Source organism: Panicum hallii, chromosome 9, assembly GCF_002211085.1.
Source record: "Panicum hallii strain FIL2 chromosome 9, PHallii_v3.1, whole genome shotgun sequence".
In the NCBI taxonomy this organism is placed as follows: Eukaryota; Viridiplantae; Streptophyta; class Magnoliopsida; order Poales; family Poaceae; genus Panicum; species Panicum hallii.
Genome location: NC_038050.1, coordinates 47,706,955 through 47,779,043, shown reverse-complemented (window position 1 = coordinate 47,779,043; position 72,089 = coordinate 47,706,955).

Genomic DNA, 72,089 nt, shown 5'->3' with positions numbered 1-72,089 from the left:
AACCTTCTGTAAGAGCACCGGGCCAAGGCAAGGGAAGAGTAGGGTCTTCAAGATATTACCTGCAGAACATATAACTAGCAAGGCTGAGTATACTAATACTCAGCAAGGCTTACCCGGGATTGGGTATACTTAGCCCATAACTAGACTTATGAAGGCTTATAATAGTTCTGGGTTAAGTTTCAGCTGAAAAGCAATTAAGAGTAGATCCTTATTTTCAACTTTTAGCTTTCAAGTTCTATGTGATTAACCATTCTAGATAAGCACTTACAACTAAGCAAGCAAGGTAGAGCTCTTTATCTCAACCATCCGTATTATTCATCATATAGTTGCTCTTGTTACTCTGTGTGATAAAGGGATTAAGTAGTCTCAATCATCGTGAGAGGCGGACGATTCTGAATCGAATTTAACCTTGCAAGGTAAACCTAACTCACACGCTTGGAACACCAAAAGATCGTTCCAAAGCAACCGTTTGCCTTTCATTCCGACTCGTGGATCAGATCCACCACAAGCGACTGCAGGAACATACGCACTTCCAAAGTGCAGGACATACGTCTGTAGCGTGACTACAAAACCCGTATTCCTGGTTGCCCTTGCAACACGTATTTTCTCAGTCGAATCAAGTAACCAGAAGAACCAAATACATGTGGTGGGAGGTATGTCCACTCCTCGGGCCGATTGGTTACTAGGCTTACCGCTTACCATATTTCGCGGCATGTGGTTAGTGCTTTCAAACGCTTAACCCCGATCGGCACACACCGCGACCTTATCAATTTCAACAACACAGACGGGGTATCACCTCAACCATGATACCGCACAAAACTCCCGTCCGGCATCCTTATAGTGATAACAGGAATGTAAACATTACAATTCCTATATCGCGCGAGTGACAGGAAATCACCCGACTTCTATCGGCCCTATTAGCATAGCAGCTAGTCGGACTCAAGTACTAGTATCCATCACATTGGTTCCTAGGAGAATGCAACTAGGGTTTCAAGCAATTCCTAAGAACTTAATGCATAGAATATGTAAATAGATATAGATTGCAGTGTAATAAAATAGTGGGTTATGTACGGGGCTTGCCTTTATTGGTGGGGCTGGGGTTAGTCAAGTTAATAACGTCCGAACTTTGGTTCGGGCCTTCCGAGAATTCCCTGACGAAGTCCTTAGGGTCTTTAGAACAATCTCATTCTGATTCCGGGATCTGTAAGAACTTCCACGGCTTGGTCCACGATCAGCTTGTAATCTCCTCCAGCGAGAATAGTCGGTCTATATGATATGCAAGAATGTAGAATTAAGGAATGCATAGTCTTTTTATTTTATTTCACAATAAGTTGCAATCCAAAAGATTAACACCCAAGAACTCATGGTGCAAAAGAAACTTAACTTTGAATCATACATATTCAACTCATGACTACTACATTAATTTAATTGGAAACAAGAATTAAAATATTTAAATTTAAATTTAAAATTGAATGTAAACCCTAGATAATTAGGGTTATAAAGTTTTGAAAACTTAAACACAGTTTTATTGCATACTTAAAAGATTTTGACTAAAAGATCTAATTAGATAGGTTGTACTAAATAGACTCAGCTAATTTTCATATAAAACGAATTGAATTGATCAACTTATATGAATTAAATTATAAATCAAGATTAGGTTGAAAAGTCCACATTACTTCATACTTAATTTATGGAGATTGTTATTGTATATTAAAAATCATGGTCACAAAGTTAACATGTTGAAACAAAATTAGAACTATGGATAGGATATTATACTTCCATGTCTTAGATTTAACAGAAATTCAAAAATATTTTGTTTCGTATCAAACTTACTTAATAGAAGTTGTAGAGTTCGAAATCTAATTTCAAACAAAACTGGTTTTGCAATTTTTGGAATTTTCTACAATTTTCTATTGAATTTAAAAGCCAAAAATACCACTCACATGAAATAATAAACATCCATTTACTTCTATTCTAAACACAGCACAAACCATCTATTTTCATAACATGGTCATAAAACAAAAGTGATAGAATTTGAAATAAAGATTCAAGTCCAACTGGTTTCACATTTTTTTTGAATTTTCTATGATTTTATAGGAATTTTCAAAGTTCAGCACATTGGAAATTGAAAGAAACCAAGATTTTTCATTTAGACCCTTGGAAAGAGTTCAATCTTCGCGAACAGGTCCCTCTGCCATTGCCGGCCGGAGCAAGCTCGGTCTGGGCTCCAATCCGGCGAAGGGGAGGCTCGGGTAGCAGGGGAAAGGGAGTGGGGAGCAAGAGGAAACGCGACGTACTCGTTTGAGGGCTTGGCCGGGCTTGGGGAGGCCGGAAAGATGGCCGCCGGCGGGAGGCAGGAGCGGTGGCGGCACGGTGGCGTGGGGAGTTGGGCTGCGGCGTGGGAGAGGCGCAAAGGAGTGGGGGAACAGCTTCAGGAGGTCCCGGAGCTGCTATATATAGGGAAAGGAAGGGAAGGAAGGGGCGCACGGCCAGGCGCCACGGCAGCGTGGAGGTGGCAGTGCTGCCGGCGGCGCTGAGCACGCGGGGGCGCAAGAAGAAGCCACGGAAGCGGGCTAGGGCAAAGGGGCAGGCCTAGGGCGGCGCCTAGGAGTGAGGGGGCGCGAGGGGGGCTGCACTGCCGGCTTGAATTCCGAGGAATTGCGGCGGCGGCGCAGGAGCAGTAAAAACAGGGGAAGCAGCCAGAGGAAGAAGAAAGGTTGGGGACGACTGGACCAAAGTGTGATTTTCCAAAATTCTAGGGACCCGTCTGTAAACTAGCGATAACTTTTAAGCTAGGGCTCAAAAGGAAAAGTGTTAAAAATGAAAGTTGTAAAACTTTTCAAGCTCTACAACTTTGTTTTAGGGTTTGAATTCAAAAACACAAAGTATGCAACTTTATTTTGAAATTTTGGACTAACTTTAAGTTTTATAAAGATTTGTCCTTGTTACATATTAATACATATAACTTTGGGCCTTAATGCAAGTTTCCAGGTAAGTCATGATTACTTGCATTCTTATAATTTGGCCCCTAGTAACTTTTGAAAATTACTTTTGTAACTCATGCATTTTGCACAAAAGGACCCATATTTTTATAAAATTACACATAAGGTCCTATCTCTACAAATACATCCAACCTTATACATTTCAACACATGCATTACATCTTATACATATTATGGTACAATTTGACACCTAGGGTGTCACAACCGCAACCCTAGCCACGCCCAACTCGCTCTCGCCGTCGAATTTTGCCACGACCGCCAGTGCCGGTGAGCTCGGCCTCTAACAAAATTGATCGCCACCGGCGTGTTTCCGTACTCCCTAACTCCCGTGTTACCTTCACAGCACCACTCTAAGCCGATCCACGGAGTCCAGGAGCCAGGAGGACCTCTGCAGCAACTTCTTCCCCAACTCCGTCCGTGCGCCGCCGCCCGCCATCGACGTTGACCCCCTGCGTTGCTTCTCCGGCCAATTCAGACCTTTGGTGAGCATCAACACGGTCCTCTCCACCTCTTGCGCTAGCTATCATGGACCGTAGGCCGCACCCAAGGCCGGAACGCCATTGCCGATGTTTCGCCGCCGCTCCGCCGTGGCAGCGCCTCTGTAGCTCAGCACGACCCCAGCCGATGCCTGTTCTACCTTGCCTGGGCACTGCGCACACGCACACGACCGTTTGCCACCGCTCCTGTGCCCAGAACCGCGTGATCATGCACGCGCCGGCGTGCGCCACCGTGCAGACCCGCCGTTCCCGCGAGCCCAACCAGATCGGACCGTCCGGATCCCCGCCGTGCAGACCGGACCGTCCGAACCGCGCCGTTTAGATCGGACCGTCCGAACCGGAATGCGCTCGAACCGTTCGATCCAGATCCGACGGCCCAGATTAGAAGATACCTCTTCAGCCGTGGCAGTTTTGTTAAAGAGCCCCTGAGCTTCCTTGGAATCAACCCGCAGTCCACCTCCGTTCAAAGATAGTTCTAGTTAAGCCCCTATTTTTGCACCAAAGCCCTTGAACTTTCTAGAGATAGGGTCCGCTGTCCCTGGACGCGTGGTTTTGCAGTCTAAAACCGAAGTTTATGGGTTAATTTCGTTTTAGTCCTTAGTTGTTGCGCAGAACCCCTTGGGAACTTCTATTTTCTTACAGAAAAGCCCCTGGACATTGTTTTAACCCTAGTTTTCGCGTCTTAGCTCCGTTTTAGGTGGTTTTCACGCTCACGCGATCGTTGTAGCGCGTAGAACAGTTCTATCATAATTTTGTGTGCTATTTTTATGTAATGATATACTGTTTCTTATCTTTTGTCTTTTTTGCATGAATGTGTATGTGCTGGACCATGTTTTGGCATTGCGCTCATGAGTAGACGCTGAGCCTTTGGACGAGTACCAGGAGCCCCTTGTTGCAGAGTAATTTGAGCAGCAGCAGGAGAATTTTGAGGAAGGCAAGTATAACATGAGCATCCTATCACTTTTAAATACAATTTCATACAGCATTTTAATTCTGTATGCCTATAAGGACTTCCTAGCCACCTTATCCTTTACATTTATACCTTGGGTTGCATTTTGGTTAGTTGTGCTAGGTGCTGCGCTCTCACACATGTTGGTCCTTTTTAATTAATTTGGCTAATGGTCTTATGCAACTTAATTCTGAGAGTGGCCCTCTGTGCTGTGTGCTTGAGTGGCTCACGTCTCCTTAAAAGATGTTTTTGTTAGAAACATGGTTTAGGGGGCCAGCACGGTGCTTAGTGCTTGGTTGGCCACTCTCCATAAGGACCGGTTCATAGAGTGACAACCTGGGAAACCCGCGCAACCAGAGGACTGGAATGGGATGGTCTTGACTTACTAATTAGGTCGTGTTGGTTCGGGAGTAACTTACCTGCGTGGGCAAGAGGGGTGGTAGGCTTCAATGGTCCCTGCTCCTCCGGCTTGGTTTGTGCTGTGTGCTTGTACCCCCGTGAGGTGGGCCCCATCGTCGCTGATCCAGAATCCTCAGCGGTTACACCTTACCAACGTGATCCTTTGTAACGGTCTCGTAGTGTGCTTGCTAGCCATCTCACCTAAGGAAGTGAGATGAACAACTAGCGTAGCTCACGACTTGTGGGTAAAGTTTTGCAACCTCTCGAGAGTGTAAAACTGATATATCAGCTGCGCTCATAGTCATGAGCGGCCCAGATCCTCCATCTGATTAGTGGGAGTTTACTTTTGGTGGTTTGGCTTGGTTCTCAGTAGACTCATGGTTAACTTTGATTAATTATTATGTAACTTGAGTTATGGTAATTCATCCACTTGTAGTAAATAGCTTTAATAAAATTTGCCAAGATTAAAAGCTAATGCAGTTGAGTTAGCCAACCTTAGATCCTCATAATTTGTGTTATACTTGTTGAGTACAAGCTGTGTACTCACACTTGCCTCTTCCTCTCTTCTGTTCCCTTTGGATATCTTCGACTGTTGCTCAGTACCAGGCGACGTGGAGAACTACATCAGCGGACTCGACGATTTCTAGGCGTTGTCTCCCAGTTGACGTCCCTGTGGCGCCCTATTCTTCATGTACTTATTTTACGCTTCCGCATTCCTTGAACTGATTCTTGATTCAGTTGTATTAAAGATACTCATTTATAATTTATACGCCTTTATTTTCGAGATACGTGTTGTGATATCTTGATGATTCTGTTGTATATATGCGTGACTTGATCCTGGCGCATATATGATTGCTCGATTTATGTTCTTTATAAATCGGGTGTGACAGGATTGATATCAGAGCCATATCGACTGTAGGACGAAGCCTAGATAGAAATGGCCGAGTTTAGGACTTCTTTTCTCTTGCCTTGCTTCCGCAAATCTTCTAACATCATTTCCTACTTCTATTCCTTGAGTCTTAAGTCCTTGATTTTCTATCTCTCTCCTGTCCCTTCTGAGAAATAGCTTGAGTTTTCCGTAGACGTTGGCCTGAGTGTCTAACCCTATAAGCTATAAGTTTAAGCTATCCCAATGAAAATACGCTAGAACGAGTGTGTTAGTCGAGTAGTGTGATAGACTCGACTAAGTTGTGAATATTGAATGTTTGTTACTGTGCAAATGTTTGATTTGGATTTTTGGTTGATTGCATAGTCTAGTAGTTACACTTGTTCATGCAAAACGACCCTAACACAGACTTGAACAAAATAATAAAATTGAGTTAGATCATTGGGGGTAAAACCTATACTCTTTTCTCTCTACCATATCCTGTCAAAGTTTCATTTCCGCAGCTGCACAGTATCTTCTTCTCATAAATTTCGTTTGTTGCAATCAGATGGTGAACACCAGGAGCACCGGATCCGGTTCTGACCAGCTGGAGCAGAACAACCAGAGTACTGGTCAGCCGTTGCCGATGCCGCCACCACTGACCCCGGAGCACTTCTTCCAGCTCCAGATGCAGATGATGGCTACCCTGCATAATACTGTTCAGGCTCTGCAGCAGATCCACGCCCAGCCACCGCCTCCACCACCGCCTCATTCCCGTGATCGGCGTGCGGACGACTGGCTTCGCTCAGTGAAGCACCAGTTGGATGTCGCTCAGTGCGACGATCGGCAGCGGGTTCTGTACGCAGCAGGGCAGCTACTGTCACACCCGATTTATAAAGAACATAAATCGAGCAATCATATATGCACCAGGATCAAGTCACGCATATATACAACAGAATCATCAAGATATCACAACACATATCACGAATTAATATAATTCGTAAATGAATTATTTTATTACAACCGAATCAAGAATCGGTTCAAGAGTTGCGGAAGCGTAAAATGAAGTACATGAAGAGCTGGGCGCCACAGGGACGTCGATTGGGAGACAAACACCTAGAAGTCGTCGAAGCCGCTGACGTAGTCCTCCACGTTGCCGGGCACTGAGCAGCAGTCGAAGGTATCCGAAATAGAACAGAAGAGTAGAGAGGCAAGTGTGAGTACAAACTCGTACTCAACAAGTATAACACAAACTATGAGGCTCTAAGGTTGGTTGACTTAACTGCATTAGCTTTTAGGCTTAGCAAAATTTTATTAAAGCTAATTACTACAGGTGGATGAATTACCATGAACCCAAATTGCATAAGAAATTAATCAAGTTAATTGAGAACTACTGAGAACCACCCAAACCAAAACCACACGGGAAATCTCCCTAATCAAAGGTTGATAACCCCACTAATCAAAAGGAGGATCTGGGCCGCTCATGACTGTGAGCGCAGCTGATATATCAGTTTTACACTCTCGAGAGGTTGCACAACTTTACCCAGAAGTCGTGAGCTACGCTAGTTGCTCATCACACTTCCTTAGGTGAGATGGCTAGCAAGCACACTACGAGACCGTTACAAAGAATCACGTTGGTAAGGCGTAACCGCTAAGGATTCTGGATCAGCGACGATAGGGCCCACCTCCGGGGGTACAAGACACATAGCACAGACCAAGCCGGAGGAGCAGGGACCATTGAAGCTTACCACCCCTCTTGCCCACGCAGGTAAGTTACTCCCGAACCAACACGACCTAATTAGTAAGTCAAGACCGTCCTATTCCAGTCTTGTGGTTGCGCGGTTGTCCCAGGTTGTCGCTCTATGAACCGGTCCTTATGGAGAGTGGCCAACCAAGCACTAAGCACCGTGCTGGCCCCCTAAACCATGTTTCTAACAAAACATCTTTTAAGGAGACGTGAGCCACTCCAGCACACAGCACAGAGGGCCACTCTCAGGATTAAGTTGCATAAGACCATTAATCAAATTAATTAAAAAGGACCAAGAGTGTTATAGCGCAGGAACCTAGCACAACTAACCAAAATGCAACCCAAAGGATATATATAAAGGATATAAAGTGGCTAGGAAAGTCCTTACAGGCATACAGAATTAAAATGCGGTATGAAATTGTATTGAAAGTGATAGGATGTTCATGTTATACTTGCCTTCCTCGAAACTCTCCTGCTACTGCTCAAACTGCTCAGAAGATGGCTGCTCCTGGTACTGGTCCAAAGGCTCCGCGTCTACTCACGATCATCAAGCATGGTCCAGACATACACACATGCACAAACAATAGCAAACTATAAGAAACAGTACAACATTACATAGGAACAGCATACAAAACTATTCTAAAACTATTCTACGTGTTACAACAATCGCGTGGGTATAAAGAACACCTAAAACGGAGCTAAAACGCGAAAACTACGCTTGAATCAAGGGCCAGGGACCTTTTTGTAAGAAACTGGAGGTTCTAAGGGGTCCTGCGCAAAACCGAGGGACCTAGACGTAATTAAAGGGTAGACACAGGGGCTAGCATGTGAAAACATGCGGCATGGACTGCGGGTATGAAAACTGGAAAGCTCAGGGGTCTAAAAGCATAAAACAGGACCTAACCGTAATTATTTTCGAACTACTGGTGGACTGCGGGTTGATTCCAGAAAAACCTGAGGGCTCTTTAGCAAAAAGGCTGGCTGAAGCGGTACGTTTTAATCTGGATCGTTGGATCAAGATCGGGCGGCTCAGATTAGATCCGTCTCGCGAAGGGGTACGCGCGCACCGTGGCCGTCGGATCTAGATCGGTCGGTTGAGAGAGAACTGGGGCTGAGATTCACGCGGTCCACCGGATCTAAATCGGGCGGTTGGGATCTAATGCCGATCTGGATCTAATCCAGATCGTCGCTTTGAGATCTAACGGCTCGGGTTGAGTACCGGTCTGGATCTAATCCAGACCGTTAGGCTTGGATCGGACGGCTGAAAGATCTCCGGCCGGCTCCGACGGTGGGGAGGCGTTGGGCGCGGCGGAGGCGGTGGAAGCTCGCCGGAGTCCACGCATTTGGACTCTTCCGGCCTCGATTCGGGGTACGGCTAGCACGGGGAGAGAGAGGGAAGCACGGGGAATAGGCCTAGGGGGTTCGGGGAGGGCCAAATTGGCCGTAGCGGCGGGGCGGCGGCGGGCGGGCGGCTCGGAAGCTCCGGTGAGCCCGCGCGGGGAGCATCCTTACCCCATCAGGGTAACCCCACGGTGCTTGAGTGATCGAAGAAGGTGGCGAGGAGACGGCACGACGGCGAAACGCGGGCGGCGCCGAAGCTCTGCTCCCACGTGGCACGGGCGGGGGGGCTAGGGTTGGAGGCGGCAGAGCACGGGTGGGGAGATGAGAGCGCAGGGGTCGGGGGTCTCACTTATGGGGCAGCGGAACCCTCGGCATGCGGGCCCAGGCGCGGGCGGCGCGAAGATCCCGGCGGTGGTGCTGCACGGCCGTTGCGGAGGGGAAGCAGAGGAGGGGAAAGAGGAGCTGACGTGCGGGGCCAAGTTGCCAGAGAGCAAGGAGAGAGGGAGGGCGCGGCGCGCGAGCGGGGAGCTGGCGCCGACAAGCGGGCCCGGGGTGGCAGCGAGAGAAGGAGAGGGAGTGCGTGGGGTGGCTGGGCCTCGGGTGAAGTGGGCTGGGGCGCGGCCCACGCGGGGAGGGAAGAGGGGAGGGGTGCTGGGCCTCGGGTGGCCCATGCGGGAGAGAGGAGGGGAAAAGGGAGCTGGGCTGGGCCAAGGGTTTGGGTTGTTTTCTCTCCTTCTTCTTTTCCTTTTCTTTTCTATACTCAAACATTCAAACAAAAAATTATTTGAATTCAAATAAGTTTGAATTCAAATCCTATAAACTCCACACAAGAAAAGCAATGCTCCAGCATGAATGCACAAGCAAGTTGATGTTATAATTAATTTTATTTTCTTGCGTTATAAATTGCTTTAAATGCCACAAAAATTAAAGAAAAGCCTAGAAATTTCATTTGAGCCATAATAAATTCATTAAAATTAGGGAAAATTATATTAGGGTGTTACAAACCTACCCCCCTTACAGGAATCTCGTCCCGAGATTCGGATGGGCTAGCTAGCAAAGAGATCGGGATATGTCTTTCTCAGCTCATCTTCTCGCTCCCAAGTAGCCTCATCCTCCGTGTGATGACTCCACTGAACACGGCACGTCTTGATCTTCTTATTTCATGTAACTCTCTCAGATGTCTCCAGAATCTTCACCGGATGCTCGATGTAGGTCAGATCCCCCTGCACATCCAACCCTTCTATCGGTGCTTGCTCTTCTGGTACCCTCAAGCACTTCTTCAGTTGAGACACATGGAACACATCGTGCACCCCTGAGAGATGGAGTGGCAACTCCAAACGATATGCCACCTCACCTTTCCGTTCCAACACCTTGAACGGACCGATGTATCGAGGGGCTAGCTTCCCTCTTACATTAAACCTGCGGATTCCTCTCATCGGCGAGACCTTCAGATACACATGATCACCCACTGCGAAGGTCAAATCTCGGCGACGAACATCTGCATAGCTCTTCTGACGAGTCTGTGCGACCCTCAGGTTCTCGCGCACCTGCTGTACCAGCTGTTCTGCCTCTTCGACAATATCCGGACCAAACACCCGCCTCTCGCCAATCTGATCCCAATACAGTGGAGTCCTGCATTTGCGGCCATACAGAGCCTCGAAAGGAGATTTCTTCAGACTAGCCTGATAACTATTGTTATACGAAAACTCTGCATACGGCAGGCATTTGTCCCAGCTGGTACCATACTGGATAGCGCAGGCTTGAAGCATATCCTCCAACACTTGGTTGGTTCTTTCTGTCTGCCCATCTGTCTGAGGATGGTACGCGGTACTGAAGCGCAGCTTCGTATCCAACGAATCATGCAGCTGCTCCCAGAACCGTGAAGTGAACTGAGATCCTCTATCAGATATGATCTTCTTCGGAACACCATGCAGACAGACGATCCTGGAGATGTACAACTCTGCGAGTCTAGCACCGGAGTAAGTAGTGTTCACCGGGATGAAGTGGGCAACCTTCGTCAACCGATCCACTACTACCCATATAGAGTTGTACCCTTTCTGAGTACGAGGCAAACCAACAATGAAGTCCATAGTGATTTCCTCCCATTTCCACTCTGGAATCTTCAACGGCTGCAATAGACCTGCCGGCCTCTGATGCTCTGCCTTGACACGCTGGCAAGTGTCACAGATAGCCACGTACTCCACAACGGAACGCTTCATTCCATACCACCAGAATCGTTCCTTGAGATCATAATACATCTTCGTGCTGCCTGGATGGATGGAATACGCTGTATCATGAGCCTCCCTCAGAATCAACTTTCTGAGGTCATTCACATCCGGCACACATATACGACCCTTGTACCACAAGGTACCTTGGTCATCCTCTCTGAAATGAGGTGCTTTGCCAATCTTGATCAGTTCACGGATCTCCTGCAGCTTCTCATCCTCCTTCTGATACTGCCTGTTCTCGGCCTCTAGAGTGGGTTTTGCCTCAAATGCTGCACTCGAGGTGTGATGCAAGAAACCCATACTCAACTGCTCGAACTCCTCGCATAACTCCTGGGGCATCTGAAAAGCCACGGCCATGTTAACATAGCTCTTCCTGCTCAGAGCATCTGCCACAACATTAGCCTTGCCCGGATGACAGTGAATCTCCAGGTCATAATCCTTGACCAACTCTAGCCATCTTCTCTGCCGCATATTCAGCTCACTCTGAGTGAAAATATACTTGAGGCTCTTGTGATCGGTGTAAATATCACACCTCTGCCGAAACAAGTAATGCCTCCATATCTTCAGAGCATGCACAACTGCGGCTAACTCCAGATCATGAGTGGGATAATTTAGCTCGTGCCGGTGCAACTGCCGCAAGGCATAAGCTATCACTCTGCCTTCCTGCATCAGAACGCAACCAAGACCATCCCTCGAAGCATCACAATACACTGTGAACCTCTTGCTTTGGTCTGGCAGAGTGAGGACTGGTGCCGTAGTTAGCCTCTTCTTCAGCTCCTCGAAGGCCTTCTGACGCTCATCAGTCCAAGAGAAATTCACACTCTTCTCCAGCAAGGAAGTCAAAGGCTTCGCAATCTTGGAGAAATTCTCAATGAACCTCCGATAATAACCTGCTAAGCCCAGAAAAGAGCGGACTTCCTTCACTGTCTGCGGTACCACCCAGTCAAGCACATCCTTCACCTTCCCGGGGTCCACAGCAATGCCTCCCTTGGAGATAACATGACCGAGGAATGGAACCTCGTCAATCCAGAACTCGCACTTGCTGAGCTTGGCGTACAGTTGGTGCTCTCTGAGCCTCTGCAACACCAGCCTCAGATGTTTCTCATGCTCTGCTTCTGACTTGGAATATATCAGGATATCGTCAATGAATATCACCACAAAGGTGTCCAGATAATCCATGAAAACCTTGTTCATCAGATGCATGAAGAAAGCAGGAGCATTGGTCAAGCCAAAAGACACGACCGTATACTCGTATAGCCCGTACTTGCAGGTGAATGCCGTCTTCTGGATATCCTCAGGATGAATCTTCAGCTGGTGATAACCTGAACGCAGATCAATCTTCGAGAACACACAAGCACCCTGGAGCTGATCGAAAAGATCCTCAATACAGGGCAATGGATGCTTGTTCTTGATGGTGACTGCATTCAGATCCCGATAATCGACGCACATCCTCTTCGCGCCATCCTTCTTCTCTACAAGCAATACAGGGAAAGCCCAAGGAGAGAAACTGTGACGGACATAACCCTTGGCTAGCAACTCGTCAATGGTCTTCTTAACTTCCTCATGCTCAACGGGAGCCATACGATAGGGCCACTTAGCAATAGGAGCTGTGCCAGGCAAGAAATCAATAGAAAACTCAATGTCGCGATCAGGCGGCATACCTGGCAAATCATCCGGAAAGACATCCGGGAATTCAGACACCACGCGAATACCATCCGTGGGTCTGGCCTCCATCTGATGAAGAAATCCAGAAGGCTCTGTGGCACCAACAGTGACCTCCTGGCCATCCGGTGCTGACAGAAGAACCATCCTCTAAGCACAATCTATCCGGACTCCCCACTTGGCAAGAGTCTCCATCCCGAGGATCACATCAATGCCCTTGGTGTCTAGCACCATCAGATTCGCACTGAACTCTACCCCCCTTATGACAACATTAACTCTGGGACAGAAGACATGAGACCTCAACTGCCCTCCCGGTGAAGATACTAACATGCACCTCTTTAATGTGCTAGTAGGAATGCCATGATGCTCAACAAAGGACTGGGTGATGAAAGAATGCGTAGCACCAGTATCAAAAAGCACTGTAGCAGGATGGGTGTTGACCATGAACGTACCAATAACCACGTTAGGAGCCTCGGCTGCTGACTCGGCCGTCACATGGTTCACCCTGCCCTGAGCTGGGGCCTTGGGCGGTGCTGCACGCCCCTGCTGTCCTGACTGTGCCTTCCGAGGGCAGACGTTGGCGTAGTGCCCCGGCTCGCCGCAGTGGAAGCACACTCACGGAAATGCAGCAGCCTGCTGCCCGGCAGGAGGAGTGGGCACTCCCTGCCTCTGAGCTGGTGGAGCCGGAGGCGCTGGAAGCCTCTGTCCTTGTCCTGCCTGCTGCGGAGGACGAGGAGGAAACTGCTGCCGCTGCTGGTACTGCTGGGGCGGCCTCTGCTGCTGCTGCTGCGGATGCTGATATCGGGGCCGAGTGTTGCTGCCCGAAGAGGATGGAGCCATCTTCCTCTTCTTATCCTCAATCTCCCGGTGCTTGCGCTCGGTGTTGAGGGCAGCATCAACCAGCTGGTTGAAGTTGTCGAAGCGGTGGTTCAGCAGCGCATACTGGATGTGATCATCCAGTCCTTCCTTGAAGTACTCCTACTTATCGCTATCACGAGCGACATCAGCAGGGGCATAACAGGCCAGCTGAAGGAAACGATCACGGTACTCCGTCACCGTCATCGATCCCTGAAATGACAACCACAGATAACAAGGATAGAAATTGCTCAATATGTCAGGCTTACGAAAGGAGATCAAGGATAGATCGAAGCTCAAAAGAAATTGCCGGGAATCCCATTTAATTTTACCTGCTTAAGGGCACGGAACTCCTTCTGCTTCATCTTCATAATACCCTCAGGAATGTGATGGTTCCTGAAGTGCTCACGGAACTGGACCCAGGTGAGAGAGTCGCGGTCCTGAGCCGGGTAGGACTCCTACCAGTCGAGAGCGGAGCCTCGCAGCTGCCCTGCTGCGTACAGAACCCTCTCCCGGTCGTCGCACTGCGCAACAACCAACTGGCGCTCCACCGAACGAAGCCAGTCGTCCGCCTGGAGTGGGTCCGTGGCGTGAGAGAAGGTCGGAGGGTGACCTCTCAGGAAATCCGCACGCCTGTCATGGGGCTGAGGCGGCGGAGGAGGCGGCGGCTGGGCGTGGATGTGCTGCAGAGCCTGAACGGTGTTGTTCAGAGTCGCCATCATCTGCATCTGGAGCTGAAAGAACTGCTCCGGGGTCAGTGGTGGCGGCATCGGCAGCGGCTGACCAGTACCCTGGTTGTTCTGCTCCTGCTGGTCAGGACCGGAACCGGTGCGCCTGGTGTTCACCATCTGATTGCAACCAACGAAATTTATGAGAAAGAAATATTGTGCAGCTGCGGAAATGAAACTTCAGTAGGATATAACAGAGAGAAAGGAATATAGGTTTTACCCCCAACATTCTAACTCAATTTTATTATTTTTGGTTCAAGTTGCGTTAGGGTCATTTTGCATGAACAAGTTTAACTACTAAACTATGCAATCAACCAAAAATCCAAATCATACAATTGCACAATAACAAACATTCAATATTCACAACTTAGTCGAGTTTATCACACCACTCGACTAACACACTCGTTCTAGCGTATTTCCATCGGGACAACCTAAACTTTTAGCTTATAAGGTTAGGCGACTCAGGCCAACGTCTACGGAAAACTCAAGCTATTTCTCAGAAAAGACAGGGAAGATAGCAAATCAAGGGGCTTAGAACTCAAGGAATAGAGATAGGAAATGATGTTAGAAGATTTGCGGAAGCAAGGCAAGAGAAAAGAAGTCCTATACTCATCCAGTTCTATCTAGGCTTCGTCCTAGAGTCAATATGGCTCTGATACCAATTCTGTCACACCCGATTTATAAAGAACATAAATCGAGCAATCATATATGCGCCAGGATCAAGTCTCGCATATATACAACAGAATCATCAAGATATCACAACACATATCACGAATTAATATAAATCGTAAATGAATTATTTTATTACAACCGAATCAAGAATCGGTTCAAGAGTTGCGGAAGCGTAAAATGAAGTACATGAAGAGCTGGGCGCCACAGGGACGTCAACTGGGAGACAAACGCCTAGAAGTCGTCGAAGCCGCTGACGTAGTCCTCCACGTTGCCGGGCACTGAGCAGCAGTCGAAGGTATCCGAAATAGAACAGAAGAGTAGAGAGGCAAGTGTGAGTACAAACTCGTACTCAACAAGTATAACACAAACTATGAGGCTCTAAGGTTGGCTGGCTCACCTGCATTAGCTTTTAGGCTTAGCAAAATTTTATTAAAGCTAATTACTGCAGGTGGATGAATTACCATGAAACCAAATTGCATAAGAAATTAATCAAGTTAATTAAGAACTACTGAGAACCACCCAAACCAAAACCACCCGGGGAATCTCCCTAATCAAAGGTTGATAACCCCACTAATCAAAAGGAGGATCTGGGCCGCTCATGACTGTGAGCACAGCTGATATATCAGTTTTACACTCTCGAGAGGTTGCACAACTTTACCCACAAGTCGTGAGCTACGCTAGTTGTTCATCTCACTTCCTTAGGTGAGATGGCTAGCCAGCACACTACGAGACCGTTACAAAGGATCACGTTGGTAAGGTGTAACCGCTAAGAATTCTGGATCAGCAACGATGGGGCCCACCTCCGGGGGTACAAGACACACAGCACAGACCAAGCTGGAGGAGCAGGGACCATTGAAGCTTACCACCCCTCTTGCCCACGCAGGTAAGTTACTCCCGAACCAACACGACCTAATTAGTAAGTCAAGACCATCCCTTTCTAGTCTTGTGGTTGCGCGGTTGTCCCAGGTTGTCGCTCTATGAACCGGTCCTTATGGAGAGTGGCCAACCAAGCACTAAGCACCGTGCTGTCCCCCTAAACCATGTTTCTAACAAAATATCTTTTAAGGAGACGTGAGCCACTCCTGCACACAGCACAGAGGGCCACTCTCAGGATTAAGTTGCATAAGACCATTAATCAAATTAATTAAAAAGGACCAAGAGTGTTATAGCGCAGCAACCTAGCACAACTAACCAAAATGCAACCCAAAGGATATATATAAAGGATATAAAGTGGCGAGGAAAGTCCTTACAGGCATACAGAATTAAAATGCGGTATGAAATTGTATTGAAAGTGATAGGATGTTCATGTTATACTTGCCTTCCTCGAAACTCTCCTGCTGCTGCTCAAACTGCTCAGAAGATGGCTGCTCCTGGTGCTCATGATCCTCAAGCATGGTCCAGACATACACACATGCACAAACAATAGCAAACTATAAGAAACAGTACAACATTACATAGGAACAGCACACAAAACTATTCTAAAACTATTCTACATGTTACAACGATCGCGTGGGTATAAAGAACACCTAAAATGGAGCTAAAACGCAAAAACTACGCTTGAAACAAGGGCCAGGGACCTTTTTGTAAGAAACTGGAGGTTCTAAGGGGTCCTGCGCAAAACCGAGGGACCTAGATGTAATTAAAGGCTAGACACAGGGGCTAGCACATGAAAACACGCGGCATGGACTGCGGGTATGAAAACTGGAAAGCTCAGGGGTCTAAAAGCATAAAACAGGACCTAACCGTAATTATTTTCGAACTACGGGTGGACTGCGGGTTGATTCCAGAAAAACCCGAGGGCTCTTTAGCAAAAAGGCTGGCTGAAGCGGTAGTTTTAATCTGGATCGTTGGATCAAGATCGGGCGGCTTAGATTAGATCCGTCTCGCGAAGGGGTACGCGCGCACCGTGGCCATCGGATCTAGATCGGTCGGTTGAGAGAGATCTGGGGCTGAGATTCACGCGGTCCATCGGATCTAAATCGGGCGGTTGGGATCTAATGCCGATCTGGATCTAATCCAGATCGTCGCTTTGAGATCTAACGGCTCGGGTTTGAGTACCGGTCTGGATCTAATCCAGACCGTTAGGCTTGGATCGGACGGCTGAAAGATCTCCGGCCGGCTCCGACGGTGGGGAGGCGTTGGGCGCGGCGGAGGCGGCGGAAGCTCGCCGGAGTCCACGCATTTGGACTCTTCCGGCCTTGATTCGGGGTACAGCTAGCACGGGGAGAGAGAGGGAAGCACGGGGAATAGGCCTAGGGGGTTCGGGGAGGGCCAAATTGGCCGTAGCGGCGGGGCGGCGGCGGCGGGCGGCTCAGAAGCTCCGGTGAGCCCGCGCGGCTGCAGGAACACAAGGCCGAGGGAAAAAGCGAGGCGGGGAGCATCCTTACCCCACCGGGGTAACCCCACGGTGCTTGAGCGACCGAAGAAGGCGGCGAGGAGACGGCACGGCGGCGAAACGCGGGCGGCGCCGAAGCTCTGCTCCCACGTGGCACGGGCGGGGGGGCTAGGGTTGGAGGCGGCAGAGCACGGGTGGGGAGATGAGAGCGCAGGGGTCGGGGGTCTCACTTATGGGGCGGCGGAACCCTCGGCATGCGGGCCCAGGCGCGGGCGGCGCGAAGATCCCGGCGGTGGTGCTGCACGGCCGTTGCGGAGGGGAAGCAGAGGAGGGGAAAGAGGAGCTGACGTGCGGGGCCAAGCTGCCAGAGAGCAAGGAGAGAGGGAGGGCGCGGCGCGCGAGCGGGGAGCTGGCGCCGACAAGCGGGCCCGGGGTGGTAGCGAGAGAAGGAGAGGGAGTGCGTGGGGTGGCTGGGCCTCGGGTGAAGTGGGCTGGGGCGCGGCCCACGCGGGGAGGGAAGAGGGGAGGGGTGCTGGGCCTCGGGTGGCCCATGCGGGAGAGAGGAGGGGAAAAGGGAGCTGGGCTGGGCCAAGGGTTTGGGTTGTTTTCTCTCCTTCTTCTTTTCCTTTTCTTTTCTATACTCAAACATTCAAACAAAAAATTATTTGAATTCAAATAAGTTTGAATTCAAGTCCTATAAACTCCACACAAGAAAAGCAATGCTCCAGCATGAATGCACAAGCAAGTTGATGTTATAATTAATTTTATTTTCTTGCATTATAAATTGCTTTAAATGCCACAAAAATTAAAGAAAAGCCCGGAAATTTCATTTGAGCCATAATAAATTCATTAAAATTAGGGAAAATTATATTAGGGTGTTACAGCTACGAGGCTCCGCTCTCGACTAGTGGGAGTCCTACCCGGCTCAGGACCATTATGCTCTCACATGGGACCAGTTCCACGAGCGCTTCAGGAACCACCATATCCCTGCTGGAGTGATGAAGATGAAGCACAAGGAGTTCCTTGCGCTTAAGCAGGTAAATTGGAGTAAAATCTTTCCGCAAACTTCTTCTTGAGCTCGAACCCACCCTTGTTACAAGAAATGCGGAGTAATTTCCATTCTCTTGTTCCGGTGATTATCATTTCAGGGAGCTATGACGGTGATCGAGTACCGTGATCGTTTCCTCCAGCTCGCTCGCTACGCCCCCGCTGAGGTCGCCAATGATGGCGATAAGCAGGAGCGCTTCAGAGAGGGACTCGATGACCACCTGGAGTACGCGCTCATGAACCACCGCTTCGACAACTTCAACCAGCTGGTTGACGCTGCCCTCAACACCGAGTGGAAGCGCCGGGAGATTGAGGACAAGAAGAGGAAGATGGCTCCTGCTGCATCTGGCAGCAACACCCGGCCTCGGTACCAGTACCCGCAGCAGTAGCAGCACCCGAGGCAGATCCAGCAGGACCAGCAGCGCCAGCAGCAGTACCCGCCTCGTCCTGAGCAGCAGCAGCAGGCGGGACAGGGTCAGAGGCTTCCAGCGCCTCCGGCACGCTCTGCTCCACCGGCTCCACCAGCTCCGCGGCAGGGAGTGCCTACTCCTCCTGCCGGGCAGCAGGCTCCAGCACTTCCACGAGTGTGCTTCCACTGTGGCGAGCCGGGACACTACGCCAACGTTTGTCCCCGGAAGGCGCAGTCTGGACAGCAGGGGCGCCCAGCTCAGCCCAAGGCGCCATCCCAGGGCAAGGTGAACCACGTGACGGCCGAGTCAGCGGCCGAGGCTCCCAACGTGGTTATTGGTACGTTCATGGTCAATACTCACCCTGCTACGGTGCTTTTCGATACAGGTACTACGCATTCTTTCATTACTCGGTCTTTTGTTGAGCATCATGGCATTCATACTAGCACATTAAAGAGGGGCATGTTAGTATCTTCACCGGGAGGGCAGTTGAGGTCTCATATCTTCTGTCCCAGAGTCAGTGTTGTCATAAGGGGGGTAGAGTTCAGTGCTAATCTCATGGTGCTAGACACCAAGGTTATCGATGTGATCTTGGGAATGGAAACCCTTGTTAGATGGGGTGTCAAGATTGATTGTGCTCAGAGGACTGTCCACTTGTCGGCACCGGATGGACAGGAGGTCACAGTCAGTGCTTCGGAGCCTTCGGGACTTCTTTGTCAGATGGAGGCTAGACCCACGGATGGTATTCGCGTGGTGTCTGAATTCCCGGATGTCTTTCCGGATGATTTGCCAGGTATGCCGCCTGATCGCGACATTGAGTTTTCTATTGATCTCTTGCCTGGCACAGCTCCTATTGCTAAGCGGCCTTATCGTATGGCACCCATTGAGCATGAGGAAGTTAAGAAGACCATCGATGAGTTGCTAGCCAAGGGCTATATCCGTCGCAGCTTCTCTCCCTGGGCTTTTCCTGTATTGCTCGTAGAGAAGAAGGATGGCGCGAAGAGAATGTGCGTCGATTATCGGGATCTGAACGCAGTCACCATCAAGAACAAGCATCCATTGCCCCGTATTGAGGATCTCTTTGATCAGCTCTAGGGTGCTTGTGTATTCTCGAAGATTGATCTGCGTTCGGGTTATCACTAGCTGAAGATTCGCCCCGAGGATATCCCGAAGACGGCATTCACCTGCAAGTATGGGCTATACGAGTATACAGTCATGTCCTTTGGCTTGACCAATGCTCCGGCTTTCTTCATGCATCTCATGAACAAGGTTTTCATGGATTATCTGGACACCTTTGTGGTGATATTCATTGATGATATTCTGGTATATTCCAAGTCAGAGGCAGAGCATGAGAAACATCTGATTCTTGTGTTGCAGAGGCTCAGAGAGCACAAGCTGTATGCCAAGCTCAGCAAGTGCGAATTCTGGATTGCCGAGGTTCCATTCCTCGGTCATGTCATCTCCAAGGGAGGTATCGCTGTGGATCCCGGCAAGGTGAAGGATGTGCTTGATTGGGTGATACCATAGACGGTGAAGGAAGTCCGCTCTTTTCTGGGCTTAGCAGGATATTATCGGAGGTTCATTGAGAATTTCTCCAAGATTGCGAAGCCTTTGACTTCCTTGCTAGAGAAGGGTGCGGATTTCTCCTGGACTGATGAGCGCCAGAGGGCCTTCGAGGAGCTGAAGAAGAGGTTAACTACGGCGCCAGTCCTGACTCTGCCAGACCAGAGCAAGAGGTTCACAGTATATTGTGATGCTTCGAGGGATGGTCTCGGTTGCGTTTTGATGCAGGAAGGCAGAGTCATAGCTTATGCCTCGCGGCAGTTGCGCCGGCACGAGCTGAATTATCCCACTCATGATCTGGAGTTAGCCGCAGTTGTGCATGCTCTGAAGATATGGAGGCATTACTTGTTTGGGCAAAGGTGTGACATTTACACGGATCACAAAAGTCTCAAGTACATTTTCACTCAGAGTGAGCTGAACATGTGGCAGAGAAGATGGCTAGAGTTGGTCAAGGATTATGACCTGGAGATTCACTATCATCCGGGCAAAGGCCAATGTTGTAGCAGATGCTCTGAGCAGAAAGAGCTATGTCAACATGGCCATGGCTTTTCAGATGCCTCAGGAGTTATGCGAGGAGTTTGAGCAGTTGAGTCTGGGTTTCTTGCATCACACTTCGAGTGCATCATTCGAGGTAGAACCCACTCTAGAGGTAGAGATCAGGCAGCATCAGGAAGAAGATAAGAAGCTGCAGGAGATCCGTGAACTGCTCAAGGTTGGCAAAGCACCTCATTTTAGAGAGGATGATCAAGGTACCTTGTGGTACAAGGGTCGGATATGCGTGCCTGATGTAGGGGATCTCAAGAAGCTGATCTTGAGTGAGGCTCATGATACAGCGTATTCCATCCATCCGGGCAGCACGAAGATGTATTATGACCTCAAAGAGCGATTCTGGTGGTATGGAATGAAGCGTTCCATTGCGGAGTACGTGGCTATTTGTGACACTTGTCAGCATGTCAAGGCAGAGCATCAGAGACCAGCAGGTCTATTGCAGCCATTGAAGATTCCAGAGTGGAAATGGGAGGAGGTCACTATGGACTTCATCGTTGGATTGCCTCGTACCCAGAAAGGTTACAACTCTATATGGGTAGTAGTGGATCGGTTGACGAAGGTTGCCCACTTCATTCTGGTGAACACTACTTACTCTGGTGCCGGACTCGCAGAGTTGTACATCTCCAGGATCGTCTGTCTGCATGGTGTTCCGAAGAAGATCATATCTGACCGAGGATCTCAGTTCACTTCACGGTTCTGGGAGCAGTTGCATAATTCGTTGGATACGAAGCTACGCTTCAGTACCGCTTATCATCCTCAGACAGATGGGCAGACAGAGAGAACCAACCAAGTGTTGGAGGATATGCTTCGAGCCTGCGCTATTCAGTATGGTACCAGCTGGGATAAATGCCTGCCGTTCGCGGAGTTTTCCTACAATAACAGTTATCAGGCCAGTCTGAAGAAATCTCCTTTCGAGGCCCTGTATGGGCGGAAGTGCAGAACTCCATTGTATTGGGATCAGATTGGCGAGAGGCAGGTATTTGGTTCGGATATTGTTGCAGAGGCAGAACAGCTAGTACAGCAGGTGCGAGAGAACCTGAGGGTCGCACAGACTCGTCAGAAGAGCTACGCGGATGTTCGTTGTCGAGATTTGACCTTTACAGTGGGTGATCATGTGTACGTAAAGGTCTCGCCAATGAGAGGGATCCGCAGGTTTAACGTGAGAGGGAAGTTAGCCCCTAGGTACATTGGTCCGTTCAAGGTGTTGGAACGAAAGGGTGACGAGTTGCCTCCCAACCTCTCAGGAGTGCATGATTTGTTCCACGTGTCTCAGCTGAAGAAGTGCTTGAGGGTGCTGGAAGAACAAGCCCCGTTGGAAGGGTTGGAAGTGCAGGAGGATCTGACCTACACCGAGCATCCGGTGAAAATCCTGGAGACGTCTGAGAGAATTACCAGAAACAAGAAGATCAAGATGTGCCGTGTTCAGTGGAGTCATCACACGGAGGATGAGGCTACCTAGGAGCGAGAAGATGAGCTGAGGAAGACATATCCCGATCTCTTTGCTAGCTAGCCTATTCGAATCTCGGGACGAGATTCCTGTAAGGGGGGTAGGTTTGTAACACCCTAAGGTAAAATTTTGAGATTTATAATGAATTTAATTAGGCTCCAGTAATTTTCTAAGGATTTATTTTGCCTAGCTTGCATTTATTTATAATTTAATTTGCAAAGAATTAAAATTTATTTTAGGTTTAACATGTTTGTGCATTCATGCTGGTGCATAAGTTTTATTTGGTTGAGTGCATAGGAGTTGAATTCAAATTTGAGTTGAATTCAAATAGAATCGAGTTGGTTTGAAAAGAAAAGGGAGGAAACAGGAAAGTAGGTCAGTCATTCCTTCTTTTCTCTCAGTTGTTTCTTCTTTTTTCAGTCATTTCCGTTATTTTCTCAGTCATTCCCGTTCTTTTCTCTGTCATTCCTTCTTTCTCAGTCATTCCCCCAGCTCGACCCCACCTGTCGGCACCCCTTCTCCTTTCCTTCTTCTTCCTCGTGCCCGACCTCCCCTGTTCCTCCTCCACCGTCCCGGCCGCTCCCTCGCTGCCCGTGGCCCCGCTCCGCCCCCGGTGAGCACGCTCGAGGCCCACCGACCAGCCTCGCTGGCGCCCTCACCTTCTAGAAGCCGAGCCCCAAAGCCCGAGATTTCGCAAATCCGTTGCGCGATCCACTTTCACCGCAGAGTCCGCGGCACGCACGCCTAGGGCATCCCCGCCGCCTCTTAAGCACCAGGCCGTCTCCCCTGTGACTTCCCTAAACCGCGACCGCAACCCTAGCCACGCCCAGCTCGCTCTCGCCGTCGAATTTCATCACGACCGCCATTGCCAGTGAGCTCGGCCTCTACCAAAATTGATCGCCGCCGGCGTGTTTCCTTACTCCCTAACTCCCGTGTTACCTTCACAGCACCACTCTAAGCCGATCCATGGAGTCCAGGAGCCAGGAGGACCTCTGCAGCAACTTCTTCCCCAACTCCGTCCGTGCGCCGCCGCCCGCCATCGACGTTGACCCCCTGCGCTGCTTCTCCGGCCAATTCAGACCTTTGGTGAGCATCAACACAGTCCTCTCCACCTCTTGTGCTAGCTATCATGGACCGTAGGCCGCACCCGAGGCCGGAACGCCATTGCCGATGTTCCGCTACCTGTGGCATCGCCTCTGCAGCTCAGCACGTCCCCAGCCGATGCCTGTTCTACCTTGCGTGGGCACTGCGCACACGCACACGACCGTTTGCCACCGCTCCTGTGCCCAGAACCGCGTGATCATGCATGCGCCGGCATGCGCCGCCGTGCAGACCCGCCGTTCCCGTGAGCCCAACCAGATCGGACTGATCCGATCCAGATCGGACCGTCCAGACCCCCGCCGTGCAGACCGGACCGTCCGAACCGCGCCGTTTAGATCGGACCGTCCGAACCGGAATGCGCCCAAACCGTTCAATCCAGATCCAACAGCCCTGATTAGAAGATACCCCTTCAGCCGTGGCAGTTTTGTTAAAGAGCCCCTGAGCTTCCTTGGAATCAACCCGCAGTCCACCTCCGTTCAAAGATAATTCCAGTTAAGCCCCTATTTTTGCACCGAAGCCCTTGAACTTTCCAGAGATAGGGTCCGCTGTCCTTGGACGCATGGTTTTGCAGTCTAAAACCAAAGTTTATGGGTTAATTTCGTTTTAGTCCTTAGTTGTTGCGCAGAACCCCTTGGGAACTTCTATTTTCTTACAGAAAAGCCCCTGGACCTTGTTTTAACCCTAGTTTTCGCGTCTTAGCTCCGTTTTAGGTGGTTTTCACGCTCACGCGATCGTTGTAGCGCGTAGAACAGTTCTATCATAATTTTGTGTGCTGTTTTTATGTAATGATGTACTGTTTCTTATCTTTTGTATGTTTGCATGAATGTGTATGTGCTGGACCATGTTTTGGCGTTGCGCTCATGAGTAGACGCTGAGCCTTTGGACGAGTACCAGGAGCCCCTTGCTGCAGAGCAATTTGAGCAGTAGCAGGAGAACTTTGAGGAAGGCAAGTATAATATGAGCATCCTATCACTTTTAAATACAATTTCATATGCATTTTAATTCTGTATGCCTATAAGGACTTCCTAGCCACCTTATCCTTTACATTTATACCTTGGGTTGCATTTTGGTTAGTTGTGCTAGGTGCTGCGCTCTCATACATGTTGGTCCTTTTTAATTAATTTTGGTTAGTTGTGCTAGGTGCTGCGCTCTCATACATGTTGTGCTTCCTTAAAAATATGTTTTTGTAGAAACATGGTTTAGGGGGCCAGCACGGTGCTTAGTGCTTGGTTGGCCACTCTCCATAAGGACCGGTTCATAGAGCGACAACCTGGGACAACCGCACAACCACAGGACTGGAATGGGACGGTCTTGACTTACTAATTAGGTCGTGTTGGTTCGGGAGTAACTTACCTGCGTGGGCAAGAGGGGTGGTAGGCTTCAATGGTCCCTGCTCCTCCGGCTTGGTCTGTGCTGTGTGTTTGTACCCCCGTGAGGTGGGCCCCATCGTTGCTGATCCAGAATCCTCAGCGGTTACACCTTACCAACGTGATCCTTTGTAACGGTCTCGTAGTGTGCTTGCTAGCCATCTCACCTAAGGAAGTGTGATGAACAACTAGCGTAGCTCACGACTTGTGGGTAAAGTTGTGCAACCTCTCGAGAGTGTAAAACTGATATATCAGCTGTGCTCACAGTCATGAGCGGCCCAGATCCTCCGTCTGATTAGTGGGAGTTTACTTTTGGTGGTTTGGCTTGGTTCTCAGTAGACTCATGGTTAACTTTGATTAATTATTATGTAACTTGGGTTATGGTAATTCATCCACTTGTAGTAAATAGCTTTAATAAAATTTGCCAAGATTAAAAGCTAATGCAGTTGAGTCAGCCAACCTTAGAGCCTCATAATTTGTGTTATACTTGTTGAGTACAAGCTGTGTACTCACACTTGCCTCTTCCTCTCTTCTGTTCCCTTTGGATATCTTCGACTGCTGCTCAGTACCAGGCGACGTGGAGAACTACATCAGCGGACTCGACGATTTCTAGGCGTTGTCTCCCAGTTGACGTCCCTGTGGCGCCCTATTCTTCATGTACTTATTTTACGCTTCCGCATTCCTTGAACTGATTCTTGATTCAGTTGTATTAAAGATACTCATTTATAATTTATACACCTTTATTTTCGAGATACGTGTTGTGATATCTTGATGATTCTGTTGTATATATGCGTGACTTGATCCTGGCGCATATATGATTGCTCGATTTATGTTCTTTATAAATCGGGTGTGACACCTCTCACGAAGGTGAGTTTACAATCGCACAACAGCTCATCAACTTTTAATTCACAGAGTATTAAACATTATTACAAACCATTTCAAACTTAAGGTAATCAACAAACATTGTTTAAAATGACAAGCTAAACATGCTTGTCAAGTTCACAGTGGAAGAAAAATTAACACGCGACTACACACATCGTGAAGGTTGACACCACACTTAGCCCAAAGCATGGCATTATTCAGGAGGGTCACTGTGACACTCAGGTAATTAGCTTAGTCACACCCTGGATTTTTGATATGTTTTTAGGTCTAAAGTATGACAAAATGTGTGTTTAATAGGTGCAAGGCTATGGAAAAAGTGATGTGTACATAATTAATTTTAACTAGAAGTCCTTTTATGCAAAATGGGTGGATAAAGAGGGAAAGGTTTAAAAGTAAGAGGGTTGTTTTGCAAAAAGTGTTATCTGTGGTTAAATTGCAATAATATGTGAAATTACCCTTGGGTATATATGTAAAAGTATTTTTATCCATAGGACTTACATAAAATGTGAATTTATTACTAAGCCTATTTTATCTCCAAAACTATTGCTCAAGTGCAGATGAACCTTTAAGAGAAGTTGTAGAGTTTGAAAAACCATGCACTTTTGCTTTTTGGACCATCTTCATTTGAGCACTGGTTTAAAAGTTGTAAGCCCTTTGCAGTCAAGTCCCTGCTTTTCTCTGAATTTGCAAATCAGTCCTCATCTTCATTCCTCCCCCTTTCTTCTTCCTGGCGCCTCTGCTCCCCTGCTCTGTTTCTGGTTTCCCTGCCGTCGGTGCAGAACTTTGATCTTGGCCATCGCCGGCCATCTCCTGTGCCTTCCCCGCCCACGCGTCGATCTCCTGCTCGTCCACCGCCTTAGCCTCTGCTGCTGGCGTCTTGCCCGCGCGCCACGGCGCCCGTGCGGAGCCAGCACTGCTCGCCGGCGGTTCTGTCGCCGCCGAGCCTCTGCGGTTCATCCTCCCCTGTAGCTCCCGCAAACCGAGGCCTTGCTCGTCGTACCCTCCCTTCTCACCTTGCCTGCCTACAAAAGGGGCGCTCCAGGCCTTCCCCGCGCGCGTACAGACCTCGCCGCCGCCCCATTAGCGCCACCAAGCTCCGGTCACCGTGGAGCTCGTCCCTCCGCTCTTTTCCTCCCCAAATTGACCGCACCGTAGGCTTCCCTGTGCCCCACTGCAGCCTCCCGGCCCGGCCCTTCCCTCCTTCGCCCGCCGGAAGCTCCCCGCCGCCGTGCGCCACCGGCCGCCGGTCTGGCCCTCCGTGGGCAGCCCGATTCCGGCCATCCCGAGCCTTCCCAGGACCACCCACAGGTAGCCCAAGACCTCCTCGTGCTCCCCCTCCCTTTCCCCCTCGCCACCGGCGACTTCCCCGGCCGGAATTTGGCCGGACATGTGTTCCCCCACCGCCGGCCATGGCCCTGGTCCTGATTGCTCTCTGTGTTTTCTTTCCAGGGGGTTAGTTGTAAAATGCAGGGACTAGTTTGGAAAGGATGCCTGTTATTTCATGTGAAAGCATTTCCTGTCTTGTAAAATTCGTAGTAATTCATAGAAAAATCCAAAAATAGCAAAACCAGTCTTGTTAGAAAATAGATTTCAAACTCTATGACTTTTGTTAATAGAGTTTAGTTTGAAACAAAATATTTCTACCTGTATTTTAAACCTAAGATTAAGGGTAGTTTATGCCTAACTTTGATACTTCATGCTTTGTTTATGAAGTTTAGTATAAATAATCTATAAATTCTAAGCATCTTTGTGCAAAGTTTCAAACTCAAATTTGATTTAAACTTAACTTCTTTTATTTTGAAACTTTCAAATTTGAAATAAACCTAATGTATAGCCTTCTTTAATCAGAATCTTTTATCATTCACTAATGTAATATTTTATAATGTTTAATATATAATCAAATCTCTATAATCTTTTATTTAAAATTTTGAATCCAAATTTTAGTTCATTTCAAATTTGATTTAAATATTTTAGTTCTTATTGCAATAAACCCTACCATATCTTTATAAATAGTGTTTTAAATCTAAAACCTCTATATTTTATGCATGTTTGTGTGTTAATTGGATGAGTTATAATATTTGAAATGTGAAATTTTAAATTTAAATTTCACCTTATTTAATTTATTGCATCTCATATAGAATCAACGACACTCGACGACGGGGACTACGAACTGGTCTTAGGACAAGACCAAGGCTTTCCAAAAGATCCAACGCAAGTCGTCGAGGGACTAACTGAAGCTCCGAACCCGAGTTCGGAAATCTCTGACACTCCTGCCCTCAACCCTACTCTAGAAGGCAAGCCCCGGACATATCCCATTACTTTATTTACACTGCAATCTATGCTTATTTATATTATATCTTGCATTAAGTCTAGGAGTTGAAGTGAAACCCTAGATGCATGAATCCTAGGAATCCAGTGTAATGCTCCCGAGTCCTTATCGGATAGATGCTCCGCTAATAGGACCGGTAGAAGTCGAGTGATTTCCTGTCACTCGCGCGACATAGGAGTTGCATGTTTACATTTCTGCAACCACTATAAGGATGACGGACAGGGTCATGTGTTGTATCATGACCTGGAAGTTTACCCTGTCTGTTTTGATAAAAGCCTTAAGGTCGAAATGTGTGGTAGTGGTGGCTAAGCTTTTGAAAGTACTAGCCACATGCCGCGAAATATGGTAAGCGGTAAGCCTAGTACCCGAATGGCCCCGCAAATGGACTTGTCTCCACCACTCGACTTTTATTTTATGTTTACATGCACCGACGTGTGGGAGTACGTTCTGCAAGGCAGACAGGAATACGGGTTTTGTAGTCGCGCTACAGACGTATGTCCTGCACACATTGGGTGTGCGTACGGTCCTGCAGTCGCTTGTGGTGGCCCTGATCCATAACCCGGAATATGAGGGAAACGGTTGCTTGAAACGCCCTGTGGTATTCCAAGCGTGTGTGTTAGGTTTACCTTGCAAGGTTAAATTCGATTCGAATCGTCCGCCTCTCACGAAGATTGAGATTGCTTATCCCTTTTACCACATTGAGTAAGAAGTGGAACTAATGATAGATAATCTTGATGAATGATAATCACTACCTTGCTTGCTTAGTATAGGTGCTAATCTAGAATAATTACTCAACTAGAAGATGAAAGCTAAAACTTGAAAATAGTACATACTCTTTGTTACTTTTCAGCTGAAAATAAACCAGAGCCTTTGCAATGCCTTCATGAGTCTAGTTATGGGCTAAGTATACCCAGCCCCGGGTAAGCCTTGCTGAGTATTAGAATACTCAGCCTTGCCAATATCTGTTTTCAGGTACGACCTATGAGAATCCCACGGACAACCTTGTGTGGCCAACGTCCGTTCCTTTTGGCTGGTCCGTGGAGTGGGACCCGTCCCCGGCCGGCACAGACCCTCCGGAGTGACACCAGGCCCTGGGCTAAGCTTGGTGTTCGCCTTCGCGACGTGTGTAGTCGCGTAAAACTTTTTCTTCCGCTGTGAGTTTAGACAAGCTGTTATGCTTGTCAGTTAAACATGGTTTTTGTATAAGTTTACTTATCCTTGAACTCGGTTTGTAATAATGTATGTATGGCTGTAAATTAAAAGTTGATGAGCTATTCCGGGATGTGAACTCGCCTTCATGCGAGGTAAACCTGCTTCGATCCTGCTGAACCATGGTTGTATCGGGCGGAGACCCGACAGACCAAAGGATTATTCCGTTTGAAGTGCGTTAAGTTGATTGCAGTTGTATGGCGATCAATAACGCACTTGAGCCGGAATAATTTGAGCGGTTCTGCCACAGCTGGTATCAGAGCTGTAGGTTTATCTTTACATCTGGAATAGCTCTTAAAAAGTGTTTTCTGGATAAAAGTTTGCCAACAAATGAATTTACAAAGTATGTTGGATCCGTTAAGGTTGGTGATTAGAACGTAAAGCCCTAAGGGTTTATATGGGAAAGTATCAGGTGGCTATTAGTATCTATATATATATAAGTCTGACTTGCAGCACTACTTTCTGTCAAAACTTAAATTCCTGCACAATCCAACTTTACTTTCCTGTAACGACATCTACGAACGGAGGTAAGAAGGTAAGGATCCTCAGCCAACTGAGGGATCTTGGCCTTCCCGTCGGTGATGCGAACCGAACGCTGTTTCTCAAGCAGTGGCCTACTTGAGATGCTACCAATATACCAACTTAGGTTGATTATATTGGGAGTATATGGTTCGGCGCAGGGTATGGCAATCGCTGTTCATACCCCCGCATTTTGCGGTACCCCCCGTGAATACGTTGTTTCGATAACGTATGCTAACGTTGTCTGTACGGCGGTAATTGTACAGATGCTGTTTCTATAGTGAACAGTAATGTTTGGGGACGCTTTCATGTCGTGCTGCCATGAAAGGTTCATGAAATATATATATATATGTGTGTATTCTTCTGCAGGTACACTAACCACGATTACGCTATTAGGATGCGTAGGGTTTATCGATTAGTTATATATAGTGAGAGACGTATGGTTATGCCACCGGAATTAACCACGTAAGTCCGAGGATACTCGGCAGTTGTTTTGGTTGTGAGGACGAGTAGTGCGTGCATGCATAATCTGTTAACAAAAGGATTTTCATAAATAAAGGATATGTTGTTTGCCTTAGGAATGGGCTAATGGAGTTCTAATGATAGTTTTAGGTTGGGTATCTTATATAGAATCTTAGGTATCCATCTGATTTCTAGCCTTTGCTGTTATCAGACTTGACTATCTTATTCCATTTATCTTGTGATTTCTCAGCAAAGTAAAGAGTCTCCGAAATGGACTCTGAGCACGGAGACCCTGTTATCAGTCCCCATCATTTCTCTTCTGGTAGCCAGTCATCAGTAGGTAACTTAGAAGACTTTTAAGTTGAGAGGGTGCCAGTCCAGTTGTACTTAGTGTAGTAAAAGTGTAAAATAGGTAGTGTGTAGTTACCTAGTTATAGAGCCACTGGTTGTATATGTGGCATGCGTTGTTAGGTAAAAGTTTTTAATAGTGCGAATGTATCAATATGAGGTGTAAGGATATTAGTATCTATGTAGTAATCCAAATCTTGAGTTTTGGTTATCCTGTTCAAAATCGGTGCATCTATTATAAGTGGATTGAATGGATGTTCTTTTGGGAATGAACTGGATGACGCAACACCATGTGTCTTTAGATATCACTTCTCGCACTGTGGAAATAGGTTCACCGGAGAATGAACCTACCATTCTTTATCTTCCACAATCAAAGTCTTTTAACTCTTGCACTTATGTTGCATCTAAGGTCAAACTTGAGGATATTCCAGTCGTCTGTGAATATCCACATGTTTTTCCAGATGACTTACCTGGAATGCCCCCAGACAGAGATATTGAGTTCATCATCGAACTCCAACCTGGTACAGCTCCTATCTCTAAGAGACCTTACCGTATGCCTCCTAATGAGTTGGCTGAATTAAAAATCCAACTCCAAGATCTCTTAGATAAAGGTTTCATTCGTCCAAGTGCATCACCATGGGGTTGTCCAGCCTTATTTGTGAAAAAGAAAGACAATAGCTTAAGGCTGTGTGTTGATTACCGTCCTCTCAATGCGGTGACTATCAAAAATAAGTATCCTTTACCCCGCATTGATATTCTGTTCGATCAACTCGCCGGAGCCAAGGTATTCTCCAAGATTGATCTTCGTTCCGGCTACCATCAAATTAAGATTCGGCCCAGTGATATTCCAAAAACAGCCTTCTCCACTCGGTATGGTCTATACGAGTATCTTGTCATGTCGTTTGGTCTCACTAATGCCCCAGCTTATTTCATGTACCTCATGAATTCCGTTTTCATGCAAGAACTCGACAAGTTTGTTGTGGTCTTTATTGATGACATCTTGATCTATTCTAAAACTCCAGAAGATCATGCTAAGCATCTCCATGTCATCCTTCAGCGATTAAGAGACCACCACCTGTATGCCAAATTCTCTAAATGTGAATTTTGGCTAGATACAGTCAAATTCCTGGGCCATACCATTTCTGGTGACGGAATATCCGTCGATCCCAGTAAAGTACAAGAAGTGATGGATTGGAAACCCCCGACCTCCGTCCATCAAATTCGTAGTTTTCTCGGTCTAGCTGGCTATTATCGCCGTTTTATTCCTGACTTTTCCAGAATAGCCAAACCTATGACCGAACTACTAAAGAAAGGTGTAAAATTTTCCTAGGATCAAAAATGCGAAGATGCATTTCATATTCTCAGAAATCATCTTACGACTGCTCCAGTCTTAGCTCAACCAGATGTCTCAAAACCTTTTGACATCTACTGTGATGCATCGGGAACTGGACTTGGTTGTGTACTTATGAAAGACAACCGAGTAATTGCATATGCATCCCGAGCACTTAGGGTTCATGAACAGAACTACCCTACCCATGATCTTGAACTTGCAGCTGTTATTCATGCCCTAAAGATCTGGAGACATCATCTGATGGGTACGAAATGTCATATTTATACTGATCATAAAAGCCTCAAGTATATCTTTACCCAGGCAGATTTGAATATGAGGCAAAGGCGCTGGCTAGAACTCATCAAGGACTATGACTTGGAAGTACATTATCATCCAGGCAAGGCCAATGTCGTTGCAGATTGTTCTTGCCTATCCATTGAAGCATTCAACGAGACTCTCTGTTGGGAAATGAGTAAGCTCAACCTAGAGATCATTTCCCAAGGTCACTTAAACCACCTTTCGGTTGAAGCCACACTTAGAGATAGCATTGTTCTAGCGCAACAGCGTAATAAAGGGGTCAGAATCATTAAACAGAAGTTAATGCAAGGAGAAGGGAAGTATAAATGCTTCCGAGTTGATTCTAAAGGAGTGTTATGGTTCAACGAACGTATTGTTGTACCCAGGGACCATAGGCTCCGCAGGCAAATAATGGACGAGGCCCACTTGTCCAAATTCTCTATACATCCTGGCAGTATGAAGATGTATCAGGATCTGAAACAGAACTTTTGATGGACTCGTATGAGGCGAGAAATTGCCAAATATGTGTCGGAATGTGATATCTGCCAAAGAGTCAAAGCCAGTCATTTGAAGACTGCTGGTATCCTTCAACCCCTAACCATTCCTTCATGGAAGTGGGAGGATATCAGTATGGACTTTATTGTTGGCTTGCCCAACACTTCTTGGAGACATGACTCTATTTGGGTAATCGTTGATCGATTAACCAAGACTGCACATTTCCTTCCCGTGCATACTACGTATATTGCCAAGAAGTATGCCGAGATCTATTTAGATCAAATTGTTCGTCTTCATGGAGTGCCTAAAACGATCATTTCTGATCGTGGAGCACAATTCGTTGCTAGGTTCTGGGAGCAGCTTCATGATGCTCTTGGGACTAAATTAATTCGAAGCTCTGCCTATCATCCTCAGATAGATGGGCAAACTGAACGAGTAAACCAAATTCTGGAAGATATGCTTAGAGCCTGCGTACTTCAATTTGACAAAAATTGGGATAAATGCTTGTCACTAGCAGAATTCTCTTATAATAATAGCTATCAGACAAGTATTAAGATGGCACCATTTGAAGCATTGTACGGTCGCCGATGCCGAACTCCTTTGAGTTGGTCACAAACCGGTGAGCGTAAAATTTTTGGACACGATCTAGTTATGGAAGCAGAGGATAAAGTCAGGCTTATCCAGAACAATTTACAGGCTGCCCAATCTCGATAGAAAAGCTACGCTGATATACGAAGAAGACCATTGTAGTTTCAAGTCGGAGACTTCGTATATCTTCGAGTATCTCCTACCCGAGGTGTTCAAAGATTCGGTGTAAAAGGGAAACTTGCTCCTCGATACATCGGACCCTTTGAAATCCTTGAAATCTGTGGACGCGTAGCTTACCGTCTTCAACTTCCTCCTCAACTAGCGGCCATCCATAACATCTTTCATATATCCCAACTCAGAAAGTGTGTTAAGATCCCTACCGAAATCATTGATGCCCAAGCTATCGAAGTCGAACCAGATTTGACCTATACCGAGCATCCCATCAGAATCCTAGACACTAAAGAGAGAACTACCAGAAGAGGAACCATCAAAATGTACAAAATTCAGTGGAACCATCACACAGAAGAAGAAAGCAACATGGGAAACTGAATCTTATCTCCAACATAATTTTCCTGACTTCTTCCGAGCCAACTTCTGAGCTTGATCATTCCATTCGATCCTATTCCGGAATCTCGGGATGAGATTCTTTTTAGGGGGGAAGGCTGTGACACTCAGGTAATTAGCTTAGTCACACCCTGGATTTTTGATATGTTTTTAGGTCTAAAGTATGACAAAATGTGTGTTTAATAGGTGCAAGGCTATGGAAAAAGTGATGTGTACATAATTAATTTTAACTAGAAGTCCTTTTATGCAAAATGGGTGGATAAAGAGGGAAAGGTTTAAAAGTAAGAGGGTTGTTTTGCAAAAAGTGTTATCTGTGGTTAAATTGCAATAATATGTGAAATTACCCTTGGGTATATATGTAAAAGTATTTTTATCCATAGGACTTACATAAAATGTGAATTTATTACTAAGCCTATTTTATCTCCAAAACTATTGCTCAAGTGCAGATGAACCTTAAAGAGAAGTTGTAGAGTTTGAAAAACCATGCACTTTTGCTTTTTGAACCATCTTCATTTGAGCACTGGTTTAAAAGTTGTAAGCCCTTTGCAGTCAAGTCCCTGCTTTTCTCTGAATTTGCAAATCAGTCCTCATCTTCATTCCTCCCCCTTTCTTCTTCCTGGCGCCTCTGCTCCCCTGCTCTGTTTCTGGTTTCCCTGCCGTCGGTGCAGAACTTTGATCTTGGCCATCGCCGGCCATCTCCTGTGCCTTCCCCGCCCACGCGTCGATCTCCTGCTCGTCCACCGCCTTAGCCTCTGCTGCTGGCGTCTTGCCCGCGCGCCACGGCGCCCGTGCGGAGCCAGCACTGCTCGCCGGCGGTTCTGTCGCCGCCGAGCCTCTGCGGTTCATCCTCCCCTGTAGCTCCCGCAAACCGAGGCCTTGCTCGTCGTACCCTCCCTTCTCACCTTGCCTGCCTACAAAAGGGGCGCTCCAGGCCTTCCCCGCGCGCGTACAGACCTCGCCGCCGCCCCATTAGCGCCACCAAGCTCCGGTCACCGTGGAGCTCGTCCCTCCGCTCTTTTCCTCCCCAAATTGACCGCACCGTAGGCTTCCCTGTGCCCCACTGCAGCCTCCCGGCCCGGCCCTTCCCTCCTTCGCCCGCCGGAAGCTCCCCGCCGCCGTGCGCCACCGGCCGCCGGTCTGGCCCTCCGTGGGCAGCCCGATTCCGGCCATCCCGAGCCTTCCCAGGACCACCCACAGGTAGCCCAAGACCTCCTCGTGCTCCCCCTCCCTTTCCCCCTCGCCACCGGCGACTTCCCCGGCCGGAATTTGGCCGGACATGTGTTCCCCCACCGCCGGCCATGGCCCTGGACCTGATTGCTCTCTGTGTTTTCTTTCCAGGGGGTTAGTTGTAAAATGCAGGGACTAGTTTGGAAAGGATGCCTGTTATTTCATGTGAAAGCATTTCCTGTCTTGTAAAATTCGTAGTAATTCATAGAAAAATCCAAAAATAGCAAAACCAGTCTTGTTAGAAAATAGATTTCAAACTCTATGACTTTTGTTAATAGAGTTTAGTTTGAAACAAAATATTTCTACCTGTATTTTAAACCTAAGATTAAGGGTAGTTTATGCCTAACTTTGATACTTCATGCTTTGTTTATGAAGTTTAGTATAAATAATCTATAAATTCTAAGCATCTTTGTGCAAAGTTTCAAACTCAAATTTGATTTAAACTTAACTTCTTTTATTTTGAAACTTTCAAATTTGAAATAAACCTAATGTATAGCCTTCTTTAATCAGAATCTTTTATCATTCACTAATGTAATATTTTATAATGTTTAATATATAATCAAATCTCTATAATCTTTTATTTAAAATTTTGAATCCAAATTTTAGTTCATTTCAAATTTGATTTAAATATTTTAGTTCTTATTGCAATAAACCCTACCATATCTTTATAAATAGTGTTTTAAATCTAAAACCTCTATATTTTATGCATGTTTGTGTGTTAATTGGATGAGTTATAATATTTGAAATGTGAAATTTTAAATTTAAATTTCACCTTATTTAATTTATTGCATCTCATATAGAATCAACGACACTCGACGATGGGGACTACAAACTGGTCTTAGGACAAGACCAAGGCTTTCCAAAAGATCCAACGCAAGTCGTCGAGGGACTAACTGAAGCTCCGAACCCGAGTTCGGAAATCTCTGACACTCCTGCCCTCAACCCTACTCTAGAAGGCAAGCCCCGGACATATCCCATTACTTTATTTACACTGCAATCTATGCTTATTTATATTATATCTTGCATTAAGTCTAGGAGTTGAAGTGAAACCCTAGATGCATGAATCCTAGGAATCCAGTGTAATGCTCCCGAGTCCTTATCGGATAGATGCTCCGCTAATAGGACCGGTAGAAGTCGAGTGATTTCCTGTCACTCGCGCGACATAGGAGTTGCATGTTTACATTTCTGCAACCACTATAAGGATGACGGACAGGGTCATGTGTTGTATCATGACCTGGAAGTTTACCCTGTCTGTTTTGATAAAAGCCTTAAGGTCGAAATGTGTGGTAGTGGTGGCTAAGCTTTTGAAAGTACTAGCCACATGCCGCGAAATATGGTAAGCGGTAAGCCTAGTACCCGAATGGCCCGGCAAATGGACTTGTCTCCACCACTCGACTTTTATTTTATGTTTACACGCATCGACATGTGGGAGTACGTTCTGCAAGGCAGACAGGAATACGGGTTTTGTAGTCGCGCTACAGACGTATGTCCTGCACACATTGGGTGTGCGTACGGTCCTGCAGTCGCTTGTGGTGGCCCTGATCCATAACCCGGAATATGAGGGAAACGGTTGCTTGAAACGCCCTGTGGTATTCCAAGCGTGTGTGTTAGGTTTACCTTGCAAAGTTAAATTCGATTCGAATCGTCCGCCTCTCACGAAGATTGAGATTGCTTATCCCTTTTACCACATTGAGTAAGAAGTGGAACTAATGATAGATAATCTTGATGAATGATAATCACTACCTTGCTTGCTTAGTATAGGTGCTAATCTAGAATAATTACTCAACTAGAAGATGAAAGCTAAAACTTGAAAATAGTACATACTCTTTGTTACTTTTCAGCTGAAAATAAACCAGAGCCTTTGCAATGCCTTCATGAGTCTAGTTATGGGCTAAGTATACCCAGCCCCGGGTAAGCCTTGCTGAGTATTAGAATACTCAGCCTTGCCAATATCTGTTTTCAGGTACGAGCTATGAGAATCCCACAGACAACCTTGTGTGGCCAACGTCCGTTCCTTTTGGCTGGTCCGTGGAGTGGGACCCGTCCCCGGCCGGCACAGACCCTCCGGAGTGACACCAGGCCCTGGGCTAAGCTTGGTGTTCGCCTTCGCGATGTGTGTAGTCGCGTAAAACTTTTTCTTCCGCTGTGAGTTTAGACAAGCTGTTATGCTTGTCAGTTAAACATGGTTTTTGTATAAGTTTACTTATCCTTGAACTCGGTTTGTAATAATGTATGTATGGCTGTAAATTAAAAGTTGATGAGCTATTCCGGGATGTGAACTCGCCTTCGTGCGAGGTAAACCTGCTTCAATCCTGCTGAACCGTGGTTGTATCAGGCGGAGACCCGACAGACCAAAGGATTATTCCGTTTGAAGTGCGTTAAGTTGATTGCAGTTGTACGGCGATCAATAACGCACTTGAGCCGGAATAATTCGAGCGGTTCTGCCACAGTCACTACCAGCCGGGGATGGATCCCACTCCACGGACCAGTCAAAAGGAACAGAAGTTGGCCATGCGGAACCATCCGTGGGGTTTTCAAAGGTCATACCTGAAAAATAGACTAGCAAGACTAAGTATGCTAATACTCAGCAAGACTTAACCGGGTCATGGTATACTTAGCCATGTAGCTAGACTTATGCTGGCTTGTAATGGTTCTGAGTTTAATTTCAGCTGAAAAGCAACAAAGAGTACAATCTACTTTCATGTTTTAGCTTTTAGATTCTAGTCTCATTAACCATTCTAGGTAAGCACCTATTCTAGACAAACAAGGTAGAGATTAACATCCATCCAGATCATTCCATAATGGTTACTGTTCTTACTCTATGTGGCAGAAGGAATAAGCAGTCTCAATCTTCACGAGAAACGGACGATTCTGAATCAAATTTCCAAACCTTGCAAGGGTAAACCTAACTCACACGCTTGGAACATCCAAAGATCATTCCGAAGCAACCGTTTCCCTCATATTCTGGGTTACGGATCAGGGCCACCATAAGAGACTGCAGGACCGTACGCACACCAATTGTGCAGGTCATACGTCTGTAGCACGACTACATGATCGTACTCCTGTCTGCTATGCAGAACATACTCCCACACGTCAGTGCGTGTGTACAACAGAAACCAAATAATCGAGTGGTGGAGACATGTCCATTTGCCGGGCCAATCAGGTACTAGGCTTACCGCTTTACCATATTTCGCGGTATGTGGCTAGTACTTTCAAACGCTTAGCCACCACTACCACACACTGCAACCTTAACAACTTTTATCAACAGAGACGGGGTAACCTTCCGAGTCATGATACTGCACATGACCCTGTCCATCATCCTTATAGTGATTGCAGAATAGTAAGCATTCAACTCCTATATCGCGCGAGTGATAGGAAATCACCCGACTTCTACCGGTCCTATTAGCAGAGCATCCATGCGATAAGGACTCGGGCACAATACATAGGTTCGTAGGATTCATGCATCTAGGGTTCCATTTCAACTCCAAGACTTAATGCAAGATATAAATATAAAATTGTAGTAAATTGAAATGCTGGGTTATGCACCGGGGCTTGCCTTCTTGAGCGGGGCTAGGGTCAATGGTGTCAGAGACTTCCGAACTTTGGTTCGGAGCTTCAGTTAGAGTCTCGACGATGTTTACTGGGTCTTCAGAAAACCCTTGCTCTCGTTCCGGGACTAGCTCATATTCTCCGTCGTCGAGTGTCGTTGACTCTACATGATATGCAATAACTTGATTAGATGGTTCTCAAGTTAAGAGTTTTATTTCACAATAAAGTTGCAATCCAACAGGTTAATACACTCAAACTCATAAAGCAAGAGGGTTTAATAGAAACTTATTATTGGTTCTCTATTCCAATTGAGCTTAATTAGTTGAATTAATTGAATTAGTTTAATAAGTTTGATTTTTAATTTGAAATTCATAAAGGTTATGGCCTTGAATTTTTGTGGATAAACTTATTTCTAGTGGATAAGCTTACCTTGAATTTTTCATAATTTTCTAAAAATAAAAGTTATGATGTTTGAATTAAGTTTAAATTTCAAGTTTAAATGCAAACTTTAAGCAAAACAGTGTTGTAAATTCCTAAAATATTTACTATAGACTACTCTATTGCAGATCATTGTATGGTAAAAAGATCTAGGTATAAAATCCTTAGTAGCATGCTTAATTAAATTTAAACCCCTTTCAAGTTTACTTTGCAATAGTTTAAATTAACTTAAGCTAGAGTGTAGCATCATAGGTGAATTTTTCACACAATATTATTTATAACTTAAATAGGCTACTCACCAAATTTCATAGGTAACAAAGTTAATATGCAAAAGTTACACCCAAGATACCCTTTTGCTAATCTTTAAAAGAACTCTAAAAATATTTAGTTTCAAACTGAACTCTACTAATAAAAGTTGTAGATCTAGATTTCAGGAGTACAACAAAATTTGTTTGGCTATTTTTGGATATTTCTACAAATTCCTATGAATATTACAAGTTGGCTGATTTGAAATTGGAGAGGGGTATTAGTTTTCTACACAAAGGCCCCTGGAAAGTTTTGAATCGTTGCAATTGGGTCCTTGGCCGGGATACACAGGAAGTCCGATCGATGCTGATCAAATTCCAGTGAGAGAGCTCACCGGCGGCGAGGGGCAAGTGAGGGGAAATGCTCAGGGACTCACGGCGGTCTCGGGGGTGGCCGGGGTTGAGGCAGAGAGGGGTTGTGGCGGCGTATCGAGGGCGAAGCCGAAGGGGCGGCGGAGCTCCGAGGTCGACAGCGTTCCAATGGTTGGGGTGCCGAAGGGCGGTAGAGGAGTAGCAAGAAAGCTTCTATGGGATGATGTGGTGCTGCTGGTGCTCTTGGTTGGGGTTGAGGGGCTCTGTAGCGTCGGGTCGACGGCGAGGCCGAGCGGCGGCGGAGCTTGAGCTCGCCGGCGCTGCGGGGAACGATGCTCGGGTCCGTGAAAGCGAAATTGGATGGGTCAGTGAGCTGCAGGGAGTCCCGGTGGTGTTCTAGGAGTGCTGGACTGGGGATGGAAAGCAGCGTGGGTGGCTGTCGACGGTGGCCAGAGGGTGCGGCGGAGGTCCGGCGAGGAGCTGCGCTCGGGGAGAGGAAATGCCGTGGAATAGAGGTGCTCGGGTGAGTAAAGAAGATCACAGGGCAGCAGTTGAGCATGTTTTAAGGCCGGGAGAGGCACCACGCACGCGAGCAAGAGCGGGCGATGCCGGCGGCATGCGTGGCAGTTCGGGCGGCGGCGGCGCGACGTGGAGAGGCGGGAGCAGGCCAGCGCGAGGGCGGGAAGGCGGCGGGCAAGGCGTAGGAGGGCACATGGCACAGCTCAGAGCGGTGCGGGGGTGGCGGGTGCGCGGCACAAGGCCGGCGTAGCGGCGGCGGGGCGTCGGGCAGTGAAACAGAGGAGGAGGGGGCTGGAGGTAGACGAAGGGGACCTGTTTGTGATTTCCCAAAAGTGCAGGGATCCACTGTAAAGACTAGATAACTTTCAAACCATAGCTCAAATGAAAAAGTGCCCAAAAGCAAAAGTGTAGGGTTTAGCAAGATCTACAACTTTGCTTTAAGGTTCAGTTGCAGACGAGCTAAGTTTTAAACTTTAATTAAATCCTATTTAAAAACTACACTACACTTACATCCTATGTGTAGTTTCATCTATATTTGCGATTTAAAAGCAAGTTCTCAACTTTTGCACAACAAACTTTATACATTGGGATTTTACCTCCCATTCTCACCCATTTAACACTAAAGGGCCTAAATTTTTCAAAATTACTTAAATGTCCTTTTCCCTTTTGCATTCAAATGTTAGCACACCTATACAAAATCAAACATACATATTTTCTACTAGCTTTTAGTGTGTTTTAATTCTAAGCACCTGAATGTCACAGCCTTCCCCCCTAAAAAGAATCTCATCCCAAGATTCCGGAATAGAATGGAATTGGACGATCAGATTTAGGAGTTGGCTTGAAGGAAGTCTGGGAAATTTCGTTGAAGATAGGATTCGGTTTCCCAAGTCGCTTCTTCTTCAGGGTGATAGTCCCACTGAATTTTGAACATCTTGATAGTTTCTCTTCTAGTAGTTCTCTCTTTAGTGTCTAGTACTTTGATTGGATGTTCTGTATAGGTTAGATCAGATTCAATTTCGATAGCTTGAGGATCGATGATCTCGGTAGGAACTTTGACACATTTCCTAAGTTGAGATACATGGAAGATGTCATGGGTGGCCGTTAACTGAGGAGGAAGTTGAAGACGGTAAGCTATGGGTCCACAGATTTCGAGAATTTCAAAGGGTCTGATGTATCAAGGAGCAAGTTTTCCTTTTATTCCGAACTACCTCGAGTGGGAGATACTCGAAGATATACGAAGTCTCCAATCTAGAATTGCAACGGTCTCCTTCGTATGTCAGCGTAGCTCTTCTGTCGAGATTGGGCGGCCTTGAGATTATTTTGAATAGTCTTCACCTTTTCCTCGGCTTCGGTGACAAGGTCCGGTCCAAGATTTTACGTTCGCCGGTTTGTGACCAACTCAAAGGAGTTCGGCATCGGCGACCGTACAATGCTTCGAACGGGGCCATCTTGAGACTTGTCTGATAACTGTTGTTGTACGAAAATTCTGCCAATGATAAGCATTTGTCCCAATTCTTGTCACACTGAAGTACACAGGCTCTAAACATATCTTCCAGAATCTAATTTACCCTTTCAGTTTGTCCGTCTATCTGAGGGTGATATGCGGAGCTTCGGATTAACTTAGTTCCAAGAGCATGTTGAAGTTGCTCCCAGAACCGAGCGATGAATTGTGCTCCACAATCAGAAATGATCGTCTTGGGCACTCCATGAAGACGAACGATTTGATCTAAATAAATCTCCGCATACTTTTTGGCATTATATGTAGTATGCACGGGAAGGAAATGGGCAGTTTTGGTTAATCGATCAACGATTACCCAAATGGAGTCATACCTTAGAGAGGTGTTGGGTAAGCCAATGATAAAATCCATGCTGATATCCTCCCACTTCCAAGAAGAAATGGGTAAAGGTTGAAGAATACCAGCAGTTTTGAGATGACTGGCTTTAATTCTTTGGCAGATGTCACACTCCGAGACATACTTTGCAATTTCTCGCTTCATACGAGTCCACCAAAAGTTCTGTTTCAGATCCTGGTACATCTTAGTACTGCTAGGATGCATAGAGAATTTGGAAAAATGAGCTTCGTCCAAAATTTGCTTATGAAGCTTATGGTCCTTGGGTACAACGATACGTTCGTTGAACCATAGAATCCCTTCGCGATCTATTCGGAAGCATTTATACTTTCCTACTTCTTGTGCTAACTTCTGTTTGATGATTCTGACCCCTTTGTTACGTTGTTGTGCTAGAACAATGTTATTCCAAAGTGTGGCTTCAATTGAGAGATGATTTAGACTGCCTTGAGGAATGATCTCAAGATTGAGCTTTCTCATTTCCCAACAAAGCGTCTCACTGAAAGCCTCTACTGATAAACAAGAGCAATGTGCCTTGCGACTAAGTGCATCCGCAACAACGTTGGCCTTGCCTGGATGGTAGTGTACTTCCACATCATAGTCTTTGATAAGCTCTAGCCAGCGTCTTTGTCTCATATTTAAATCTGTTTGCGTGAAGATGTACTTGAGGCTTTTGTGGTCAGTATAAATATGGCACTTTGTACCCATTAAATGATGTCTCCAAATTTTGAGTGCATGGATGACAGCTGCGAGTTCAAGATCATGGGTAGGATAGTTCTGTTCATGAGTCCTGAGCACTCGCGATGCATAAGCAATCACCCGATTGTCCTGCATAAGCACACAACCAAGTCCGATTCCCGAAGCATCACAGTGGATGTCAAAGGGTTTTGAGACATCAGGTTGAGCTAAAACTAGGGCAGTGGTGGGATGTGCTCTGAGGGTATGAAATGCATCTTCACATTTCTGATCCCAGTAGAATTTAACTCCCTTCTTTAATCATTCAGTCATAGGCTTGGCTATTCTTGAGAAGTCAGGAATGAAACGATGATAATAGCCAGCTAGACCAAGAAAACTGCGGATCTGGTGGACTGATGTTGAAGGCTTCCAATCCATCACTTCTTGTACTTTACTGGGATCAACGGATATACTATCACTGGAGATGGTATGTCCCAGAAATTTCACGGTATCCAACCAAAACTCACATTTAGAGAATTTGGCGTACAAGTGGTGGTCTCTCAATTTTTGAAGAACAACATGGAGATGTTTCACATGATCTTCTAGATTCTTGGAGTAGATCAGAATGTCATCAATGAAGACCACAACAAATTTATCGAGTTCTTGCATGAAGAAACAGTTCATGAGATACATGAAATATGCTGGGGCATTGGTAAGACCAAATGACATAACCAGATATTCGTAGAGTCCATATCTGGTGGAAAAGGCTCTTTTTGGAATGTCACTTGACCTGATCTTAATTTGATGATAGCTGGAATGAAGATCAATCTTAGAGAATACCTTGGCTCCGGCTAATTGATCGAACAAAATGTCAATGCGGGGCAGAGGATACTTGTTTTTGATGGTCACCGCATTGAGGGGGCGATAATCTACACATAGCCTTGAGCTGTTGTCATTTTTCTTCACAAATAGGGCTGGACAACCCCATGGTGAAGCACTCGGATGGATGTAACCCTTATCAAGAAGGTCCTGGAAGTTGGATTTCTAACTCGGCCAGTTCATTGGGTGGCATACGATAGGGCATCTTAGATATGGGGGCTGTGCCAGGTTGGAGTTCTATGATAAATTCAATATCCCGGTCCGGGGGCATTCTAGGCAAGTCATCTGGAAAGACGTTCGGATATTCACAAACAATTGGGATGTTCTTTAATTTAATCCCTTCTATAGCATAGGCACAGGAGTTATTGCACTCCCGTTGTGGAAGATAGAGAATAGTAGGCTCATGGTCGGGTGAATCTATCCCCACGGCTCGGGAAGAGATATCCAATGACACTCGGTGCCTAGTCATCCAATCCATGCCTAGGAGGACATCCATTCCTTCTAGGTCCATTAACAGTAAATCTGTTCTCACTAGATTTCTACCCATCTGAATAGGCACACTTCTACAAACTTGGTTTGAGGAAAATTGGTTTGGCTATTTTTGGATTTTTCTACAAATTCCTATGAATATTACAAGTTGGCTAATTTGAAACTGGAGAGGGGTATTAGTTTTCTACAGAAAGGCCCCTGGAAAGTTTTGAATTGTTGAAATTGGGTCCTTGGCCGGGATACTCAGGAAGTCCGATCGATGCCGATCAAATTCCGGCGAGAGAGCTCACCGGTGGCGAGGGGCAAGTGAGGGGAAATGCTCAGCGACTCACGGCGGTCTCGGGGGTGGCCGGGGTTGAGGCAGAGAGGGGCTGTGGCGGCGTATCGACAGCGAAGCCGAGGGGGCAGCGGAGCTCCGAGGGAGGTTGATGGTGTTCCGGTGGTTGGGGTGCCGGAGGGTGGTGGAGGAGTAGCTAGAAAGCTTCTACGGGATGATGTGGTGCTACTGGTGCTCTTGGTTGGGGTTGAGGGGCTCTATAGCATCGGGTCGACGGCGAGGCCGAGCGGCGGCGGAGCTTGAGCTCGCCGTCGCTACGGGGAACGATGCTCGGGTGCGGGAAAGCGAAATTGGATGGGTTAGTGAGCTGAAGGGAGTCCCGGTGGTGCTCTAGGAGTGCTGGACTGGGGAGGGTGGCTGTCGACGGCGGCCAGAGGGTGCAGCGGAGGTCCGGCGAGGAGCTGCGCTCGGGGAGAGGCAATGCCGTGGAATAGAGGTGCTCGGGTGAGTAAAGAAGATCATAGAGCAGCAGCTGAGCATGTTTTAAGGCCGGGAGAGGCACCGCGTGCGCGAGCAAGAGCTGGCGATGCCGGCGGCATGCATGGCGGTTCGGGCGGCGGCGGCGCGACGTGGAGAGGCGGGAGCAGGCCAGCGTGAGGGCGGGAAGACGGTGGGCAAGGCGTAGGAGGGCACGTGGCACAGCTCAGAGCAGCGCGGGGGCGATGGGTGTGCAGCACATGGCCGGCGTAGCGGCGGCGGGGCGTCGGGCAAAGAAACAGAGGAGGAGGGGGCTGGAGGTAGACGAAGGGGACCTGTTTGTGATTTCCTAAAAGTGTAGGGGCTCCACTATAAAGACTGGATAACTTTCAAACCATAGCTCAAATGAAAAGGTGCCCAAAAGCAAAAGTGTAGGGTTTACCAAGATCTACAACTTTGCTTTAAGGTTTAGTTGCAGAAGAGCTAAGGATTTGAAACTAACATAAAACTTGGTAAAGTTTTAAACTTTAATTAAATCCTATTTAAAAACTACACTACACTTACGTCCTATGTGTAGTTTCATCTATATTTGCAATTTAAAAGCAAGTTCTTGACTTTTGCAAAACAACCTTCATACATTGGTATTTTACCTCCCATTCTCACCCATTTAACACTAAAGGACCTACATTTTTCAAAATTACTTAAATGTCCTTTTCCCTTTTGCATTCAAATGTTAGCACACCTATACAAAATCAAACATACATACTTTCTACTAGCTTTTAGTGTGTTTTAATTCTAAGCACCTGAATGTCACACCATCAACGCACTCCCCTCTTGCTCTTTCGATAAGACCATTATAAGCTAAAGTTTCTAATTAATTACTCAAGACCAGAGCCATGTAGTATTGTGGTTGTGCCCTGTTTTCCTGGGTGGTTCTCCATGTTCCAATTAAGTCAATGATCTTAATTATCATCAATAAAGCATTCCATAACATGAGTAAACCAGTGTAGCATGATTTTCAGATTATCCAACCAAAGTCTAAGTAAAAGTAACTAGCATAGCTACAACATAAACATAATAACCCAGATTTAATCAAGGAAGTTTAAAAGAAACTAGGCATGTTCTTAGTTTGGGATCCATTATAGTCTAGACACATGCATGCATGTAAAGTAAATATGTATATGTATAATGTTATTAGGACTGGAATATGAGCAAGGACCACTTGCCTTCGTCAAAGAACTGCTGCTGCTCGGGAACATCTTCAAAGCTTGGCTCTTGCGGACCCTCGGACTGCGTACCGTCTATCGTAACACACAAGTACATACAAGCAACCAAATATAATAAATAAAAAACAGTACACCAAACAATATAAATAGAATGAAATAACATTATAAAGCTACTGTATATATCGCAAGGATCGCGTGAGCGCAAGAATAGATGAAAACGGACTTAAAACGAGAAAGTTATGGCTAAAACATGATGCTAGGGGCTTATTTGTAGAACATTTGAAACTAGAAGGGCTCTGACCAAAGAAACTGAGGGCTAGATCATAATTAAACCTTAGATCTAGGGTCTAGATTGTAAAATAGAAGGGTTTAGGACTGCAGGTTCTATTTTTGGAAAAGGTAGAAGCCTAAATTGAAGAAAAAGGATCTATTCGTGAATACTTTTGAACTACCGTGGACTGCGGGTTGATTTCTATGAAACTCAGGGGCTAAAGCACAAAACTACCCCGGGTTGACCGATCTGGTTCTATTGACTCAGGTTAGATCTAATCTAACCCGTTGGATCGAGATCCTACGGCTATGACGTGGCTGACGGCGCGGGGGCGGCGGCACGAAGCGCCGGCGGCAAGGAGGTGCGGCGGTGAGCGGCGGCGCTTCACCGGGGTAACACATAAATGCATTCCCGAGCATGGTTTAGACCCGGGTTTGGTCGGGGAGAATGAGAACGAGATGGGGAATGCGTTTACGGGGTTAAGGCGAAGCGCCGATGACTGAGGAAGGCGCATGATGGCGGCGTGCGGCACGGCGGTGACGGCGAGGTCGCGTGAGCGTGAGAAGGCAGAGGGGAAGAGGGAAAAGCGGCTGGCGAGGTTCCTTACCTGACGACAAAGCTTCTACGATGGCTTGCAGAGGGGAAGAAGTAGCGGAGCAGCTGCACCGCGAGCGGCCGAGGCACGGCGGCGATGGCGGCGGCGGAAGCTTCAGGCGCTAGGGTTTCTCAGGCGGGAGGCGGCCGCGGCTTGGGGGAAAAGCGAGGGCACGGGCGGCCGCTTAGATAGGGCGGTCAGGCACCTAAGCGTGCGGGCCTGGGGCTCCGCGCGGCGGGCGTTCGTGCCAGACTCGGGTGCGAGTCCGCGCCGGACTCGCGCTTGAGGTCGGGGATGACCCTAACGGGCAGGCCCCGCCTGTCAGCGAGAGAAGGAGGGAGGGAGGAAGAAGGCAGGCTGCACGGGAGAAATTGGGCCAGGGGAAGCTGCTGGGTCGCGCAGGGGGAGAGAGAGAAAGTGGGCCGGGCCAACTGGGCCATGCGGGAGGGGGAGGAAAGGCCGGCCTGGGCCAGGCTATAGGGGAAAAAAAGAGAAAAATAAAAAGAGAGAGTGGGCCGGGCCCAATTAGGAAAAGAGAGAGAAAAAGAATTGCATTCAAATGCATTTGAATTTGCATTTAAAATTTAAATTCAAATGGAAGACAAACAATAAAACAATGCAATGGGGCATGAGATGCACAAAACCTATAGTTCCTTATATTTCTTTATATGGTTTATTAAATTGCTATTAATTCACGGTAAATGCTCTAAAATCAAAATGATGAATTAAAAACCTTATGGATTCTAAAAGGAATTCTAGCATAATTTATTTAGGTTTCTAAATTAAAAATTAGGGTGTTACAATATAGAGGCTATCCCCTTATGGAAATCATCTAACTCCTTCTACATTGAGAGATCAGGCGATGAGATTTTTGAAAGATTTACCTTGAAGATTTCCCACACGAATCAGAGAGAAGATGATGCGGATCAGATCTTCCAAGGAGTGGGGAATCCAAAGAACTCAACAGCAACGAAATCCCACGGTCAAAACTTGAGTTCCCCTTGAGGGATTGAGAGAGGAGAGAGTGGGGCATCGGTAGTTTGAATGAGTTAGGGTTTGAGAGAGAGAGAGAGAGTAGTTCAACGGGTATATATAGGTTCAAATGTATTGTTGGAAGTTCCGATGTGGCGTCGGAAGTTTTGATGGAAAAAGAATTCGAGCCCGAGGACCCTCGGTTGGAAGAATGCTAAAACTTCCGAGGGTCATAGGAAGTTTTGACCTTGTGTCGGAAGTTCTAATGAATATAAAATCTGCTTCCCAAGAACACTTGATCGGAACTTAGTTGGTACATCCGATGGATGTTGGAAGTTTTGACATGGTGTCGGAAGTTTCAACAGTAGCTTATTTCCTCCAAAAAGACAGATCTTGAGATTGAATAAATTTGGAGATTTTGAGAGATATGGCTTGTAGACAAATGAGACAACTTGACACTTAGTGATCAGCCACAAACAACAATACATAACAATGATCATAAGAGTCAAGTTTTGATCTAAAGATTAAAATCCAAATTTTGGAAAACAACTCATCACAAGTAAATTCATTTTTCGTATCTAGGCAACAATCAAGTATGTGCAATAAGTCAAGCCAAGTTACGAGAATCCAAGATATTTAGTTCATTCCTCAAAGCGCAAAACTTTTGCTCATCTATGAGGCTTAGTGAAGATATCAGCAAGTTGTCATTCGGTGCTCACATGATGTAAAGCAATATCTCCCTTAGCCTCATGATCCCGTAAGAAGTGATATCGTATAACTATGTGCCTTATTTGAGAGTGTTGCACCCGATTGTTAGCTAGCTTGATAGCACTCTCATTGTCACACAAGAGTGGAATCTAACTAAACTCACAACCAAAGTCACTCAAGGTTTGCTTCATCCATAAAAGTTGGGCACAACAAGCACCTGCTGCAACATATTCCGCTTCCACAGTGGATAAAGCAACCGAATTCTGTTTCTTAGAGCTCCAAGACACTAGGGACCTTCCAAGAAATTGGCAAGTCCCTGTTCTACTCTTTGTATCTACCTTGCAGCCGGCATATTCCGAATCGGAAGAGCCAAGTAGATTGAAAGCGGAGACTTTGGGATCCCACAAGCCAAGATTAGGAGTGTATACTAAATATCTCAAAATTCTCTTAACAGCCCTTATATGACATTCCTTAGGATTGGCTTGAAAAATTCTGCACACGTGCACACACTAAGCATAATATCAGGCCTAGATACACAAAGATAAAGAAGAGAGCCAATTATGGAGCAATACACCTTTTGATCAACCGACTTCCCTTCTTCATTAAGATCAAGATAACCATTTAATGCCATTGGTGTCTTGATGGGCTTGGCATCCACCATGTCAAACTTATTGAGCATATCCTTCACATACTTGGTTTGACATATGAAAGTCCCTTCCTTCATTTTCTTGACTTGAAATCCAAGGAAGAACTTCAATCACCCTTCATAGACATCTCAAATCTCTTGGTCATGATCCTACTAAAATCCTCACAAAATTTTTTATCAGTAGAATCAAATATAATGTCATCGATATATTTGGCACATAAAGCTATCTTCATCAACTTTATGAGTAAAGGGAGTAGAATCGGCTTTGCCCATTACATAGTTATTCTTGAGAAGAAAATCCTTAAGGCATTCATACGATGCTCTAGGTGCTTGCTTAAGCCCATAGAGTGCCTTATGGAGATTGTACACATGGTTTGGAAATTTTGGATCTTCAAAGCCCGATGGTTGTTCAACATACACCAACTCGGATAGGGGGGCGTTCAAGAATGCATTCTTCACATCCATTTGATAAAGTTTGAAATCATGGTGAGTAGCATAGGCTAATAAAATTCAAATAGACTCAAGCCTAGCTACAGGTGCATAGGTTTTACCAAAATCCAAACCTTCAATTTGGGTGAAACCTTGTGCAACTAACCTTGCCTTGTTTCTTGTGATGACACCATGTTCGTCTTGCTTTTTTGAAAAACCCACTTGGTGCCAATCACATATTGCCTTGGTCCTTCAACCAACTCCCATACATCATTTCTTGTGAAGTTGTTTAACTCTTCTTGCATGACAATTATCCAATCCAGATCATCAAGTGCTTCATCTACCTTGAGAGGTTCCAAAGAGGAGACAAATGAGTAATGTCCACAAAAGGATACTAAACATGGATGAGTAGTTACCCCTCTTTGTATACTTTCAAGGATATTGTCAACGGGATGATTTCGTTGAACACTTTGATGAACTCTTGGATGAGGCACTTGTGATTGAGGTTGAATTGGTCCATCATCATCATCTTAAACTTGTGGTGCATCTACTTGAGCTTCTCCACCTTGTTCTCCCCCTTGATCAATGCCATGAACTTGATCTTCACCATAAACTTGACTTTGATCTTGAGGATGTTGAGAGCTTGGTGGTTCAACTCTTGTAGATGATGATGGATCAATGTTTCTTTCTTCAACTGGAGCTTGAGCTTCAATTTCATGAGGTCTCACTTCACCCAAGCCCATCCTCATGATTGCCAAACTTGGTGGTTCCTCCTCATCTACAAGGTTTTTATCAACTTGCTCTACTTGAGAGCCGTTGGATTCATCAAAAGTGACATCCACCGTGACCTCCATGCAACCAGTGGTTTTGTTGAAGACACGATAGGCGTGTTTGTTAGTACCATAATCAAGTAGAAAGCCTTCATCAATCTTTGGTGCAAACTTTGAGCTTTTGGTTTTCTTGTTAAGTATGAAACACTTACTACCAAAAACTCTAAAGTAGTGCACCTTAGGTTTGTTACCAGTGATTACCTCATAGGGTGTCTTGCCCAAGTATTTGTGGAGGTAGATGCAGTTGATGGTATGGCAAGCTGTGTTGATTGCTTCGGCCCAAAAAATATCTGGAGTCTTGTACTCATCAAGCATGGTTCTTGCGGCTTCAATCAAAGTCCTATCCTTTCTCTCCACAATGCCATTTTGTTGAGGAGTGTATGGAGCGGAGAGTTCATGCTTGATCCCTTCTTCATCACGGAATTCTTCAACGTTGGTGCTCCTAAACTCCGAGCCATTGTCACTTCTTATGTTCTTGATCTTCAATTCATATTCATTTTGAGCTCTTCTAACGAAATTCTTGACTGTCCCTTGAGCTTAACTTTTATCTTGAAAAAAGAATACCCAAGTGAATCAAGAAAAATCATCAACAATGACTAGACCATATTTGTTACCACCAATGCTAATGTAGGCAATGGGTTCGAATAAATGCATGTGTAGTAGCTTCAATGGTCTTGTTGAAGTCATGATGTTCTTGGTGGGGTGTGGAGAATCAACTTGCTTCCTGGCATAGCATGCACTACACAACCTATTTTTCTCCAAAACAACATTGGTTAGTCCAAGGATGTGCTCGCCTTTTTTGAAGTTTGGCCAAGTTTCTCATCCCGACATGGGCTAGTTGGTGATGCCAAAGCCAACCCAAATCAGATTTTGCCACTAAACAAGTCTTGGACTCAACTTTCTCCCTTGAGAAATCAATAAGATAATGCTTGCCCTTCAAACAACCCGTACAAGCCCATTTCACAAAGTTGTGAGCAACAAATTGTACCCCAAGGATTCAACCAAATAAACATTTGAAATTGAGTTGTCATTTGAGAGAGCAAATTTACCCAATCCAATCACATCCCCTTTGCTATTATCTTCGAAGACAATAGTTTCTTTTGGTATGTCATGAAGCTCTAGGGAAGTGAACAACTCCTTCTCCCCAGTCATATGATTTGAGCATCCACTATCAAGCAACCATGCGGTGCCACCGAAGTAGTAGGCCTACAAAACAAATTAAGCTTGGAATTTAGGTACCCAAAAATATTTGGATCCTTGTGAGTTAGATGGATACACTTTTAGAACCCACACACTCCTAAGAATGACCTTCTTAGTGTATGCTGCAACATACTTGACCACTATTTTACCATTGTGGTCCATTGTCACCATGTAGTCGGTAGTGTAGCTTGGTGATGTCTCATGCTTGACAACCTTAGCTTTGATGGGAGTCTCAACCTTTTTCCTTACTTGAGAGTGAATTGCGATGGTCACGCCATGTACAATGTTTATCAAGAACTCAAAGTTTGCTCCCTTTGTGAACTATACACATTACTTACCTTTGACCACCTTCCAGTAATTTATCTTGCCTCCCTTGTAATGTCCAAGACCATCCTTTATATTAGGATATCTTCCATCCTTGTAGTTTACCTTAGGCTTGGGCTTGGTATTACATTCATATCCATTCTTTACTAACATGTTCAACCTCTCAAGTTGAGCATCCTTTGCTTGGATCAACTTTTCTAGCTTAGTCATATTAGTAACACAAGCTTGTACATCAACTTTATAACATTTTGAGCACCCTTGTCACACCCGATTTATAAGAACATAAATCAAGCAATCATATATGTGCCAGGATCAAGTCACGCATATATACGACAGAACCATCAAGATATCACAACACGTATCTCGAAATAAAAGCGTATAGATTATAAATGAATATCTTTATTACAACTGAATCAAGAATCAGTTCAAGGAACGCGGAAGCGTAAAATAAATACATGAAGAATAGGGCGCCACAGGGACGTCGGCTCGGAGACAACGCCTAGAAATCGTCGAGTCCGCTGATGTAGTCCTCCACGTCGCCTGGTACTGAACAGCAGTAGAAGATGCCCCAGAGAGAACAGAGGAGTAGAGAAGGCAAGTGTGAGTACACAACTTGTACTCAACAAGTATACCACGAATTATGAGGCTCTAGGGTTAGCTGACTCAACTGCATTAGCTTTTTGGCAAAATTTTATTAAAGCTAATTACTACAAGTGGATGAATTACCATAAACCCGAATTGCATAAGAAATTAATAAATATTAATTAAGAACTACTGAGAACCATCCAAACCACCAAAATAACCCAACTAATCAGACGGAGGATCTGGGCCGCTCATGACTGTGAGCACAGCTGATATATCAGTTTTACACTCTCGAGAGGTTGCACAACTTTACCCACAAGTCGTGAGCTACGCTAGTTGTTCATCGCACTTCCTTAGGTGAGATGGCTAGCAAGCACACTACGAGACTGTTACAAAGGATCACATTGGTAAGGTGTAACCGCTAAGGTTTCTGGATCAGCGACGATGGGGCCCACCACCGGGGGTACAAGCACACAGCACAGACCAAGCCGGAGGAGCAGGGACCATTGAAGCCTACCACCCCTCTTGCCCACGCAGGTAAGTTACTCCCGAACCAAAATGACCTAATTAATAAGTCAAGACCGTCCCATTCCAGTCTTGTGGTTGCGCGGTTGTCCTAGGTTGTCGCTCTATGAACCGGTCCTTATGGAGAGTGGCCAACCAAGCACTAAGCACCGTGCTGGCCCCCTAAACCAAGTTTCTAACAAAAACAAATTTTAAGGAGACGTGAGCCACTCAAGCACACAGCACAGGGGCCACTCTCAGAATTAAGTTACATATAACCATTAATCAAATTTAATTAAAAGGACCGACATATGTGAGAGCGCAATACCTAGCAAAACTAACCAAAATGCAACCCAAGGTATATATATAAAGGATAAGGAGGCTAGGAAGTCCTTATAGGCATACAGAATTAAAATGCAGTATGAAATTGTATTTAAAAGTGATAGGATATTCATGTTATACTTGCCTTCCTCGGAGTTCTCCTGCTGCTGCTCAAACTGCTCTGCAGAAAGGGGCTCCTGGTACTCATCCAATGGCTCAGCGTCTACTCACGATCAAAACGCCAAACATGGTCCAGCACATACACATTCATGCAAACAAAAACAAAAGATAAGAAATAGTACAACATTACATAGAAACAGCACACAAAACCATGGTAGAATTGTTCTACGTGTCACAACAGTCGTGTGAGCGGGAAAACCACCTAAAACGGAGCTAAGCCGTGAAAACTAGGGTTAAAACAAGGTCCAGGGGCTTTTCTGTAAGAAAACAGAAGTTCCCAAGGGGTTCTGCGCAAAAACTGAGGACTAAAATGAAATTAACCCATAAACTTCGGTTTTAGACTGCAAAACCACGCATCCAGGGACAGCGGACTCTTTTCGTGGAAAGTTCAAGGGCTTTGGTGCAAAAACAGGGGCTTAACTGGAATTATCTTTGAACGGAGGTGGACTGCGGATTGATTTCGGGAAAATCCAGGGGCTCTTTAGCAAAAAGACCAGGCTGAACCGGTATGTTCTAATTAGGGCCGTCGGATCTGGATCGAACGGTTCGGATCCGATCTAGTTCGGACAGTCCGATCTGCACGGCGGGGGGTCCGGACGGTCCGATCTGGATCGGACTGGTCCGATCTGGTTGGGCTCGCGGGGACGGCGGGTCTGCACGGCGGCGCACGCCGGCGACGGCGATCCGACTTCGGGTGCAGCCTACGGTCCATGATAGCTAGTGTAAGAGGGAGAGGGGAACGTGCTGATGCTCACCGAGGGCTCGAACTGCCCGGAGAAATAGCGTAGGGTGGTCGGCGGCGAGGGCCAAGCGGCGGGGGCGGGCGGCGCTCGCGGAGGAAGACGATGCAGGAGCCTCCGTGCTTCTGGTCACCGTGGATCAACTCGTGGAGATCCTGTGAAGATCCTACGAGGGTTAGGGAGGTCCGGGGATCACCGGCGGCGATCAATTTTGGTAGAGACCGAGCTCACCGGCAATGGAGGTCGTGGTGAAATTCGACGGTGAGAGCGAGCTGGGCGTGGCTAGGGTTGCGATCGCGGTTTAGAGAAGTCACAGAGGAGGCGGCCTGGTGCTTAAGAGGCGGCGGGGTTACCCTATGCGTGCATGCCGCGGACCCTGCGGTGAAAGCGGATCGCGCAATGGATTTGAGAACTCCCGGGCTTTGGGGTTCAGCTTCTAGAAGGTGAGGGCGCCGGCGAGCCTGGTCAGTGGGCCTCAAGCGAGCGCACTGAGGGCGGAGCGGGGCCACGGGCAGCGAGGGAGCGGCCGGGACGGCGGAGGAGGAACAGGGAGAACTGGCGCGGAGAAGAAGAAGGAAAGGAAGGAGATGGTCACCGACAGGTGGGGTCAGGCTGAGGGAATGACTGAGAATAGAAAGAATGACTGAGAATAGAAGGAATGACTGAGAATAGAAGGAATGACTCAGAAAAGAAGGAATGACTAAGAAAGGAAGGAATGACTGACCAACTTTCCTGTTTCCTTCCCTTTTCTTTTTCCAACCAACTCAAATCTATTTGAATCCAACTCAAATTTGAATTCAACTCCTATGCACTCAACCAAATAAAACTTATGCACCAGCATGAATGCACAAACATGTTGAACCTAAAATAAATTTTAATTCGTTGTGAATTAAATTATAAATGAATGCAAGCTAGGCAAAATAAGTTCCTAAAAAATTACTGGAGCCCAATTAAATTCATTATAAATCTCGAAATTTTACCTTAGGGTGTTACAAACCTACCCCCCTTACAGGAATCTCGTCCCGAGATTCGAATAGGCTAGCTAGCAAAGAGATTGGGGTATGTCTTCCTCAGCTCATCCTCTCGCTCCCAGGTAGCCTCCTCCTCGGTGTGATGACTCCACTGAACACGGCACATCTTGATCTTCTTGTTCCTAGTAACTCTCTCAGACGTCTCCAGAATCTTCACTGGATGCTCGGTGTAGGTCAGATCCTCCTGTACTTCCAATCCTTCCAATGGTGCTTGCTGTTCCGGCACTCTCAGGTACTTCTTCAGCTGGGATACATGAAACACATCGTGCACTCCTAAGAGGTTGGGAGGCAACTCCAAACGGTATGCTACCTCACCTTTCCGTTCCAACACCTTGAATAGACCGATGTATCGAGGGGCTAGCTTCCCTCTCATGTTAAACCTGCGGATTCCTCTCATCGGTTAGACCTTCAGGTACACATAATCACCCACTGCAAAGGTCAGATCTCGACGATGAACATCCGCGTAACTCTTCTTACGAGTCTGTGCGACCCTCAGGTTCTCGCGCACCTGCTGCACCTGCTATTCTGCCTCCTCAACAATATCCGGACCAAACACCTGCCTCTCGCCAATCTGATCCCAATACAGCGGAGTTCTGCACTTCCGACCATATAGGACCTCGAAAGGAGATTTCTTCAGACTGGCCTGATAGCTGTTGTTGTATGAAAACTTTGCATACGGCAGGCATTTATCCCAGCTGGTACCATACTGAATAGCGCAGGCTCGAAGCATATCCTCCAACACTCGGTTGGTTCTTTCTGTCTGCCCATCTGTCTGAGGATGTGTCACACCCGATTTATAAAGAACATAAATCGAGCAATCATATATGCGCCAGGATCAAGTCATGCATATATACAACAGAATCATCAAGATATCACAACACATATCACGAATTAATATAAATCATAAATGAATTATTTTATTACAACCGAATCAAGAATCGGTTCAAGAGTTGCGGAAGCGTAAAATGAAGTACATGAAGAGCTGGGCGCCATAGGGACGTCGACTGGGAGACAAACGCCTAGAAGTCGTCGAAGCCGCTGACGTAGTCCTCCACGTTGCCGGGCACTGAGCAGCAGTCGAAGGTATCCGAAATAGAACAGAAGAGTAGAGAGGCAAGTGTGAGTACAAACTCGTACTCAACAAGTATAACACAAACTATGAGGCTCTAAGGTTGGCTGACTCAACTGCATTAGCTTTTAGGCTTAGCAAAATTTTATTAAAGCTAATTACTACAGGTGGATGAATTACCATGAACCCAAATTGCATAAGAAATTAATCAAGTTAATTAAGAACTACTGAGAACCACCCAAACCAAAACCACCCGGGGAATCTCCCTAATCAAAGGTTGATAACCCCACTAATCAAAAGGAGGATCTGGGCCGCTCATGACTGTGAGCACAGCTGATATATCAGTTTTACACTCTCGAGAGGTTGCACAACTTTACCCACAAGTCGTGAGCTACGCTAGTTGTTCATCTCACTTCCTTAGGTGAGATGGCTAGCAAGCACACTACGAGACCATTACAAAGGATCACGTTGGTAAGGTGTAACCGCTAAGGATTCTGGATCAGCGACGATGGGGCCCACCTCCGGGGGTACAAGACACACAGCACAAACCAAGCCGGAGGAGCAGGGACCATTGAAGCTTACCACCCCTTTTGCCCACGCAGGTAAGTTACTCCCGAACCAACACGACCTAATTAGTAAGTCAAGACCGTCCCATTCCAGTCTTGTGGTTGCGCGGTTGTCCCAGGTTGTCGCTCTATGAACCGGTCCTTATGGAGAGTGGCCAACCAAGCACTAAGCACCGTGCTGGCCCCCTAAACCATGTTTCTAACAAAAACATCTTTTAAGGACGCACGAACCACTCAAGCACACAGCACAGAGGGTCGTCTCCAGAATTAAGTTGCATAAGACCATTAATCAAATTAATTACAAAGGACCCAGATATGTTATAGCGCAGCAACCTAGCACAACTAACCAAAATGCAACCCAAAGGATATATATAAAGGTTAAATAAGTGGCTAGGAAAGTCCTTGTAGGCATACAGTATTAAAATGCAGTATGAAATTGTATTTAAAAGTGATAGGAGGTTCATGTTATACTTGCCTTCCTCGTACTCTCCCGGCTGCTGCTCGAACTGTTCGGAAGATGGCTGCTCCTGGTACTGCTCCAAAGGCTCGGCGTCTACCCACGATCATCACGCATGGTCCACACATACACATATACACAATAAAAGCATCTATAAGAAAACAATACAACAAAACAATAGAACAGCATGCAAAACTAGACTAGAACTATTCTACGCGTTACAACGATCGCGAGAGTGCAAAAACCATCTAAAATGGAGCTAAGACGCGAAATCTAGGGCTAAAACAAGGTCCAGGGGCTTTTCTGTAAAAAAATAGGAACTCCAGGGGGTTTTATGCAAAAACTGAGGGCTAAAACCTAATTAAAGGGTAAACACAGGGGCTAGACTGCAAAAACTACAGAGCTAGGGCTGATAAACAATTTCCAGGAAGCTCAGGGGGTTAAAAGGGAGGAAAAGGACCTATTTGTAAATATTTACAGGCTACAGAAAGGATGGCGGGTTGATACATCAAAAGAACAGGGGCTCTTTAGCAAAACGGCTGGCCGAAGGGGTATGCTTTAATCTGGGCCGTTGGATCTAAAGCAGGCGGCTGAGATCTAACGCCAATCGGGATCTAATCCGATCCGTCGGTTTGAAATCGTGCGGCGCGGGTCAGATACCGGTCTGGATCTTATCCAGACCATTATCCTCGGATCGAATGGCTGAGAGTACTCCGGCGGCTCCGGCGGCGGCGGGACTACGGGCGCGGCGGAGAGCTCGCCGGCGCCACGCGATGGAGCGATTCCGCGGGCGATGGACGACGAGATCCGGTCGGGGAGAGAGAGGAGGACACAGGGAAACGATTTGAGGGGTTCGGGGGCGGCAATGGTGGCCGTAGCGGCCGAGCGACGGCGGCGAGTGGCTCGGGGACGCTGGCGAGCGCGCGCGGCCGCGGAGAGGCGAGACCGAGGGGAAAGGGAGGCGGGAGAGGGTCCTTACCCCACCGGGGCAAACCCACGGTGCTTGGGCGAATGCGGAAGGCGGCGAGGAGCCGGCGCGGCGGCGACCCGAGGCTTGCGGCGACGGCGGTGCTCGGGGCTAGGGTTTGCACGAACGGGGCACGACGGCGGCTTAGGGGAACCCTAGAGAGGCGGCGGGGCTTTATAGGGCGGCCACGCGGCGTCCTGGCGAGCGGGCCCGAGGCGGAGGCGGACACGGCGGTGCGGTCGAGCTCGGACTCGAGCTCGAGTCCGGCTTGATCGCGAGGAAAGGGATGCCCCTGACGGGTGGGGTCGCCCTGTCAGCGGCCGCGAGGGAGAGAGCGGGGAGGTAAGGGCCGCGCGGTGGGCTGGGCCAAGCGAGCGGCAGCGAGCGGCCCAGGGGAAGCTGGCGCGCGTGCGGGTTGGGCTGCCTCTTTTATTCTTTTTCCTTTTCTTCTTTTTTTCTAACTCACTAATTCAAACAATTCTAATTGAATTCAAATACAATTTGAATTCAAACCTATACACTCAACACAAATAAAACAATGCTGTAGCATGAATGCACAAACAAGTTGTTCCTAAAATAAATTTTATTTTCTTGTGTTATAAAATTGCTTTAAATGCCACAAAATTGAAGAAAAACCCCGGAAATTTTATTTGAGCCAAAATAAATTCATTACAATTAGGGAAAATTACATTAGGGTGTTACAAGATGATAGGAAGTACTGAAGCGTAGCTTCGTATCCAACGAATCATGCAACTGCTCCCAGAACCGTGAAGTGAACTGAGATCCTCTGTCAGATATGATCTTCTTCGGAACACCATGCAGACAAATGATCCTGGAGATGTAAAACTCTGCGAGTCTGGCACCAGAGTAAGTAGTGTTCACCGGAATGAAGTGGGCAACCTTCGTCAACCGATCCACTACTACCCATATAGAGTTATACCCTTTCTGAGTACGAGGCAAACCAACGATGAAGTCCATAGTGATCTCCTCCCATTTCCACTCTGGAATCTTCAACGGCTGCAATAGACCTGCTGGTCTCTGATGCTCTGCCTTGACACATTGACAAGTGTCACAGATAGCCACGTACTCCGCAACGGAGCGCTTCATACCATACCACCAGAATCGTTCCTTGAGATCATAATACATCTTCGTGCTGCCAGGATGAATGGAATATGCCGTACCATGAGCCTCACTCAAGATCAGCTACCTGAGATCCTCTACATCTGGCACACATATCCGACCCTTGTACCACAAGGTACCCTGATCATCCTCTCTGAAATGAGGTGCCTTGCCAATCTTGAGCAATTCACGGATCTCCTGCAGCTTCTTATCTTTTTTCTGATGCTGCCTGATCTCTGCCTCTAGAGTGGGTTCTGCCTCGAATGATGCACTCGAGGTGTGTTGCAAGAAACCCAGACTCAACTGCTCAAACTCCTCGCATAACTCCTGAGGCATCTGAAAAGCCATGGCCATGTTGACATAGCTCTTCCTACTCAGAGCATCTGCTACAACATTGGCCTTACCCGGATGATAGTGAATCTCCAGGTCATAATCCTTGACCAACTCTAGCCATCTTCTCTGCCGCATGTTCAGCTCACTCTGAGTGAAAATGTACTTGAGGCTCTTGTGATCGGTGTAAATATCACACCTTTGCCCAAACAAGTAATGCCTCCATATCTTCAGAGCATGCACAACTGCGGCTAACTCCAGATCATGAGTGGGATAATTTAGCTCATGCCGGCGCAACTGCTGTGAAGCATAAGCTATGACTCTGCCTTCCTGCATCAGGATGCAACCAAGACCATCTCTCGAAGCATCACAATATACCGTGAACCTCTTGCTCTGGTCTGGCAGAATAAGGACTGGCGCCGTAGTCAACCTCTTCTTCAACTCCTCGAAGGCCTTCTGACGCTCATCAGTCCAAGAGAAATCCACACCCTTCTCTAGCAAGGAAGTCAAAGGCTTCAAAATCTTGGAGAAATTCTCAATGAACCTCCGATAATAACCTGCTAAGCCCAAAAAAGAGCGGACTTCCTTCACCGTCTGCGGTACCACCCAGTCAAGTACATCCTTCACCTTTCCGGGGTCCATAGCAATACCTCCCCTGGAGATGACATGACCGAGGAATGGAACCTCGTCAATCCAGAATTCGCACTTGCTGAGCTTGGCATACAGCTTGTGCTCTCTGAGCCTCTGCAACACAAGCCTCAGATGCTTCTCATGCTCTGCTTCTGACTTGGAATATATCAGGATATCATCAATGAATATCACCACAAAGGTGTCCAGATAATCCATGAAAACCTTATTCATCAGATGCATGAAGAAAGTCGGAGCATTGGTCAAGCCAAAGGACATGACCGTATACTCATATAGCCCATACTTGTAGGTGAATGCCGTCTTCGGGATATCCTCAGGACGAATCTTCAGCTGGTGATAACCCGAACGCAGATCAATCTTCGAGAATACACAAGCACCCTGAAGCTGATCAAAGAGATCCTCAATACGGGGCAATGGATGCTTGTTCTTGATAGTGACTGCATTCAGTTCCCGATAATCGACGCACATTCTCTTCGCTCCATCCTTCTTGTCTACAAGCAATACAGGAAAAGCCCAAGGAGAGAAACTACGACGGATATAGCCCTTGGCTAGCAACTCATCGATGGTCTTCTTGACTTCCTCATGCTCGACGGGTGCCATACGATACGGCCTCTTAGCAATAGGAGCTGTGCCAGGCAAGAGATCAATAAAAACTCAATGTCGCGATCAGGCGGCATACCTGGCAAATCATCCGAAAAGACATCCGGGAATTCAGACACCACGCGAATACCATCCGTGGGTCTAGCCTCCATCTGACAGAGAATTCTAGAAGGCTCCGAAGCACTGACTGTGACCTCCTGTCCATCCAGCGCTGAGAAGTGGACAGTCCTCTGAGCATAGTCAATCCTGACACCCCATCTAACAAGGGTCTCCATTCCTAAGATCACATCGATACCCTTGGTGTCTAGCACCTTCAGATTAGCACTGAACTCTACCCCCCTTATGACAACACTGACTCTGGGACAGAAGATATGAGATCTCAACTGCCCTCCCGGTGATGATACTAACATGCCCCTCTTTAATGTGCTAGTATGAATGCCATGATGCTCAACAAAAGACCGAGTAATGAAAGAATGCGTAGCACCAGTATCAAAAAGCACTGTAGCAGTGTGAGCATTGACCATGAACGTACCAATAACCACGTTGGGAGCCTCGACCGCTTACTCGGCCGTCACGTGGTTCACCCTGCCCTGAGCTGGCGCCTTGGGCTGAGCTGGGCGTCCCTGCTGTCCAGACTGCGCCTTCCGGGGACCAACGTTGGCGTAGTGTCCCGGCTCGCCACAGTGGAAGCACACTCGTGGAAGTGCTGGAGTCTGCTATCCGGCAGGAGGAGTAGGCACTCCTTGCCGCGGAGCTGGTGAAGCCGGTGGAGCAGATTGTGCCGGGGGCGCTGGAAGCCTCTGACCCTGTCCCGCCTGCTGCTGCTGAGGACGAGGTGGGTACTGCTGCTGTCGCTGCTGGTACAACTGGATCTGCCTCTGCTGCTGCTGCTACGGGTACTGGTACCGAGGTCGAATGTTGCTACCAGCCGCAGCAGGAGCCATCTTCCTCTTCTTGTCCTCAATCTCCCGGCGCTTGCGCTCGGTGTTGAGGGCAGCATCAACCAGCTGGTTGAAGTTGTCGAAACTGTGGTTCATGAGCGCGTACTCCAGGTGGTCATCTAGTCCCTCCCTGAAGCGCTCCTGCTTATCGCCGTCATTGGCGACCTCAGCGGGGGCGTAGTGAGCGAGCTGGAGGAAACGATCACGGTACTCGGTCACCGTCATAGCTCCCTGAAATGATAATCATCGGAAAAGAAAATGGAAATTACTTAGCATTTCCAATTTCACAAAGATAAACAAGGGTGGGCTTGAGCTCAAAAGGGAATTATGGAAAGATTTCGCTTTAATTTACCTACTTAAGCGCAAGGAACTCCTTGTGCTTCATCTTCATCACTCCAGCAGGGATGTGGTGGTTCCTGAAACGCTCTCGGAACTGGACCCAAGTGAGGACGTCGCGGTCCCGAGCCGGTTAGGACTCCCACCAATCGAGAGCTGAGCCTCGCAGCTGCCCTGCTGCATACAGAACTCGCTCCCTGTCGTCGCACTGAGCGACATCCAACTGACGCTCCACTGAACGAAGCCAGTCGTCAGCCTGGAGTGGATCAGCCGCATGGGAGAACGTCGGCGGGTGTCCTCTCAGAAAGTCCGCACGCCTGTCGCGAGGCTGCGGCGGTGGCGGAGGTGGTGGCTGAGCGTGGATCTGCTGCAGCGCCTGAACAGTGTTGTTCAGAGTGGCCATCATCTGCATCTGGAGCTGGAAGAAATGCTCCGGAGTCAGAGGTGGAGTCATCGGCAGCCGCTGGTCGGTACTTTGGTTGTTCTGCTCCTGTTGGTCAGAACCGGAACCGGTGCGCCTGGTGTTCACCATCTGATTGCAACAAACGAAATTTATGAGAAGAAGATATTGTGCAGCTGCGGAAATGAAACTTCGGAAGGATATGGCAGAGAGAAAAGAGTATAGGTTTTACCCCCAACGATCTAACTCAATTTTATTATTTTGTTCAAGTCTGTGTTAGGGTCAATTTGCATGAACAAGTTTAACTGCTAGACTATGCAATCAACCAAAGATCCAAATCAAACATTTGCACAATCATAAACATTCAATATTCACATCTTAGCCGAGTTTATCACACTACTCGACTAACACACTCGTTCTAGCGCACTTTCATCGGGACAGCCTAAACTTATGGGGTTAGACGGTTTCAGGCCAACGTCTACAGAAAAGATCAAACTAATTCTCAGAAAGGACAAGAAAGAGCGAGAAGATCAAGGTTTCAAAGACTCAAGGAATAGAGGCAGAAATGATTGTGTGAGTTTTGCGGAAGCAAGGCAAGGAAAAGTAGTCCTAACTTCGACCAGTTTTATCTAGGCTTCGTCCTACAGTCGACACGGCTCTGATACCAATTCTGTCACACCCGATTTATAAGAACATAAATCGAGCAATCACATATGCGCCAGGATCAAGTCACGCATATATACGACAGAACCATCAAGATATCACAACACGTATCTCGAAATAAAAGCGTATAGATTATAAATGAATATCTTTATTACAACTGAATCAAGAATCAGTTCAAGGAATGCGGAAGCGTAAAATAAATACACGAAGAATAGGACGCCACAGGGACGTTGGCTGGGAGACAACGCCTAGAAATCATCGAGTCCTCTAATGTAGTCCTCCACATCGCCTGGTACTGAACAGCAGTCAAAGATGCCCCAGAGAGAACAGAGGAGTAGAGAAGTGTCACACCCGATTTATAAAGAACATAAATCGAGCAATCATATATGCGCCAGGATCAAGTCACGCATATATACAACAGAATCATCAAGATATCACAACACATATCACGAATAACATTAATATAAATCGTAAATGAATTATTTTATTACAACCGAATCAAGTATCGGTTCAAGAGTTGCGGAAGCGTAAAAGAGATACATGAAGAGCTGGGTGCCACAGGGACGTCGACTGGGAGACAAACACCTAGAAGTCGTCGAAGCCGCTGACGTAGTCCTCCACGTTGCCGGGCACTGAGCAGCAGTCGAAGATATCCGAAATAGAACAGAAGAGTAGAGAGGCAAGGGTGAGTACAAACTCGTACTCAACAAGTATAACACAAACTATGAGGCTCTAGGCTGGCTGACTCAACTGCATTAGCTTTTAGCCTTGGCAAAATTTTATTAAAACTATTTACTACAAGTGGATGAATTACCATAAACCCTAATTGCATAAGAAATTAGTCAATATTAATTAGGAACTACTGAGAACCATCCAAACCAAAACCACCCGGGGAATCTCCCTAATCAAAGGTTGATAACCCCACTAATCAGACGGAGGATCTGGGCCGCTCATGACTGTGAGCACAGCTGATATATCAGTTTTACACTCTCGAGAGGTTGCACAACTTTACCCACAAGTTGTGAGCTACACTAGTTGTTCATCACACTTCCTTAGGTGAGATGGCTAGCAAGCACACTACGAGACCGTTACAAAGGATCACGTTGGTAAGGTGTAACCGCTAAGGATTCTAGATCAGCGACGATGGGGCCCACCTCTGGGGTTACAAGACACACAGCACAGACCTAGCCGGAGGAGCAGGGACCATTGAAGCTTATCACCCCTCTTGCCCACGCAGGTAAGTTACTCCCGAACCAACACGACCTAATTAGTAAGTCAAGACCGTCCCATTCCAGTCTTGTGGTTGCGCGGTTGTCCCAGGTTGTCGCTCTATGAACCGGTCCTTATGGAGAGTGGCCAACCAAGCACTAAGCACCGTGCTGGCCCCCTAAACCATGTTTCTACAAAAACATATTTTTAAGGACGCACAAACCACTCAAGCACACAGAACAGAGGGTCGGCTCCAGAATTAAGTTGCATAAGATCATTAACAAATTAATTAAAAAGGACCAAGATATGTTATAGCGCAGCAACCTAGCACAACTAACCAGAATGCAACCCAAAGGATATAGATAAAGGATATAAAGTGCCTAGGAAAGTCCTTATAGGCGTACAGTATTAAAACGCAGTATGAAATTGTATTAAAGTGATAGGAGGTTCATGTTATACTTGCCTTCCTCGAAACTCTCTTGCTGTTGCTCAAACTGCTCAGAAGATGGCGGCTCCTGGTACTGGTCCAAAGGCTCCGCGTCTACTCACGATCGCAACGCCAAAACATATCCAGCACATACACATACATGCAAACAAGGACAAAATATAAGAAACAGTACAACATTACATAGAAACAGCACACAAAACTATGCTAGAACTATTCTACGTGCTACAACGATCGTGTGGACCTAAAGAACACCTAAAACGGAGCTAAGACGCGAAATCTAGGTCTAACACAAGGTCCAGGGACCTAAATGTAATTAAAGCATAGACTCAGGGCCTAACATGCTAAAACCTTAGGGCTGGACGGCGGGTTCAAATTTTATAAAGCTCAGGGGCTTCGGTGCAAAGATACAGAGCTAGCCGATCAGAACACTAACCATTGGACTAGCCGATCGGACTAAACAGATCGGACAGAAGACCTATCGGCTGAAGGTTATCGGCAGAAGGAATCAGGAGAAACTATCGGTTGGCTCTGTCGATACAAGAATCGGCAGGAGTGCAGATAATTCACAGGAGACCAAGGAAAAACGAGGAGATCGTCTAAGGTTGATGGATCGGCCAAGAAGTGGTGGATCGGCCAGGACAGAGAGATTGGCCAAGCTACAGCCTATGCAAAAGGAACAGGCAAGGGTCGGAACAACATCGGCAGTTCTGTTAGAACTAATCTTGATTTAGTTTCTGCATGTGCACGTTTGTTAAGTAGTACTTGCATGTAGTCAATAATGTCATGTAGAAGTGTAGAAATTTGCATTGCAGCAGTGAGTGGTGCCGAAAGAAATGTAACGGCGATGCGTGTGAAACGAGCTGTGTGATCTGCGAAGCAGCCGGAGAAGCGGCCGGAGGCTCCAACATCTGATGCATGCTGTGTGACCTGCATGAGATGAGCACGGCAGGAGTGCATGCCCTGTTAGTTCGGGTCAAGGCCATGAGGAGATTTTGTGGCAGGAGAATAGGATGGATAGGCTTGCATGTCATCTGCACGTTTGCATTAGTTTAGGAGATTATGGTGCAGTCTACGCATGGATCAGACTAGCCGGTTGTTATCCTTTGCATGTACTTCAGTCTATTTATATGAATGAAAATGATGAGAGCTGTGTGGCTTGCGTCGACCAAAAAAAAAGGACTTCTTGTGCTGCTGTGTTTCTTGCGTGTGTGTGAGTGTGAGCCACCAGAAAGGCTAGTGTGTTTGTGATAAACACCTAGAGAGGGAGTGGTTCCAACAAGTTCAACAGGGTCAAAGGATCGGCAGGAATCATCAGGTCTTATGAATCGGCAGAGGCTAACAGCTCCGATCAAATCAGCTGAACAGCTGGCACTAGAAGCAACCACGTAACGGCCAAAACAAGAGATAGACCTAGAGACAGGTCTAGCAGCCGCTAAGTTTAATCTACGGGTCGCATCAGCTAAACTACTAATACGAAAGAACAGCAAAGAAGCTGCCTAACCGATATAGTTAAAGAACTTAGCGTGAGAGGAGAGAGATCGGGTGGCTCACTGAGGGGTTGGTCAGGTCGGCGAGCAGTAGCCCGGCGGTGAGGATCGAACGCAGGAGAGCGGCGTTGATCGGACACGGCGACGTAGAACAGTGGCGTGGCGCGGCGCAGGTCGGCAGGACCACGACGGAGAACAGCGCAGATGATCGGACGGCAGAAGTTCGGCAGAGCTGCGGCGGCGTCTTGGCAAGGTCCAACGGCAGCAAAAGCTCGGTGGCGCTAGGATTTAGGTTTGAGTTAGGGCAACAGGGGCTGCGAGGCCTTTTATCAGGCAGGGTCCTTGGCGTGTGCGCGTGTGACTTCGCGGAAAGATCGGATCAGCCAACAGCTTTGCCTGATCTGCTAGCTTCTGGAAGGAAACAAGCCGATTGAACGAGAGAAAAACAGACGAGGCTGACGGTTAGGGCCAGAGCCAATCGGAGAGAAAGAAGGAAAAAGAGAGCCGGTTCACAGAAGGAAAAGAAGAGCCGAGCTGATTGCTCTGCCGAGCCTATTTCTATTTCCTATTTCCTTTTTCAAACTAAACCAAACTATGTTGAATTCAAATTAGATTTGAATTCAACTCCTATGCACTCAACCAAAAAGAAAACATATGCTCCAGCATGAATGCACAAGCAAGTTGATCCTATAATAAAAATTTTTTTCTTGCGTTATAAAATTACTTTAAATGCCACAAAATTAAAGAAAAACCCTAAAAATTTTATTTAAGCCGAAATAAATTCATTAAAATTAGGGGAAATTACATTAGGGTGTTACAAACCTACCCCCCTTACAGGAATCTCGTCCCGAGATTCGGATAGGCTAGCTAGCAAAGAGATCAGGATATGTCTTTCTCAACTCATCTTCTCGCTCCCAAGTCGCCTCATCCTCCGTGTGATGGCTCCACTGCACACGGCACATCTTGGTCCTCTTGTTCCTGGTAACTCTCTCGGATGTGTCCAAAATTTTCACCGGATGCTCAATGTAAGTCAGATCCTCCTGCACATCCAACCCTTATATCGGTGCTTGCTCTTCTGGCACCATCAAGCACCTCTTCAGCTGAGACACATGAAACACATCATGCACTCCTGAGAGACTGGGAGGTAACTCCAAACGATATGCCACTTCACCTTTCCATTCCAACACCTTGAACGGACCAATGTATCGAGGGGCTAGCTTCCCTCTCACATTAAACCTACGGATTCCTCTCATCGGCGAGACCTTCAGGTATACATGATCATCCACTGCAAAGGTCAGATCTCGACGACGCACATCCGCGTAGCTCTTTTGACGAGTCTGTGCGACCCTCAAGTTCTCTCGCACCTGCTGTACCAGTTGTTCGGCCTCCTCAACAATATCCGGACCAAATACCTGCCTCTCGCCAATCTGATCCCAATACAGCGGAGTCCTGCACTTCCGGTCATACAGGGCCTCGAAAGGAGATTTCTTCAGACTGGCCTGATAGCTGTTGTTATACGAGAACTCCGCATACGGCAGGCATTTATCCCAGCTGGTACCATACTGAATAGTGCAGGCTCGAAGCATATCCTCCAACACTTGGTTGGTTCTTTCTGTCTGCCCATCTGTCTGAGGATGATAAGCGGTACTAAAGCGCAGCTTCGTATCCAACGAATCATGCAGCTGCTCCCAGAACTGTGAAGTGAACTGAGATCCTAGATCAGATATGATCTTCTTTGGAACACCATGCAGACAGACAACCCTGGAGATGTACAACTCTGCGAGTCTAGCGCCGGAGTAAGTAGTGTTCACCGGAATAAAGTGGGCAACCTTCGTCAACCGATCCACTACTACCCATATGGAGTTGTACCCTTTCTGAGTACGAGGCAAGCCAACGATGAAATCCATAGTGATCTCCTCCCATTTCCACTCTGGAATCTTCAACGGCTGCAATAACCCTGCTAGCCTCTGATGCTCTGCCTTGACACGCTGACAAGTGTCGCAGATAGCCACGTACTCCGCAACTGAACGCTTCATCCCATACCACCAGAATCGTTCCTTGAGATCATAATACATCTTCGTGCTGCCCGGATGAATAGAATATGCTGTATCATGAGCCTCACTCAGAATCAACCTCCTGAGGTCTGCTACATCCGGCACACATATCCGGCCCTTGTACCACAAGGTACCCTGATCATCCTCTCTGAAATGAGGGGCTTTGCCAATCTTGAGTAACTCATGAATCTCCTGCAGCTTCTTATCTTCTTTCTGATGTTGCCTGATCTCCGCCTCTAGCATGGGTTCAGCCTCAAATGATGCACTCGAGGTGTGATGCAAGAAACCTAGTTTCAACTGCTTAAACTCCTCACATAACTCCTGAGACATCTGAAAAGCCACGGCCATGTTAACATAGCTCTTCCTACTCAGAGCATCTGCCACAACATTAGCCTTGCCCGGATGATAGTGAATCTCCAGGTCATAATCCTTGACCAACTCTAGCCATCTTCTCTGCCGCATGTTCAGCTCACTCTGAGTGAAAATACACTTGAGGCTCTTGTGATCAGTGTAAATGTCACACTGCTGCCAAAACAAGTAATGCCTCCATATCTTCAGAGCATGCACAACTGCGGCTAACTCCAGATCATGAGTGGGATAATTCAGCTCGTGCCGGCGCAACTGCCGCGAGGCATAAGCTATCACTCTGCCTTCCTGCATCAGGACGCAACCAAGACCATCCCTCGAAGCATCACAATACACTGTGAACCTCTTGCTCTGGTCTGGCAGAGTAAGGACTGGCGCCGTAGTCAACCTCTTCTTCAACTCCTCAAAGGCCTTCTGACGCTCATCAGTCCAAAAGAAACCCACACCCTTCTCCAGCAAGGAAGTCAAAGGCTTCGCAATCTTGGAGAAATTCTCAATGAACCTCCGATAATAACCTGCTAAGCCTAGAAAAGAGCGGACTTCCTTCACTGTCTGCGGTACAACCCAGTCAAGCACATCCTTCACCTTCCCGGGGTCCACAGCAATACCTCCCTTGGAGATAACATGACCGAGGAATGGAACCTCGTCAATCCAGAACTCGCACTTGCTGAGCTTGGCATACAGCTTGTGCTCTCTGAGCCTCTGCAACACAAGCCTCAGATGCTTCTCATGCTCTGCTTCTGACTTGGAATATATCAAGATATCATCAATAAATATCACCACAAAGGTGTCCAGATAATCCATGAAAACCTTGTTCATCAGATGCATGAAGAAAGCCGGAGCATTGGTCAAGCCAAAGGACATGACCGTATACTCGTATAGCCCATACTTGCAAGTGAATGCCATCTTTGGGATATCCTCGGAACGAATCTTCAGCTGATGATAACCCGAATGCAAATCAATCTTCGAGAATACACAAGCACCCTGAAGCTGATCGAAAAGGTCCTCAATACGGGGCAATGGATGCTTGTTCTTGATGGTTACTGCATTCAGATCCCGATAATCGACGCACATTCTCTTCCCACCATCCTTCTTCTCTACGAGCAATACCGGAAAAGCCCAAGGAGAGAAACTACGACAGATATAGCCCTTGGCTAGCAACTCGTCGACAGTCTTCTTAACTTCCTCATGCTCAACAGGTGCCATACGATAGGGCCGCTTAGCAATAGGAGCTGTGCCAGGCAAGAGATCAATGGAAAACTCAATGTCGCGATCAGGCGTCATACCTGGCAAATCATCCGGAAAGACATCCGGGAATTCAGACACCACGCGAATACCATCCGTGGGTCTAGCCTCCATCTGATGAAGAAATCCAGAAGGCTCTGTGGCACTGACAGTGACTTCCTGACCATCCGGTGCTGATAGAAGAACAGTCCTCTGAGCACAATCTATCCGGACTCCCGACTTAGTAAGAGTCTCCATCCCGAGGATCACGTCAATGCCCTTGGTGTCTAGCACCATCAGATTTGCACTGAAATCTACCCCCCTTATGGCCACACTGACTCTGGGACAGAAGACATGAGACCTCAACTGCCCTCCCGGTGAAGATACTAACATGCACCTCTTTAATGTGCTGGTAGGAATACCATGGTGCTCGACAAAAGTTTGGGTGATGAAAGAATGCGTAGCACCAGTATCAAAAAGCACTGTAGTAGGATGGGTGTTGACCATGAACGTACCAATAACCACGTTAGGAGCCTCGGCCGCTGACTCGGCCGTCACGTGGTTCACCCTGCCCTGAGCTGGGGCCTTGGGCGGTGCTGCACGCCCCTGCTGTCCTGCCTGCGCCTTCCAGGGGCAGACGTTGGCGTAGTGCCCCAGCTCGCCGCAGTGGAAGCACACTCGCGGAAATGCAGCGGCCTGCTGCCCGGCAGGAGGAGTGGGCACTCCCTGCCTCTGAGCTGGTGGAGCCGGAGGTGCTGGAAGCCTCTGTCCCTGTCTTGCCTGCTGCGGAGGACGAGGAGGAAACTGCTGCCGCTGCTGGTACTGCTGGGGCGGCCTCTGCTGCTGCTGCTGTGGATGCTGATAGCGGGGACGAGTGTAGCTGCCCGACGAGGATGGAGCCATCTTCCTCTTCTTATCCTCAATTTCCCGGCGCTTACGCTCGGTGTTGAGGGCAGCATCAACCAGTTGGTTGAAGTTGTCGAAGCGGTGGTTCAGCAGCGCATACTGGATGTGATCATCCAGTCCCTCCTTGAAATACTCCTGCTTATCACTATCACGAGCGACGTCAGCAGGGGCATAGCGGGCCAGCTGAAGGAAACGGTCACGGTACTCCGTCACCGTCATAGATCCCTGAAACGACAAACACAGAAAACAAGGATAGAAATTGCTCCATGTGTCAGAATTACGAAAGGGATCAAGGATCGATCGAAGCTCAAAAGAAATTGCAGAGAATTTCATTCAGAATTACCTGCTTAAGGGCACGGAACTTCTTCTGCTTCATCTTCATAATGCCCTCAGGAATATGGTGGCTCCTGAAGCGCTCACGGAACTGGACCCAGGTGAGAGAGTCGCGGTCCTGAGCCGGGTAGGACTCCCATCAGTCAAGAGTGGACCCTCGTAGCTGCCCTGCTGCGTAAAGGACTCGCTCCCGGTCGTCGCACTGCGCAACAACCAGCTGGCGCTCCACCGAACGAAGCCAGTCGTCCGCCTGGAGTGGATCCGTGGCGTGAGAGAAGGTCGGAGGATGACCTCTCAGGAAATCCGCACGCCTGTCACGGGGCTGAGGCGGCGGAGGAGGCGGTGGCTGGGCATGGATCTGCTGCAGAGCCTGAACGGTGTTGTTCAGGGTTGCCATCATCTGCATCTGGAGCTGGAAGAACTGCTCCGGGGTCAGTGGTGGCGGCATCGGCAGCGGCTGACCAGTACCCTGGTTGTTCTGCTCCTGCTGGTCAGAGCCGGAACCGGTGCGTCGGGTGTTCACCATCTGATTGCAACAAACAAAATTTTATGAGAACAAGATATGGTGCAACTGCGGAAATGAACTTCGGAAAGATATGTTAGAGAGAAAGGAATATAGGTTTTACCCCC